The sequence below is a fragment of the Nicotiana sylvestris genome, chromosome 10 (assembly GCF_000393655.2).
Source record: "Nicotiana sylvestris chromosome 10, ASM39365v2, whole genome shotgun sequence".
Classification (NCBI taxonomy): domain Eukaryota; kingdom Viridiplantae; phylum Streptophyta; class Magnoliopsida; order Solanales; family Solanaceae; genus Nicotiana; species Nicotiana sylvestris.
The window spans coordinates 139708319-139780407 of NC_091066.1; the positions used below are offsets into that span (position 1 = coordinate 139708319).

General features: G+C 40.8%; 1 protein-coding gene across 1 annotated transcript; it reads left to right on the forward strand.

Moving 5' to 3' along the window:
* The first annotated feature begins 19100 nt into the window (after nt 1-19100).
* On the forward strand, nt 19101-19670 carry LOC138880034 (uncharacterized). Its single transcript, XM_070159686.1, has one exon. The coding sequence runs from the start codon at nt 19101-19103 to the stop codon at nt 19668-19670; it is 570 nt and encodes a 189-aa protein (XP_070015787.1).
* Nucleotides 19671-72089: the final 52419 nt, after the last annotated feature.

Genomic DNA, 72089 nt, shown 5'->3' on the forward strand with positions numbered 1-72089 from the left:
CCATACTTGTACCAAGTATCCAAAACTGTAAGACCTCAAAGGCATGTAAAACTTGTAAGACCTTACTAAAGGCATAAATCTACTCTCAAAGTTTAGGCTTTATATCGGACTTGTAAGACCCCTAAAAAGGCATACCCTCGATATAGACACCGAAACTACTTCACTCGGGACTTAAAAGGCTCCGGCCAAACACAAATGACTCCGATCATAAGGCTGTATCAGCCAAACTAACGCGATTTGGGGACGCCCGACCGTCGCTATAAATCAATGACCTTCAATTACTTCAAATATACTCCAAAAAGAACCAGTTAAATTGGTTAGCCTCGACATAGGCAAAAGAGCTTCGACCATGTCAACTCCTAAACACTAGCTTCGAGATACTTAGCCTCCGAGCCAAACCTCCCGAGGTGCTCGTTCATCGCCACGTAACGACTCACAATCGAGGTTTTTTATTAAACTGTCGAAGAGTCAGGCAAACACTATTTCAAAAAGTCCTTAACGAGGGAAAAATAAAGCGTATATTAGAGGTCGCATCGACCCAAGGTTCAAGAGTCATTGTCGCCAGCCCACATAAAGGGTCGCATCGACCCAAAGCGTAAGATCCATTATCACCATCCCACATAAAAGGTCGCATTGACCTAAGGCATATGAGCCATTGTCGCCAACCCACACAAAAGGTTGCACCTACCCAACGCGTAAGAGCCTAAGGGCCAGCTTGCAATTTAAAAACTTAAGGGTCGAATGAGCTTGAGTCGAAACCCAATTCGAAGACTGAACCCAAAACAGTTAACTGAATATGCCTAAGAGCAAAAGTGTAAGAGCTCAAATGCCGGCTTACACTAAAAGGTCGCATCGATCAAAAGCGTAAGAGCCACTGTCGCCAGCCTAAAATTCAACAACTTGAGGGTCAAATGAGCTCGAGTCGATACCCGACTCAAAGATTGTGCCCAAAACAATTGACCAAAACATGCCTAGAGAGAAAACGCGTAAGAGCTCAAACGCCGGCTTATTCTAAAGGCTCACATCGGCCAAGCACGTAAGAGCCTATGAGCCAGCCCAATGAGCTTCAAGGCCATACTATGAATCTAAGGATTCCTTCTAACTCAAAGACCAGTTCATCTGGCTAAATTCAAGATAGAAAGAGATACGGAAGAAATAAACCGCAAGGTTTTCTTTTGTACACATATACGAAAAACACAAGCTTCATTTAAACGTGCTTTGAAAATGCTATATACAGAATCAGAAAGTAAAATCTACATCCCCCTAGGGGGCTATGGACCGTCGGCCTCATCTTCGCTATTCTCGGCGTCAGACAGAAGTAACCGAGCACCACGCTCGTCCGCCCTCACCCGTGCCAACTCTTCTGAGAGGTCAAATCCCCTAGCACGGATCTCCTCGAGGGTTTACCTCCGAGACTTACACCGAGCATATTCTTTGCTCCTATCTTTGCAGTCAAGGATCTTTCTCAGCTCAGCTTGAGCATCGACAACGTCTTTCAAATAGACTGCCACCTTCTAGTAAGCCTTGGTTCGGCTCATTACGGCTTCAGCTTGGGCATCCACAACCTCGGCTTTGACCTTCAAAAGCTCAGAATCGATCTTCATAAGCATATCTATTCGAACCAAGCTATTATCACGAGCTAAGCGAAGTTGAACCTCAAGGGCTGAAGCTTTAGCCAGAGCACCCTTCTCCGTCGAAGCCTAAGCGTCCGCCTGAGCATTTAACTCATCATACTTGTGCTTGGCTCGGACGACCTCATCCCGAAGGCATTCCAAGTCCTCCAAGCTAAACAAAACATTAGGCTCAGGAGCTAGAAGGAGGAACGCGCACTCGCTCGGGACAAAAACTACTTGCTCCTTCAAATAGCTTACATAATTCAAGCTCTGACTCGCCTCATACCGTAAGCGTGCTAACTCGACTTTCGTTTCATTGCAAAGGAGCCTAAGGGATTTCTCTTCATCTAGAGCTTTACGCAGTCTGGCCTCATGGCGAAGTAGCTCGAACTTAAGTTTGTTGAAAGCCTGCAAAAGAAAACTCAATAAGGAAGGGAGGGCACGAAACTCGAAAGGCCTGTGCAAAAACTCAGCACAGAGTAAAGCCGCCGGGCTTCCTCGAAGGTCGAGCGCACATCTGATAGCCTAGCTCCCTTAGCTCTGAAAAAGTCGATCCCGGTCAGGTATTGGTCGCTTGGTACATATGATCTCGGGTTTCGAGTATCCCTCAAAGTACCTCAGTCGGAAAAAGAAGATGACAGCAGAGTAGAAATCGCCTTTCTAAAACCTAAAATCACGGGCACGGCAGGCTCAGTCAATACTTCCACTCCGGGACCTCGGTCCAGGTTTGCCTTACTTTGAGCACCTCACCCTGAAAAGTTATCTCTTGCTTATTCTTATCACTCTTTAGCCAAGAAGCTAGCAATCCTTCTCCGTCTCCAAGGGGACACAAACTCGCCTCAGAAGGCTCCCCGATTCCTACAATAACAGGGTTAGTACGCAGAAAGAGAAAGTGCTTTTATAACTAAAAGAAGGGAACAGATCGCATAGCTCATATCGTGATGTTTTTCTTCCCATCTGCCCCTAGACAAAGCTCACCACTTACGCTCATTGCCGATCAAGTGGGTCGCCAACTCCCGAGCCCAATTTGGCAGATCAGGAATGTCGCTTAGCATCCATGAAATCACTGCAGAAAAAGAAAAGGAGGTGCATTTACGAAGCCATCCTTCACCATAAATAAAACTAAGAAGGAACGTGTGTACCTCCTACATGTATAATTCCATTCCTCAGGTAACGACATAAACTCCACAGGGATAGTTTCAACGGTCCGTACTCCGACGAATCCACTCATCCTCTCCCTATCTCCATTTTCTTCATTATCAACGACGAAAGGCATGGTCGACCAATATCATAAGGTTAGCAGACATCGATGATGAAAAGGCCGGTACAACCTGATAAGATGACTGAGCATAAATTCAAGCCTTGCCTTCTCCGCAAAGAACTTCATCATCAACACTATTCGCCAAAATGACGGGTGAACCTGCGCCAAGGTAACCCGATACTTTAGACAGAATTAGAGCACAACCCTATCAAGGGGGAACATCGTAAAAGGTTACATATAGACATTCAAAAACCCCTCAGTGTGGTCCGTGATGCTCTCATTCGGGGAAAGTTTCTGCAGTACTACCTTTTCTCCCCATCCACAGTCCTTCCTCACCAACTCAAAGTGTCCCTTTCCTATTGAAGAAGCAAATTTCAAGGTATGATCCCGTTGATCCTGAGCGTCGGGGTACTTCTCTAATAAGAAGTCCCCCCTCGAAGAAAAATGCCCGAGCTAGGCCTGCCTGGCATCAACGACGCTCCTCCAACAAGGCGATAACCGGAGGCGGAACTCTCTCCTCCCTGCCAAACGGATCCTGATGTAGCGGTCCTGATTGTGGCAAAATTAGAGAACTAGATTAGGAATTTGGGCAAGAGCATTAATACCAAAATAATGAAACACCTAATGCAGGAAAAAGGGTAACTACTCAAAATGGTGGTATCTCCAAAAGGGCAGAAACAACCCGATATATGGAAAAAACGGCAATGATCCGCCTACCTTAAGGGCCGATTAAAATGCTGGCCGAAATCACTTTGGGAAGATGCGCCGGCAGGATTGCCTCGATCACTTTGCAGCCGTGTCGTCCACTTAATGACGCCGTGTGATGTTTTGGGGTCGGAGACCCTCGCACCAAACAAGTCCTTAGATGGTACATGATCTCGAGGACCTCCATAAAAAAGATGACAGGCTCCTAGAAGCCATTAATATCACTACAAGTCCTGAGATGGTACCAATCTCGAGGACCTCCATAAAAAAAAACAGGCTCCAAGAAGCCATTAATATCACAAAAAGTACTGAGATGGTCCCCGAGATGATACCCTATCTTGAGGACCTCTCTCGAGAAGATATTAAGCTCTAAATGGAGCCGCTCGTATATGAGCCTAACCTCGGGGTGGCATCCTACTCTGAGAATTTTAGGTATTGCGAGTATGGATCGCTTACCCGATTCTCTGAACCTCGAACCACCTAAGCTAGAGTCAACTTCCACTCAAAAGCTACCGATAAAGCCTTAAGGCTATCTTTCATCTTCAGATCAAGTTATCTCTATTCTCAGACACTCAAGCAAACTCCCCCTCGAGGGATATCACGGGATTTAAAAGAGCTAAGTTTAGTTCCGAGAGTTCGAAGCCTTACTTTTATTCAACTCGGAGTCAGGGATCCCCAACGATCCAAGTTCATCGATCCAACCTGGGTTCGGCTTAAGGGACGGAAAAAGATTCCACAGGGAATCGGGTCCACCGGTCAAGAGCCGGAGAGATACTTGTACCCGGGCTCGACATTCTTACCAAGCGGTAGAGTCATGCACTCAGAATCTCCACAAATGCAAATAAAAGGAAACATAGCATAAATCAAGGACAAAATTGGAAGAAAATCCTTATATTCATAAGCTCGTGATTACAAAAGCCCACAAAGGGTCCTTACATATGATTATAGAAGCCCTCGAGGGGTCCTTACACAGAAACAAAGAAGCAAAAAGGCGCACATACAATTAAAGCCTAGAGCCTAGCCTACTCTCCGGGGAGCATCCTCGGCGGCAGTATTTTCGAGCACCACATCCAGGGGGGTCTCATCTCGGTCTTCCAAAGCAGTGTCTTCAAGGGAGAAGATAAAGAAGAGGAAAGTGGGAAGATGGATAAGTGGAAAGTGAAGAAGCAGAAAGGGATGATAAAACGCCATAGCCCACCAAAGAGCAAAGGCTTTCACCAGGCCAGAAAGATCATGGCCTGGTAGAAGACTTGGCAGGCTTCGACCTCGCTTGAACGGCTACTTTGAGTCCACTTCTTGGGATATTATACCGTGCAAGCTACCACTAGAGATGCCACCCCGTAGAAAGCAAAAGGGATAAAGTGCCACACCAGGTAGGGTAGGAAGGTGAGCAGCGGTGTATAGTCCGAACACCCTCATGAGCAGTGGTGTAGAGTCCAAATATCTCCCCAAGTCGGAAGAAATCGGCCCCCTATCTCATCGTCTTGAGCCAATGACGACAGCAGTAACAACAACAACAACAACAATAACAAGAAGTTGGTGTAATCTCGCCCGGTGAGGAAGAGCTCCGGAAAAAAGCCATGGGATATCTGATGAGAATGCCACCAGGAAACTTTAAGGCCATAGGACTCAGATATGGGAAATGATAGCGGATAAGGATGGAGAGAAGAAATAGGAGAAAGTTTGATGGAAGAACATTGGAATGAAGAATTGATTCAGGGAAAGCTCCCATTTATAGAGAGAGGGCAGAGTAACCGGCGGGCACAATTAATACTCTTTGAAAAATGCAACTGACGACGCCATCAATGTCCTTGAAAGACGTATCAGCAGGCGCAATTAATGCATTTTTGGAACTGAATCGGTGGTGATATTATCACTTAGAAGGACGAGAATTGGAAGTGCATTGAAAGGCGCTGAAAAAACGATTCAGCAGGGCGCCTCAGTTGCCACAAAGGCGTATGTCATAAGTATGACGTCATTAGTGTAACATTATCGCGGGAAATTTGGAAAGATGGTTATCAAGGTCGTTTCCTATCGTTCTACTCTAAGAAATGAGGGGACTATGTATATACGGTAAATCGGAGGGTCCAATTTCCCGTCGTTACGACGTCCCGAAGGCTCAAGACCACAGTTGAATTTCATCCCTCGGGGGCCATCGATGCTCGACCTCGGGGCAATATGAGACCGACGATTATGAAAAGAAAGTGGGGAGTTCCCAAGGCATGAAGCTAGAGCCGACAAAGTCTGTCAGGCTAGTCTGAGCCCGCATCAAGGCATTAACTAGCTGTCCCATCTCCATACCTTTGTAATAAATGCACTTGTACTATGTTAGGATTCCCCCTCTTATATAAATGGGATCCTTGTCATTATGAAAACATCTGTTGCTCAATACTGAATACCAAAGAATATTCTCTCTAACTTATTCTCTTGATCTCAGTAGTTTATATATTGTTAATATTTATTGTGTTCTAATAAAAGTTCATCATTTATTGCTTATTATTGGCCATAAAGAGACATCATTGATTTATTTATAACTGTTAGTCTCCATCGATCACCCTCGATAGCTCCCAGACGAGCTTCAGACTCGACCCCAAGGCCCCTAAAGAGGCAAGCTCGAGGCCCCGATTATTGATCATTCGGTCTAGTTATCGCCTTACTCTTAAGCTCTTATCTCGTTTCTAAGTCTTTCACATAGCATCAACTGCCTAACAACTAGTATAAAAATAAATCACGTATTTTTAGAAACCACTAAATCAAATCTAATTGTTATTACCATTTTCACGATAAACAAATACTCAAAACGACCCATCGGGTTATTACATTCTCCCCCTCTTAAGCAAACGTCCATCCTCGAACAGGTCTAAAATCATACCTAGAGTATCAAATAAGCGTGGATATCTTCTTCACATCTCCCGATCGGTCTCCCAAGTAGCCTCCTCGACTGGATGACCTCTCCACTGCATCTTCACTGAAGTTATATTCTTTGACCTCAACATTCGAACCTGCCAATCCAAAATGGCCACCGGCTCCACATCATAAGTCAAATCACCATCCAACTGATCCATGCTAAAGTCTAAAACATGAGATGGATCGCCGAAATACTTTCGGGGTATGGAAACATAAAAAACTGGATGAACACTCGATAGACTAGACGGTAATGCAAGCTGGTAAGCCACCTCCCCAATCCTCTCAAACACCTCAAAAGGGCCAAATATGATAAACACCCGTTCCCAACCATCCGTTGGTCCTTCAGGTATGAAATCACTCTACTGGGAGCATAGTGTAGAGAATCTCTCCATTCGATCCTAGGTAACTCCAGCATCGCTAACGTCACGGTCTTAGTGTGACAATCCAGAATAGTACAACATGGGGACAACCAATCCATACTCAGAATCACATCAAAATCAACTATACTAAGCAATAAGAGATCAACTCTAGTCTCCAATTCCCAATAGTCACCACACACAACCGATACACACGGTCCACAATAATAGAATTGCCCACCGGCGTAGATACATGAACAGGAAAAACTAAGGACTCACGAGGCATATCTAGATAACGAGCAAAATATGATGATATATACGAATAAGTGGAACAAGGGTAAAATAATATAGAAGCATCCATATGGCATACTGAGACAATACTTGTGAATACTGCGTTTGAAGCAACAACCTCTGGCCGGGCAGGGATAGCATAGCATCGAGACTGATCGCCACATAATCGGCCTCCCCCTCTAGGGCAACCTCTACCTGCTTGAGCCACACCCCGAGCTGGCTGAGTGAGTGGTGAAATAACTGGTGTGGAAGTCGTAGCCTGACTCCTCTACTGAACTAGACCTCCCAAAAGATGGGGACAATACCACTTCACATGACCAAACTTCTCACACTCAAAGAAACACCGCTTCGACAGTGGTTGGAGGTACTAAAGCAGACCTTGAGAACCAGAATAACTATTATACAAACTTGGTGTAGACAAACTCTGAACTGATGGAGCACGAGATGAACCCTGAGCTGGGAGGGCACTGAGATATGACTGACCTGGGTGACCACTGTAAGAACCATGGCTAGCTGATGCACCACGATGAACTGGACGAGCCATCTGAGCGGGTCTATAAGGATGACCCCTACTGTGGTGGAACTATCCTATAGAAACACCGCTGAAACCACCTGAATCACAAGGCCTCTTGGCCTCCCTCTCCTCATGCTCCTGACTACGAACCTGCTCTAGCCGCTTGACACCGATGAAACCACCCGAACCTCATCTAACATAGCACCTGATGCAATCTCCCGAGTCATAACGAAGCGCAATACATAGTTGAGGCCATCAATTAACCTCATAGTCCTCTCCCTCTATATGGGAATCAACCGGATCGTGTGACGAGCCAATTCTGAAAATCTCATCTCATACTAGGTCACAGACATACCCTCATGGCATAACTACTCAAACTGCCTATGTAACTCCTCCCTGCATATCTATGGAACAAACTTCTCCAAGAAGAGAACGGAGAACTCGTGCGACTTAAGTGATCTAGCTCCGATTGTCATGCTCAACTCATAAGCCTCACACCATCTAAAAGCTACCCCCGACAGCTAAAAAGTAGTAAATGAGACTTCACTAGTCTCCAGAATACCCGTCATGCAAAGAATCCACCGACATCTGTCCAAGAAGAACTGAGCATCCTCTGACTTAGCCTTACTGAATGATGGAGGCTTGAGCCTCCCAAACCTCTATAGCCTCTTCTGCTCCTACTATAGAGTATGGGCTGGGCTGGTAGTACCCCCGGTGTTTGAAGTCCCTGAACCACCTGCTTTGGAGCACGGGTGGCGAGAGTCTGAGCACCCCCCCCCCCGCCTGAGAAATGGCTGGTGCGGCCTGAACTGAAACCACTTGAGCAAGGCTAGTGCATACAGTCAATATCTGGGCCAAAGCCTCCTAAAGGCCTGGAATCACAATAGGCACAACTGTTGCATGATTTGGTCCCACCAGCTCAACCACATATGGGATATACTCCTGAGCTAGAGTAACTAGTGGATCTACAAGCACTGCCTTAGCTGATGTATGAGCTGCACCTCGACCTTTACCACGACCCTGGCCTCTAGTGGCCCTAGCTGGTGGCCGTCCGCCTGATCCAGTAGCATGTGTCCTCACCATATATGAGAGAATAGAATAATAGAAGTTTAGTTTCTAGAATCAACAAATCCGCACGACAAGAAAACAAGAAAGTGAAGTTTTTCCTAAGGGTTTGGTAGCCTCTCGAAGATAAGTATAGACGTCTCCGTACCGATCCGTAAAACTCTACTTTACCTGCTCATGACTCGTGAGACCTATGTAACCTAGGCTTTGATACCAACTTGTCACAACCCAAAAGTCAACATGTCATAATGGCGCCTATCATAGTACTAGGCAAGCCGATAACCACAAATATCTACGCATTTTTTAATTGAAAATAAGATAAAACAGGTTTAACATTGATAACTCTCATAAATGGTCGATAAGTAATATTGCATCTCAAATACAACAGTTCCAAATTTCGGGTATCATTGAGTACACGAACATCTAAATGACAACACAGTCGAACTGCTAAAACAACTGTCTAGAAAGATAGAATAGTGCTAATAAACTGAAAAGAAGGAGAGTTGAGGTCTGCGGACACCAAGGCAGCTACCTGAATAGTCTTCGGCAGATGAAGCTCCAAATCTAGCAACCGCCATGCCCAGAAGTACATGGATCTGCACACGAAGTGCAGAGTGTAGTATGAGTACAACCGACCCAATGTACTCAATAAATAATAGGAGCAACCTTGGACTGAAAGCAGTGACGAGGTTAGAAAGGTATAGTCCAAATCCAAATTTATAGCAGTACAAATATGACAGGAAGAAATGATAGTAATATCTCAGAGAAAACGCATAATCAGTTGGAACATAGTACATGAATATAGACATGCTTTCAAGTTTAACAGATTAAGCTCAACACAGATAAAATATGCCAACTATGGCTGATATGAGGAATGATACATCTCTATATCTGCATGTCAAATGTGCATGTCACATGCAATGCATTACAATGATAATGTCAAGTACTCACACTCTCAAAGTACTCATTCTGGCTGTGTCAACTCTCACTCATCACACTCAGTCACTCAGCATTGTACGGTACCTACGCTCACTGCTGGTATATCAGACTCCGGAGGGGCGGATCCTACCCAAGCACTAATAAAACCTATTGCGACGCGCAACCCGATCCCATTATGAAACAATAAGACCTAATACGGCGTAAAAGCCGATCCCATCATGAAACAATAAAACTTGTTGCGGCGTGCAGCCCGATCCCATCAATATCACTCATAATCAGGAACTCGGCCTCACTCAGTCATCAATATCTCCAGTCTCTCGGGCGCACAACACTTATGCCAATCATCCCAAAACAATGATATGTGATGTAACAGTAAATGATAACAGATACTGAGATATGCTATGCAAATGATGAATGCGACTGAGTATAACTGCGATTTTAGCAAATAACCCGACAACAAAACGACATATATGGGTCTCAACATGTCACGACCCCAAATCCCCTTCGTATGATGTCGTGATGGCACCTAGTCTCTAAGACTAGGTAAGCCTCACAATATGCGAAATAATTGAAATAATAATTTAGAATCTCAAAACTTCAGCAACTACATAAATAAAACATGTAACTTAATATGTACAACTCCCAAAACCTGGTGGATTATAAGTCACGAGCGCTAAGTAACAGTGCTAAACAAATCCTAGACATCACTGTCTATAATAGGATAATAAAATAAGGAAAACAGGATAGAAGAGGACTCATAGGCCTGCGGACGCGGGCAGATGTACCTTGAAGTCTCCAAAACAAACTCAGCTTACAAGTGCGGCCAGGACTAATAGAAAGTACCTGGATCTGCACAAAAAGATGTGCAAAAGCGAAGCATGAGTACATCACAACGGTACCCAGTAAGTGCCAAGCTTAACTTCGGTAGAGTAGTGACGAGGTCAGGTCAAGACCCTACTAGAGATAATAAGAAACAAGATGAAAGATATAACTATATAATGATAATGACATTGCAAATGAAACAATAAGGAATTTACCAAAGAGTTAACAACACAGAATCAAGGCAGTTAATACAACACGGAAGGAAACAAGAATTAACATGTTAAGAAAAACAAACAACCACGACAAATACACCAAATAGAGAAAGATCAACAAGGGCCATTATCGATGTACCGCCTCGGAGTCCCAAATCATAAAAGTAACTCACAATCTTTCCTTATATCACCGCAGGAGCCTTTACATTTAGTTTTGAAAAATTATTTTTCCCGAAATAGAATCCCGCATTTTAGCCCACCTTATCACACCACATGGCTTCTAGTAGTTCCCTTACTAGCCACGCGTATCAAGCCCGCCTTATCTCACCGCATGCGTTTCAACACCCAGACCTTATACCACCGCATGCGTATCAATATGACAATGTATCACAAGTTGAACCTCAAGTGCCCAATATCACAACTTGCCAGAAAAGCCAAACAATAACATAATTTCACAATAAGGAGCCCATGGCTCAACTACAATGTACACAAAGTCTCAACAATGACAACCAGAGAGTAACTCAATAAAATGATATTTCACAACTCACACCTTGCCTCAATAGTGACCACGACCCTTGCAACTCAATGCCAAATTCAACGACATGAAATTCCAAGAATAGCAATTTCAAGTAAAGAATTCAACAGTTAAATAATGAATACGGAATAAAGGAAACAAGTACTTCAATTAAGCATGTAGGGTAATTTGAAAATAATAGATGTGACAAGTAGACATGTGAAGTTAGACTAATAAAAATGATTATCACATGTTAAAGTAACTCAAATAAAACATGAAAGGAAACTACATAGCTAAAAATCGGGAATTTCAACATTTAGCCCATGTACACACGCGTCACCTTGCATACAGAACTTTCACATATCACAATTATCACAACAATACCAAATCCAAAGGAAAATTTCCCCCACACAAGGTTAGACAAGTCACTTACCTCAAACCTCGCAAAGTCAATCAACTAGAAGGCCTTTCCCTCGATTTTCCAACTCCGAATGGCACGAATCTAGCCAAAACAATTTCATACTATAAATATAACTATATGAAACTAATTTAAATAATGAAATCACGATCTTTGAAAAAAAATTAAAAAATCGTCCCAAAAAGTAAAACCAGGTCCGCGTCTCGGAACCCGACCAAAATTACAAAATCCAAACACCTATTCGATATCGAGTCCAACCATATAAGAATTATTCAAATCCGACCTCATTTTGCCTTTCAAAACACAAAAAATTAGTCTAAGTTGTTCTACCACTTTCCCCAAATTTTTCCAACTCCAATCCTTAATTACATGATAAAAATAATGGTAGATTAGCGTAATATAACAAAAATCGAGTTAAGAATTCTTACCCCAACAATCCCTCTGAAAAACCCTCAAAATTTCATTTCCCACCGAGCTCCCAAAATGAAATATGAATCAAAACCCTCGAAAATTCCTTTTTCTGCCTAATGAATTCTGCTTTTACGGCCTTTGGGTCGCTTCTGCGATGCAGCTCCTGCGGAAACACCATCGCAGGTGCGGAAAACACTTAAGTCCAAAATCTTCGCTTTCTGTAGACCATGGCTCGCACCTGCGAGCCCGCTTCTGCGGAGAACCCCCTGCTTCTGCGACCATAGCCCAGGCCTGCGTTGTCCGTATCTACGATCTCCTCCCCACACCTACGCTTCCAACTGGGCCAAACCAAATCTGCTTTTACGACTAGTGGCTCGTTTTTGCGAGCCCGGACCTACGGCCATTCCCTCCGCAGGTGCGAAAACACCATAAATTGGGCACCTTCACCAATCCAATGATCCGATTTCAATTCGATTCACACCTGGGGCCCCCGGGACCCCGTCCGAATATACCAACAAGTTCAAAACACATAACAGACCTACTCGAGGCCAAAAATTACATCAAACAACATAAATTCTATGAATTGCAACCCAAATTTAAGCCTATGAACTATGAATTTACAAATTTCAAAACCATAGTCATTTCATACCAAACCAACTCCGATTGATTTCAAATTTTCACACAAGTCATAAATAGCATTACAGACCTATTTTAACTTCCGGTATCGAGATTCGACCTCGATATCAATAAAGTTTACCTCCGGTCAAACTTTCCAAATTCCTCCAATTTTCCAACTTTCGCCAAATCACGCCAAAACGACATACGGACCTCCAAATCGACATCCGGATACGCTCCTAAGATCAAATTCACCATACGAAGCTATGGAGCAGTCAAAACTCTATTCCGAAGTCATCTTTATGCAAGTCAAACTACGGTCAACTCCTACACTTAATCTTCCAACTTAGGGACTATGTGTCCCATTTCACTCCGAAATTCTCCCAAACCCGAACCCAAGCACCTCGGCAAGTCACGTAACCATAATATAACATAGAGAAAGCATAACTTAGGGGATCGAGGCTAAAATACTCAAAACTCTAATCTAGCCACAAACAACTTAATACAATCAACATAAGCTATGAGAATCAATTCCATAGGATAAAGCTAGGTTCTTTAATAAAAGTAAAAAAAAAGTCAACCTAAAAGTCAAGCCCGGGACCATGTCTTGTAATCCAACTAAATTTATAAAATTCAAACACCCATTCAATAACGAATCCAAACATACAAAAATTACTCAATTCCGATATCAAATCATCACTCAAATCCCCAAATCCCACTCTCCAATCTCTAGTCCAAAGTTCCCCAAAGTCTACCTTAAAACACATAATCTAGGTGGAAAATTCAATCGGTATTCGGTACTAATGAATAAAAATAACCAAAAGTTGCTTATCTCTTGAAATCTAGTGAAAAGCCCTTAAAAATCACCACAATTCGAGCTCCCAAAATAAAAAAAAGAAGAAGAAATAACTCTAACCTCGATTTTTATGAGTCTGCCAATGGTTCTGTTTCTGCGGTCCATTTAGCCGCTTCTGCAGTACTGCTTCTGCTATTAAAAATCTGCACCTACAGAGGTACATGATAACTAGGGATTCTAGTCTAATTTATGATCCTTTTTGCTTGAGTTTTGGACTAAAATGTGTACAAGTATTCCTCAAAAACTAACCTGTTGTGCTTGTTTGCAGTGTTTGGTCAAAAGGAGACAAGGATGTCATAACCAACTCAAAAAGGAGTGAAACCTGCTCAAGTTCAAAACCAAGTCAAAGCAGTGCTACAACAAAAAATCCACCGCGGCCGCAGAAGACTCACCGCGACCGCCGTCCTTTTATTACGGTCTGCGGTGGCAACGTTCAGAGAGATACCAGTTGAGGCATTGCAAGTTACCTCGGTCCGTGATGATTTTATACGACCGCGGTACTCCTGCCGCGACCGGAGGAGAGATTCAGAGAGCCTAGAGTTTGAGCAAAAGCTGAAGACCACGGTCCGTGGTTGATTTACCGCTGCAACGGTCCATTTTCTGCTGTCAGTGGTACCTCCGTTAGGGGCATTTTTGTCCGGAAAATTTAGCTATGTATTAATACTTTCTTTTCAGATTTTTAGGTTATCTTATGTTAGCTGAGCACGTGAACGACGACTTTTGTCCATTTTGAGTAATTTTGTAGCTTACTTAGCAATTAATCTTAGTCTCTTATATTGTAATTACAATTTATGGATCATTCTTCATCTCAATCTATGATTTCTTCTTCAATTATGAGTAGCTAAACCCATTAGCTACGGTTGTGGCTCAAACCTAGTGTGAGTATTAATGGGTCTCTTGTTTTAGGGCTTGGATGTTTATGGGTGATGGATATTTGGCCTGATTTATGCTTTCGATGGTGAATTAGTGGTTTCAAACACAAATTTGTGCCTTTTTGACTTAGGCTCTCCTTGAGAAAGAGAGACTAAGTCTAGGAACTTCAGGCCAACAAGAAATTGGGGTGTATTCAAGAGATTGATAGCCCCAATTAAAGGGTTAAACCTAGAGATAGTAATACCCGACTTGAGCCAATATTGCTTGCACAAAAAGAACACCCAATTGGGCTTGAGAAAGTCAATTAGGGCAAAGTCGCTCAAACTACCGAGAGGTATAGAGTGAGTAGCTTTGTGCATTGACTATATCACGATTCCATCTATAACATTATTTCCCTAAGTTTGAGATTCCGTTAGATACTCACCTAAGAGAAAGTCACTTCCCTAGTGCCTCTTTACCCATTTAGAAAATCCTACAAAAACATCTTCTTAGATTAAATCTTGTGCACCATTAGTATAAAATTAGAAGTAACAAACAAACAAAAATGATTGAAAGTGCAATTAAAAGCACTACACATTGCTAGATTAGATAGGAATCCAACTCCAAATATATCTAGCTCCCCGTGGATTCGATCCCGACCTTCTCGGGTAAAAGCTGCATCGACCTCTCTTTCCACTCTGTAGTCGTGTAAGGTTGGACCCGATCAGTACACTCAACCCCTGACCTGCCACTTCTATGGCTAAATGTTTGCACCTGCGAGACCGCACCAACGGCCCCGCATCCATACCTGTGTGCCTATAGCCAAATTCAAAACTCCACACTTGCGACCAACTTTCGCTTCTGCGGACTCGCAGATGTACTTCTTCTCCGCGCATGCGACACTCCCTTGGCCAGACCAAGCCCCGGTTCTGTGCCACTCCAGCCGCACCTGCGGCCAATCCCCTCGCAAGTGTGATCACACCAGAAGTTCAAAATCTCAGCAATGCTTCAAGTCTAACTTTTGATCCGTTAACCATCCGGAATCCACCTTAGGCCCCTGGGACCTCAACAAAACATACCAACAAGTCCTAAAACACGATACGAACGTAGTCGAGGCCTCAAATTATATCACATAACTCCAAAAACACGAATCACACCCCAATTCAAGCCTATTGAAACTAATTAATTTTCAACTTCTACAATCAATGCCGAACCCTACCAAATCAACTCCAACTGACCTCAAATTTTGCACATACGTCATAAAATGACATAACGGATCTATTCCAACTTCTGAAACCAAAATTCGAGCCCGATAACCATAAAGTCAACTCTCGGTCAAACTTCTCAACTCTCCAAACTTCAATTTTTTTTAACTTTTGCCAATTCAAACCAAAATCACCTACGGACCTCCAAATCAATATCCAAACTCACTCCTAAGTCTAAAATCACCCTATGGAGCTATCAGAACCATCAAAACTCCATTTCGGAGTCATTTACACATAAGTCAACATCTGGTCAACTCTTTCAACTTAGGCTTCCAACCTTGGGACTAAGTGCCCCGATTCACGCCTAAACGTCTCCGGAACCAAACCAACTACCCCGACAAGTCGCATAACAACAAAAAACACAAAATAGGCAATAAATGGGGGAACAGGGCTGTAATACTCTAAATGATCAGCCGGGCCGTTACAATTATTTTTTTTGACGACTAATTTTGGCCCTCCCTTTCCCAGTTAGTTTTTTTCATTCTCTTTTCTTATTTTCATTCAATCATAATTTACTTAAATATTTTAAACCTATTTTTGATAAACATTTAACTACTAATAACCTTTTTTGTTTACGCTATCAATAATAATTATTAGTTTCAAAAATTACTTGTTATTACTTTCAATTCAGCTAAATTCATTCGGTATATTAATCTCTTAACTATGTTATTTTTAAAGTCTTTACAGTATTTACTACTTTATGTTCTTTCATTATAAATTAGTTTCTCGGCACGTGCGTTGCACGAGTATGCCAAGCCATATAATACATGATTAACAAGCGATTGCCCATGTACCCACACTAAACAACAATTAAATATTTTATCTAATTATAATATTTTAAAATATTTATTTATATTCAATTGTTATTTGAGTTTATTTTAAACTACACATGTACAGATTTTTATCTTCCTGTTAATTGTGCCTTCGTTACGTGCATGCTTCGATTGCGCCTTCTACTATCAATCACTTTAATAAATGAGAAGCACTAAGGAGTATCACACACAAAGGAACATTTAACTCATTAAAGTATTGGGAGTATCACTTTAAAGTTGAGAATCTTCAAATTTTGTGAAGTCATGAATTAATTAATATCTGATAAACCAAAGATACTAAGCAGTGTCGTACACAAAAGAAAAAAGTGTTTAACTTAGTGTTGGAAATTGATCAGAATAATGTAAACTGATCCAATGTTTAATATCTCATACAGATAGACATGTATACATCTCATAAAGTAGTAAAAGTGAAAGAAACATGTCTACTGCAACAACAAAAATGATAACAAGGAACTTATAATTTATCCCACACTGCTTTATTATGCTCTTCTGAAATATTTATTTGGTTAGGTATCTTGTTAGTATATAGCATTTTAATTGAAGGCGTTCTAGAACAAAAGTTTATCTTATATTTAACTTCACAAAAGTGCGCCTAATTCATCATCAAGAACTGTATTGGGAAAAATTGAGTTTGCATATTGGAAGTGACGTGTCATGACACATGGATTAGTCAAATGGTCAAAGAGTTATAATTAGTCAAGAGGCACGAGCAACAACAAATACGAGAAGGTGATGAAAGAGGCACGAACAATTATTCAGATAGTTCGACGCCCATACCTATTTAAGCCATTTAAAGCTCAAAGATCAAGAAGAATCAAGGAAATGAATCTGACAACGCATGAGAGTCCAAATTCAGTATTTAACATATATTAAATACTGAGTACGTTAGAGAATTTGTATTTAATATAAATGATTGAGTAACGTTTCTTTTATTGTCATTTATTACTCATAATTGCCTTATTAAGACAAAGACAATACACATATCTCAAAAAAAAAAAACCATTATAAAAGGGAGAATGCTGAACATTTGTAAGGACATAGAATACTATTGGAATATACTGATTTACTTTGCTTTCTTCTGCTCATCTTGTTATTGTTGAATGTCAATTTCTTTTATACATTCTTTTGATTATCAGTAACCCGTGTTCTTCTCAATTCTAGCTTTGACTAAAATTCTATTTTTTGGTTAAACAAATTGGTTCTGTTACCGGTAATCTGATAATCTATTTTCTTTTCACCTAACCTTCCTTGTTGCATCAACTATGTCGAATAACGATGACAATACTCAAGGAAACCAAGAGAACCAACAAAGTCAGGGAAATCCACAAAATATCAACATTAAAGTTCCTGTTCTGCAGGACTCTCCACGACAATCTCGCGAGGGTTCTCCTGATGAATCTCAAACAAACGAGTATGCTCAATTTCAAAACATGGAAGCCGCTGATGAAGCTTTGCAGAAATTAATTACTGCTCAGGTCAACAGAGCTGTTGCGACACTTGTTAACCAGTTACCTGTTGCAACACCCGCACCTACTCAAAATAATAACACTATAGAAAACCCCTGTTCCGGGCTTGTTAACTCAGGCAGCAGTGGAACTCCCAGTAAATCACAGGAGAGAGAACCAGGTAATGTAATTAATTCTGATTTGCAAACTTTAGTACTAACCTTGCAGAAACAGCTCAAGGAACAAAGTGAACACATAGAGCAGATACCTGGGGTGCCACCTATAATCAAAGGGGTAGATATGGATAGATATTCACAACAACCTTGGAAGCCAAGTGCTGCTCCGCTCCCAATCCCAAAAAAGTTCAAAATGCGTGATATTCCAAAGTATGATGGAACAACAGCCCCACGAGACCACATGACTGCCTTCACAACGAGTGTAAAGGGCAACAATTTGACTAAGTAGGAGATTGAATCGGTACTAGTCAAGAAATTTGGTGAAACACTCACCAAAGGAGCACTAACATGGTATTCTCTTCTACCTGAAAATTCTATAAATTCTTTTGCTGAGCTTGCAGATTCTTTCATCAAAGCACACTCGGGAGCCCAAAAAGTGGAAAAAAGAATGGAGGATATTTTCAAAATCAAGCAAGGAGATTCAAAATTGCTTTGAGAGTTCATGGACAGATTTCAACGTGAAAGAATGACATTGCCGCGTGTACCTGACAACTGGGCAACTTTAGCCTTTACAAGCAATTTGAATGAAAAAAGTTCGGAAGCTACAAGGAGGCTCAAGGAAAGCCTTCGAGAATTCCCAGCTATAACGTGGAATGATGTTTACAAAAGGTATAGCACGAAGTTGAGGATTGAGGAAGATATTGTTCCATGATCTCAAAAAGAAGAAAATATACGTCCAAGACGGGCAGCGACCGATAAAATATCCGGTAATAACAGGTATGAGCCTTATATGGGACCTGCGGGAAAAGACTCACGATCAAAATAGGACAACCAAAGGCATGATCACAGACCAAGGAACAGAGAATCAGGTCCTTCATCGGGATTTAGGAACGATCGAAACAACTATGAGTCACGGGACGATGATAGAAGTTTAAAAGCAAGATTCGGAGGTTACAACTTTAACGTCAGCACCTCTGAGCTCGTAGCCGTTTTGAGAAGCATGAGAGATAAGGTTTGATGGCCAAAGGAAATGAGATCGAATCTAAACAGGCGCAACCCTGACCATTGGTGTGAGTTCCATAATAACCACGGGCATAAAACAACAGATTGCAGATTTTTACAAAGTGAAGTTGATCATTTATTAAAACAAGGATATCTCACCGAGTTATTCAGTGAGAAAGGCAAGCAAGCTTATATGAAGAACAGGCAGGAACCTCCAAAACCCCCTTCTCCCAAAAGAATTGTTAACATTATAAGTGGAAGTGAAGACATCAATGGTGTATCATATACTGCAGCCAACAAAGTTTCCAAAGTAACTATTACCCAAGGGAAACGGGTGCGGCAGGTTCTAGAAGAAGACAATATTACATTCAATGATGCAGATGCTGACGGTGTATTAACCCCTTATAAAGATGCACTGGTAATATCTCTAATAGTGTTTGATACTAATGTGAAACGAGTTTTGATTGATCCAGGTAGTTCCGTGAACATTATTTTGCTAAGAGTATTACGTGAGATGCAAGCTGAAGAAAAAATAATACCAAAGGCGCATACTCTATCTGGATTTGATAATTCCCGTGTCGTCACGAAAGGGAGGTAACACTCACCACATTTGCTGAAGGGATCGTGAAGGATACAAAGTTCTAAGTAGTAGACATAGAAATGACTTACAACATGATTCTTGGGAGACCGTGGATCCACAAAATGGATGTTGTTCCTTCAACCTTGCATCATGTTATTAAGTTTCCTTCGCCACGGGGAATCTCTCAAATTCGTGGGGATCAACATACGTCCAGGGCTATCAACTCCGTTGCATACACAAGCACGAGAAGTGAAGGTAAATAGCAATCACAGAAAGCAGTTGAGGACATCACAACACAAACCTCAACTAAACAAGGACAGACAGATGTAGATTCAAGGCCTGATACCATTCAAGAACCAGAAGAGAATGAAAATATCAAAACAACGATAGAGGAATTAGAGCCTATCGTGTTATATGCTCGATGGCCTGATAAAAAAGTCTATGTTGGAGCTAATCTTGACCAAGGAATGAAAGGTAAGTTAATTGAATTTTTGAAAACTAATATGGATTGCTTTGCTTGGTCCCACTCAGACATGACTGGAATTCCACCGGAGGTGATGACTCATAAACTAAATGAAGATCCATCATATCCTCCTGTGAATCGAAAGAAGAGAAAGCAAGGATCTTTCAAGAATCAGGTGATTCAAGAAGAAGTCCAAAAATTGTTAAAAATTGGTTCCATTCGAGAGGTAAAGTACCCTAATTGGTTAGCTAACACTGTTGTGGTTCTGAAGAAAAAAGGTAAGTGGCGGGTCTGTGTAGATTATACAGATCTTAACAAAGTCTGCCCTAAAGATTCTTTTCCGCAATCACATATAGATCAATTGATTGATGCAACTGCAGGTCACGAATTACTAAGTTTTCTAGATGCATATTCAGGTTATAATCAGATTAAAATGGATCCGGGAGATGAAGAAAAAACTTCGTTCATAACAGACAAGGGGACTTACTGTTATAAAGTAATACCCTTTGGTCTAAAAAATGCAGGGGCGACGTATTAGAGGTTAGTAACCAAAATGTTTCAGGAATATTTAGGAAAGACTATGGAGGTATACATAGATGATATGCTTGTTAAAACTCAATACTCGAAAGATCACATATCACATTTATCTGACACATTTTCAATTTTGCGCAAGTTTAATATGAAGTTAAATCCCGAAAAATATGCATTTGGCGTTGCATCAGGTAAGTTTTTGGGTTTTCTCGTTTCTAACCGTGGAATTGAAGTGAACCCTGCACAGATTAAAGCCATTGAGGAAATCTCTGATATACTTACAAACAAAAAAGAAGTTCAAAGATGAACAGGGAGAATTGCGACTTTGGGAAGATTCATATCAAAATTATCAGAGAAGTGTTTCAAATTCTTCTCAGCTCTTAAGAAGCAGGATCATTTTGAATGGAATGAGGAATGTCAACAAGCACTTAGGAATTTGAAAACTTACTTATCAAATCCACCTTTGTTGGCAAAACTAAGGCTGGGGAAAAGCTACTCATCTACCTCGCTGTTTCGGAAGTGGCAGTAAGTGTTGTTTTGGTCCGAGAAGAGCAAGGTAAACAATCCCCTATCTATTACGTAAGTAAATCTTTGTTAGATGCAGAGATGAGGTATCCTCAATTAGAAAAACTTGCCCTTGCATTAATCATGACATCTAGAAAGTTAATACCTTATTTTCAGTGTCATCCTATCGTTGTGGTAACTACCTACCCTTTACCTAACAAATTACATAAGCATGAGTTATCAAGTAGGTTAGCTAAGTGGGCAATAGAGTTAAGTGAATACGAAATTGCATACCAACCTAGAACTGCTGTAAAATCACAAGTATTAGCGTATTTCGTGGCTGATTTTAGTCAGGGAATACAGTTAGAAGCAAAGAAAGAATTGCAGGTGTTCAATGGAGCTAACCCAGGAACTTGGACTTTATTCAGTGATGGCTCATGTAATGTGAGAGGAGCAGGTTTGGGAGTCGTATTGGTACCACCTACGGGTGAAACCATTCGGCAAGCTATCAAATGTCATTCCATAACTAACAATGAGGCAGAATATGAAGCTATGATTGCAGGTATAGAATTGGCACGGGAGCGTGGCATAAATCAGATTATAATCAAAAATGATTCACAACTCGTAGTTAATCAAATGCTGGGGACTTTTACAACCAGGGAAGCAAGGATGCAGCAGTATTTGGAGAAGGTACGGGAATTGATAAAACAATTTCAAGATTGGAAAATTAGACAAATACCCAGGGACGAAAATCTTGAAGCAGACGCCCTAGCTAATCTCGCATCTGCGGCCGACGTGGCAAATGATGCAAATGCCTCAGTGATACATTTATTTCATTCAGTTCTTGATCTTGATGTCAACGAGGTAAGTTTTAATAATTTAACTTGGGATTGGAGGAATGAAATTGTTGCTTTTTTGCAGTATGGAACCGTTCCTGATGACAAGAAAAAGGTTTGTGCGCTTCAAAGAAAAGCTGCTCGGTACTACTTAAAATAAGGCAATTTATATCGTAAAATGTTCGGTGGTCCATTAGCAAGATGTCTTGGACCTTCGCAAACAGAGTATGTAATGAGAGAAGTACACGAGGGTCATTGCGGGAATCACGCAGGTGGAAGATCACTGGTTAGAACCTTGATTAGGGCAGGTTATTACTGGCCTAAAATGGAAGAGGAGGTAGAATGTTTCGTGGCCAAATGTGACAAATGCCAAAGGTATGGTAACAATATGCATAGACCTGCGGAATTGTTACATCCGATCATTGCACCATGGCCATTTATGAAATGGGGAATGGATATCGTGGGTCCATTACCGCAAGCAAAAGGACAGGTAAAATTTTTGTTTGTTCTCACTAATTATTTTACTAAATGGGTAGAGGCAAGCGCATTCAAACAGGTGCGAGAAAAGGAAGTTAGAGATTTTATTTGGCGAAATATCATATGTCGATTCGGCGTACCAAATGAGTTCGTATGTGATAATGACCCTCAATTTATTGGAGCTCAAATCACGAAATTTTTTCAAAGCTGGCAAATTAAAAGGATTACGTCAACACCATACCATCCAGTGGGTAATGGGCAGGCAGAGTCAACAAACAAGATTATCATTAACAATTTGAAGAAGCGTTTACAAGAAGCAAAATGAAACTGGCTTGAAGTGTTACCTGGGGTTTTATGGGCATATCGAACAACTGCTAAAACAAGTACGGGCGAAACACCATTCTCGTTGGTTTACGGAGCCGAAGCCTTGATTCCAGTTGAGATAGGAGAGCCGAGCACACGGTTCAAACAGGCAACAGAGGAGTCTAATAGCGAAGAGATGCGGGTCAATCTTGATTTACTCTAGGGAAGAAGAGAACTTGCATTAATAAGGATGGCAACACAAAAGCAAGTCATTGAACGATATTACAACCGAAAAGCGCGCCTCAGATTCTTCAAAATTGGGGACTTCGTGCTTAAAAAGGTCTTTCAATCTACAAAGGTAACTAACTTAGGGAAACTAAGTCCAACATGGGAAGGACCCTACAAAATTAGTGATGTTGCAGGAAAGGGAGCATATGAACTGGAAACAATGGATGGCAAGATACTGCCTTCACATTGGAATGCTGTTCATTTGAAGAGATACTATTTATAAGGAAAACCCACGATCAGGTATAACCATTTTAAATTTCATTTTTGAATTATTAATTTTACTAACGATTTTAGATGATAGGCAAAAAGCTAGCCCGTACTAAATGATGAGTCACGACATAAGGCACATGGAGTAACCTAAAATTCCTGGCCTAGGGTTATAATTATTCTTATAGAAACGAAAACGGGTTATGCAGTCTTTATCTATAATCGTCCCTCTGAGTCCCGTATGTTTTTCCTTTTCAGGAGAAGGACCAAGATGAGAGAAACAAACAAGTGCTCGAGGCTTCAAACTTCAACGCTCAAACACTTGGGGGACTACATAATATACACAGACATATGTGTAAAAAGCGAGCAAAGATTTAAGGGAAAAATCAAGCTTAGAAGAAAGAAGTGTAGAGCAAAAGTTACGAAGTTACAGCGTTCATAGCATTCACCATAGTGTTCTTTCCCATTAAGACAATGAAGAGCTATGACATTCATCATAGTGTTCTTTCTCATGAGAACAACGGAGTCACTTCTCAAACCCTTCCTAATACATGGAGTTAGGGTAATGATTATGTACTGAAACGGGTTATAAGGAAAAACCTTGTGTGTATTATTTTTCTTTTGTAAAAATCTGTTACAAGAAAAACAGTTACGAGAAAGCTATAGATGTAATCCAAATACATGTAAAGTATTATTCAAAAACTTGTCAAGGTTCATAAATAAAAATCTGTCAAAGTTATTTCAAACAAAACATGTGTGTTCCTATTCCTTTCATCGTATTATAACACCATTATGAAGTTGAGACGTCTTCTTCATTAAGTGTCAAAAATATAAAAGGGTCCTCTTTTATAAAACTCATGTTATTAAGTCATGAGATTAATCATAGAGTATTTTCAAAGGATAAAAATGCAAGCTATTCTTTAAGTCCTTAAAATAAAAGCCAAGAATAGAACGAATAGAAGTAATAAAAACTTCTTAATATATTTAAAATCTAAAGACTAAGTATAAACTTAGTCATCAAAATTGTTTTGTATAGATGCCCCATAATAAGAACTGGGGACTTTTTCCTTCTAACAAATCCTTAAAAACAAACTAAGGGTTTGATCATTATCTTCAAAAAATAAAAAAATAAAAAATAAAAAACAAGTAAAGTTATAAAAACTAGTCACTGGGAGGCAGGAGCATCAGAAGTAACGATGCCAACATCAGAAGGAGCAGCCACAAGCACGGTGTCAACTTGACTTGAAGCAACAGGCTCGATGAGGTGAGTAAGAGTCACGGAAGCTTCACCTTCGGGAGCTTGATCCATGGTAGCTTCAATTTCAGGAACTTGAGCCAAGGCTACATCGTTTTCGGGAGATTCAGCCACGGGAGCCTCAATTACGGGAGATGGAAAGTCCAGTGGTTGTTGAGCCTTCTCAATAGTCTCCATGACTTTAGCCAATTCTAACTCTAAATTAAAGTTCTTTTGGCTAGCCTCGGTTAAGGCATCACGGCGAGAGTTCAGAAAAGTCCAACTTACCTCAACAACCATTTTATCCTTGAGAAGCTCGTAGTCTCTTTCCCAAACAACAATTTCACTTTTGAGTTCTTCATTTTCAGCCAAGGCGGAATTGAAGGAGATTTGAAGAGAGGCATTGGAACTTTCCAAAGCACAAATTTTATCAGTAGAGGCCCTCAAGTCCATTTGAGTTTGAGTCAAGCCCTGTGCAAAATCCTTCTCATAAACCTCTTTTTGACTCAGAAGTGCTTTCAACTCTTTAATCTCCTCATTTGCCTTAGATAGCTGATCTGAGAAAGAAGACTCAAGGAATTCTTTGTCCTTCTCTGCTTGGCTTGAAGAAGCCTTGGCCACTCCTAATTTCAAAGTCAATGCACGCACCTGCTGCTTCAGGTTACTCATATTCTCTTGCATATCTTCAATAGTTATTTGTGCACTATCAAATTGCCCTTTCTAGTTAGCCGCTTCTAGTTGAGCTTCACGAGTCATTTTCTCGGCCTCAAGAATTGTTTTCTCAGAGTCACGGGCCACCTTCTCTAAAAGAGAAATTCTGCCCATCAACTCTGTACCAATGAGGTTGGCCTGAAAATAATAAAGAAGGAAAGTAAGAATCCAAGAGTAAAAAGAAAAAGAAATTTTTTAAATAAAGGAGGAAAATACCTTCAAAGTGGCATGAACAATGTCGTTCATCAAAGTCAAGCAGCTATGGCTATTCATCTTCTCTTTTTCAATTGAGCCAATCAAATGCTCAAGCCAAACGTCTGCCTGACCAGATTTTCTCAAAAGGCTGCTGTTGGCGGGAACATCAATAATCACGCTCCTCATGGCAGTAGTTCTGCTCGTAGAACCAACTTCAGTATGATGAACAATAGGAGGGGGAATAATCAAAGGAGGAGCCAGAGAAGAGGTGAGTGCAGTAGAAGAAGGAACAGAAATAACTGGGGCCGGTAAAGAAGGAATCACAGGCACGGGTGATGAAAAAGACGATAAAGGTACTTCATCTAAAACAGGACCGAGATCACCACTATCAAAACCACTAGCAAAATGTTGGTCGGTGGATTCACGAGTATCTTGGGGGGTAACATCGTCATCAGAGACGAGATGAACAGGCTTGGCAGAAGAGGCACGGGTAGAGACTTCAGCCTCATCATCGAACATAACATGTCTCCTAGCCCTTGGCCTCTTTATCAAAGAGCCATCTTCATCTTCCTCCTCGGAATCTTCTTCAATGATTTTCCTCTTCACAAGTATATCCTGAGCTCTCTTTAAAGTGAGTTGAGCTCCTGTAGAGGTTCGAGAGGCCGCAACTGCTTCAGCAGAAACGCCTCGAATTGAAAATCCTGACAAAAAGAAGGATGAAAATTAAGGCAATAAATAGAAGATTTTACATACGAGAAAATATAAAAAAACTCTTACCATGAGTTTTCACTTTCCAACCGTACTGATTGGAGATAGATTTCCAGGACCTGACCTCTATAGGTGCAGCCTTCAATAATTTCTCTACCAAACCACGAAAGTTGGGAACTTTATCCACAACTCCCATGATTGCTACAAAAAGGAGAGGGAGAGAAAATTAAAAAAAATCAAAATTGAAAGAAAAAGGTACGAGAAGAATAAAAGACTTATGTGCAAAATTCCATTTCTCGGGAAAAGGAACGTTTTCTTCACCCACTAAACCAACAGTAGGGGCAGCAACTAATCGAGCATACCAGCCACGATCCTTATCATCTTATGGGCTTACTAAAACCCTTTTACTCCTAGCTACTAAAGTAAAAATACCGATGCGATAGAGCCTGGGGGAGTAAAGATGAATTAGATGAGGGAAAGTAAAATCAACACCCGCCTTGTTTGATAAATGTCTTAAGCAAGCCACAACTCTCTAAACGAGTGGGCCGATTTATGCTAAACAAACTTGGAAAAAACGGCAAAAATCAAGAATTACTGGATCAATGGCTGGTTTAAATCCTAGAGTAAAGAGATAGGTATAAACGAAAGAAAAACCAGTCATATAAGAAGTAATTCTTTGATTTGGATTAGGAACAACAATTGGGAAGTCACTATTCCAATGACAGTAATTACAAACTATGGGGGTTAAAACCTCTATAATCATGGTACGGTAGGTATCAGCACGACTCAACTCAGAAACTTGTTTTTGAAGTGATTCTCTGTCATGGGTAAAAGATAAGTCGCTAGGAACTATCTTTTCTATCAAAGGTTCTTGTAAAGGTTCAGAAATTTCTTTACCTTTAGAAGATGATTTCTGAGTAAAAGAACCTCTAATTCTAGAAGGAGTACCAGAACTAGAGGAAGGTATAGAAGAACCAGCAGAAGAACTGCCGCCGCGGGCAAATCCTAAACTACGGAGTCTACCACCCCGACCCCTTCTATGTCTAACAGGGGCATTGGGGAAGTTATCCAAGATAGGAACTCTTCTAGGGTTAGGGTTTGAAGAAGACATGATGAAGAAGGTCGAATTAAGGAAGAAGTGAACAGTATCGAAGAATAAAGTATTCAATAAAACTTTATGAAGAAGAGGACAAGAGAAAAAGGTTATATTTATGTGAGAAAACGACCGTCAAAGGCAAGAAGTGTAATGATGGAAAGCCTATAATAAAGACAACTAGCTCTTTGTGAATAGTGGAGCTGTAAAAGCCTTGAAAAAAGGCTGCAAAACTGCAGAACTGATGGGAGAATGACACGTGTATAGAGCATTTAATAAAAGAGACAATTGAAACGTCAATGTTGTCATAGCATTAATGATGACATAAATTACCTTTTTAATGAATTCCACTTCCCAAATATTTAATTGATGAATAAATGGAAAGTGGGGGGACTATCTGTATTGGAAAAAATTGAGTTTGCATATTGGAAGTGACGTGTCATGACACATGGATTAGTCAAATGGTCAAAGAGTTATAATTAGCCAAGAGGCACGAGCAACAACAGATACGAGAGAAGGTGATGAAAGAGGCACGGGCAGTTATTCAAATAGTTCGGCGCCCGTACCTATTTAAGTCATTTAAAGCTCAAAGATCATGAAGAATCAAGGAAATGAATCTGACAACGCATGAGAGTCCAAATTCAGTATTTAACATATATTAAATACTGAGTACGTTAGAGAATTTGTATTTAATATAAATGATTGAATAACGTTTCTTTTATTGTCATTTATTACTCATAATTGCCTTATTAAGACAAAGGCAATACACATATTTCCAAAAAAAACCACTATAACAGGGAGAATGCTGAACATTTGTAAGGACACGGAATACTATTGGAATATACTGATTTACTTTGCTTTCTTCTGCTCATTTTGTTATTGTTGAAAGTCAATTTCTTTTATACATTCTTTTGATTATCAGTAACCCGTGTTCTTCTAAATTCTAGCTTTGACTAAAATTCTATTTTTTGGTTAAACAAGAACCTCGTTAAGAGATAGATTTTCAGAAAGTTGGAACCTCGCTATAACGCCTTCTCAACTTGTTGGTTTATTTTAGCCCTTGATAGCAAATAATATATAGATTTAAAATGTTTCGCTAGGTTTATTTTGAAATTCAGACTTTTAAGCGAATTCTAAAATTATTTATATGGCAAGGAAATAAATTTTCTTTAAGACTTGAAAAGGTAATTTCACCATTGCGGTGATTCAAGATTAAAGTGAAACGATCAAATTTTTCCAAGTCAGTGTTAAAATCCTAAGGTGATTGATTTCTATAGCAAGGACGAATTACACCCCAAAATAAATAATTCAAATCACTGCTAACATGGATACATAGGCGAAATAAGTGGCTATTAAGAATTATTATAAAGATAGAACCTAAGCACATGATAAAAATGATTTACATAAGCGGTTACTAACATGACTTGTGGATATAAAGAAAACAAAAGAATCGTGACTTCTATAATACTTAAAATTATGTCCATATCTTATGCAATATTTTTTTAAAATTAAAATTTCTCGGTGTCCAGTATTTGTATTGTGGCCCGATTAAATTTGGATTCGTGTCGAGCTCTCTAACAAACACGACTCCATACCCAAAACTTAAACTCGAAACCTCTGGTTAAGGATGAGAATGAGTACTTACTACTCTACCACAACCCTCGTTGTTAAAGACAAAATTATTGTCCTTCAAAAAAGGGATGGAGCAAACAAGGTGAATCACGTTTTCAGTCATAGACTAAAATTATAGGCGAACATATACAAGTCTAGACTTAAAAGTATTATGTATTCAAGCAGTACATCTCAGAGTAGCCAACAAATATTACCCCTATAGTCATCTTAAAGCGGAAAACACGTGAGTAATAACAACAAATAGAAAACAAGGAATATCAACTTCAATTGACTAGCATATTGGAAGTCTAAATACAAATATAACAATTGAGACGAAAACACATGATTTTCGCAAGTTAACAAGTAAGGGCATGAATGACTAGCATGGTAGAAGGCTTAAACTAAAGTACAACATAATAGATACAACATGACTATAATTATAAAAGTAGGAAATAAGTATGGTATTCGCAAGTTAAGCAAGTAAAAGACATGGACAATGCCAAAAAAATTAAGATAAAAGTCAAGGACGGGATAACAACGACAAGTCACATAAAATATGTGAATACAACAATAACAGCTCAAGGTAAGGCACAAACGTATACACGGAAAACAGATATCACATCATAGTGCATGTCTCTCGTCCTCACCTGCACGGAATACCCTTCGTGCCATGACCTCACAATAACATACAAACATAACAATATAAATGAAATGACACGTCATCACCCTTCGTGCTCTTTGTTGATACCCAATTTTTCTCATAATATTTTCAAAACTATGTCTGGGCATCAATTAGTATTTTTCATATAATTTCTCCACTTTAAAAATATTTTAACTAATTTCTCCCAGCATTTTATTTATAAAACAATCACTAATTGCATCACAAATAGTTTTATAATAATTTTTGTGGTTTAATTTTATCATTTATATTTGTACTAAGTTTCAATCGTTGCACAAATAGCCATTTTGTATTATTAGGCTTCAATTATAATTAATTTGCAATTATAGTCCACACACGCATTACTATATTATTTTACTAGAAAATACCCTTTTATATTTTATAAATATTAAGTAATTATTCTAAAATATTTTCAGGTATGAAAATCATTTTTTACAGCTTATTGGTTATTTTTAAAAATTATTTTATCAATTAAATAGGGTATTAAACAAATGACCCTCTTATTTTCAAATTTAGCCTAATTACCTAGCCCAATTTTAACCCCACTTCAAACTTAATCAGCTCAAATATACCCAGCCCAAGCCTATAATGTCCAACCCGGCTCCAAATCCTATCAATCTCGACCGTTGATCATAGAGATCACCGACCACAATTGCCCCTTTCCTTTTTTAGTTCCAAACAACCCCCCAAAACCTAGCCATTCTCACCAAACAACCGCCCTGAAACCCTCTCCTCTCCATTCTCTCTAAGACCTAAACCTAACCTTAGCCACCGCCACCCAAAATCAGCCCTAATCTCTTAAATCCCTGTCCGATCTATGGCGTCCTATGGCTGTACGAGTTATCTACTTAGTCTCATATCTCCCTTGGTTGCTCGATTGTGTGGTTTTGTGGAAGGATTTCGAAGAGATCTGGTCCAGATCTCTTTTTAAGCTCGTCAAAAGTTTGTCTATGGTCCGTGAATGATTTCTATCATAGGCTCACAGCTCAAATCCTTGGTTCAAAGGCCAGATTCTCTTTACCCTTTCTCCTTTCTTTAAGAAACCTAAAGTTTAGACTTGAATCGGTTCAGATCTCTATAAATCTGGAGAGATTCTGAGTTCATCGCTGATCTTTTTCTAAAATTTCCTTATTTTCTTTACTGGTTAATCAATTTCTAAACATTTTTTGTTATATTAGGGTTTGTTCTCTTATTGTTTGTTGGTCGAACCTCTGGGTATCTGAAGCATTTTCAAACTTCCATGGCTATTTTTTTGGGTTCTTTTACTTCTTTACTACTAACCGATTTCTTTTAAACACTACGATACTTCAGGTTTTGACTTCTATGATTTCTGTTTGTTCAAATCTCTATGTGTTGACATGCTTTCGAGTTTTTCTTCTTTAAGTGTTTTCAAATTAAGGTTTCGAATTATTTTCCGTCTAATTTCTCTGTGTTCCTAAAAGCTTTACTCAACCTATTTGTTTATGGGAATTGATACGTTCTTTCCAGAATTGTTGAGTGATTTGCTCCGTTAAAATTCGTGTGCATGATTCTTGGTTATTTCCATGTCTGTGACCATAACTAGTCGTTCTTGCCTTATTTGATCGCTGTATATTTACTAATTCTTTACATGATTCTTTCCTTAACTATGCCCTTGACTATTTTATGGTGAAGCTCTTTATTTTAGTTTGATATGAACTTCTTTCCTTAATAAGGCCTCTGACTCTTACTTCTTTACTCAATATGATTGACCTCTTGCCTTAATTAGTCCCTATAATACCGTTTGCTAATTTTCCTTGAGTAAACGAGAAGACTATGCTGAATCTTTTTGTGATTGATTCTGAAATTCTTTGATTACTGATTATTGATTACTTTACCTTATTTGCTATACTCTTGAACTACTATATAAACTCTCTTATTTTAACTTCTTAGATAGACATTAGTTCATCAATACTCTCACACTCTCAAAAGCTCTCTATTCTCTTCTGTCACTTGTAATTCTCACTAATCCAGCCGGCTGTAAGCCAAGGCTGGCTATTTGCACCATCTCTGCTCTATACATTATATTCTCTCCTTAACTGGTATGTCCTGATTCGATTCAAATTCTAAAACTATGTGTTTCTTTGTTGGTTCAGTTCATTAGTTGTGACTTACAATCCTATCTATTATTTTATTATCATATTTCTCAATGTGTAACCAGCATGCCTAGATCACTGCCTAACTATTGTCTCAACTTACTTGCTTGTCTACTGTTTACCTATCATGCCTAAACTGTGTGTGGGATTAACATGTGTACACTTGCTAATTCTTGTCTAGCCGGTACATTTAAGTTATTGCCTGTTCTGCCTTACTCCTGCTAAGTTATCTAGTCTCCCTAGTATAACTCTAGTTGTGTTTCTTGTGTGCCCTCAACATGATTCTACTGTGATCTTTGCTTCATGACCTACCTTATAGCTGACTTATTAGTTCTGCAGAACCCCCATAAGAATTCTATGTAGTTTGTTGTTATATGTTCCACTATCACTGAGGTGTATTCCATGTGTCCCCTACCCCTCTCTCCTTGTGTGAAGTCTATTTGCCAAAGTGTTTTCTGAAGTTGTTCTGGGACTTGTATTCTAATTTCAAGATGTTCTTTTTCACGCTTTTCTAACTAATATTTTACCGAAACTAGTACTGGTTTTCAAAAGGTATTCTCACTCCTAAGACCCTTCTCTACAGTATTTGCCAAAACCCTTTTTTAAATTATGCACTCCCACTTACTCTATTTCATTAAGTCCTGCCCCTCTGGTATGTGTACTGCTTGGAGATCCCTGAGGTCTCCTTGAACTCTGGCATATCAGGGCTGGCTCTTCCACACTGCACATAAGCAGTCTTTATTTGAGGAAAGTTTGAGTGTGAGCACTGCTCGGGATCCTTGAGGTCCTTAGGGAACTCTAACATAACTGCACATGAAATTGGCTATGGAACTTTGGGCATTTGAGACTAGTGAAGGCTTGGTACACCTGGATTTGCTTTGGTCCTACTTCAGGCTCCCTATAACTTAACTTCTATTCTATTTATGTAATTTTTATTCAATCATTGGTCTGTAATAATTAATTGTAAACAAATATTGGGGTGACTAGTGAAAAGGGAGAGTAGTTGTATACTGCGGGTAAAGTTGGATAGATAACATGCCTATAGGTTTTACTTTGGCTCAAATGTGCCTTGTTAGATAACATGCCTATAGGTTTTATTTTTTGTTCAAATGTGTTTTGTTAGATAACATGCCTATAGGGTTTCTTTTGGTTCAAATGTGTTTTGTTAGATAATATGCTTATAGGATTTTGCTTTCTTTACTTTACATAATTAGAAGTCATGCCTATAGGATCTAAAATCAGTTTTAGTTAGAACTAAAATCAGTTTAATTAAAACTCATGCTTGTAAGTCCTGAATCTGTTTAATTAACTAACCTACTCATTTCTTTAATAGCCTTCAGCAATGTGTTAATTAATATTACTAGAAAGCATGCCTATAGGATCCTAATTGTCTGTTTAAAATTATTTACTATTTTACTGCATTCCTGATCAATGATTAGGTACCATGCTCATAGGATATCACTATTATACGCCTAGGCAATCCTGTAGGGCGACTAAAATTATGCAAACTATAAAACTACGCTTTGTTATTTGTGACTGCTCTATTCAGTAAATTTAAAAGCAGTAGACAAACTGATTAAATTCTTTTACACTTTGGTTTTAACTCAATACTGCATATTCTCTGCTTACGTAGATATCCTGTTCTAGAGTTTCTTTAAAATATCTGAAAACTGTTGTTTGAGACGTACACTTACTTGTTCTGTCTGGGGAGGTAAAACATGAGCCTTTAATTGTTCTCTCTTTAGTTAAGTCCTAATTGTTTTGGTTGTCACCTAGATTTTTCTCCTTTAAGTACCTTAGGATGGTCTAGAACTACCTAAATTAGAGGTCCTAAATACCTCTAGGGCCACAAGGAAGGGACGGGTAGCGCACGCATAGGATATCTTAAGGTTGCTAGAATGCTTTAGGCTATGACTAAGGGGAGGGAATTGGGTGCAAAGGATATGATGACTGTGCGCTAATGTCACGTGTAGCCCCTTGTTGAGGAGTGATTATCGGGCATTACATGGGTATGATCATGTAGGCTAATCAACCTAGGACTTCCCTTTCCCAATTCCTATGTGTTTAAATTCCTTTTCTTTATACATGTGCAAGTTGTCCAAACCTCTCCCTTGCTTCCATTACCTGGATTATACATGTATTTGGAATGTCAAAACATGCCTTAATTTGCGAATATGTGTTAAAACTATTTATTTGCTAAAATGACTAATTCATATAGTTTAAGCTCGGCCAGGACCCACCGTTGTGGACTGCGAGGGGTGCCTAACACCTTCTCCTCAAGGTTATTTCGAGCCCTTACCCTAATATCTGGTAATGCAAACTAGTTACCTGAGTTAATTGCTCTAGGTGCCCTAACGCACCTTAATTCGTTAGGTGGAGACTCTTCAAATACCCAAATTCCAAAAGGAAACGAGTTGTTCCCCCATAAATGTCGAAACCCGGACTTCCCTGCAAAAAGGGGAAAAGGGGGCGCAACAGCATGGCGACTCTGCTGGGGATATTTTAGGCTCTTACCATAACGAATTTATTTTTGTGAATTAGTCCAAGAATGCTCTATCCCACGTACCCTTTCCCCTTATTTGAATTCAACTGTCTATTTTCAAGTATTTATGATTTCTTTATTTTTCTGAAACTGACTTGGCTCTTTGTTTTATTTTCTGTAACTGTCTTTCAATTATTTAAATACTGTATTTATTATTTTTCTTACGTGCAAATACTTGACAACATGCTATTTAATGCCGTATAAATCATGCTCAACATCATATTCTACTCATGCATAATTAATCTTATAGCAATGCTTGATGAGTGTTTGTGCTCTTCCTATATATCACCCTTTAAATTCGGAAAGGCGTATTTGCGGTATAACTAGTCGATCAGCGGTGCTTTCGACGGTTCTATGCCTTTCCCCCTCAAGTTGTCCGCTTGAGGGTCCTAGTCTAGACCTCTATAGCAACCTTACTCTGATTAATTGTACATGCATCATGGTCAAACCTAGCCGGGTTAATATGTTGTCCACATAATAACCCTTTACGACTAGCCTTGTCCAAAAGTCCATCGGTTTTTCCATAATCCCAATGGACGCAATCACGATTATGTGCATTAATTTGGAGAAATAAAAAGCCAATATGCTAATCATTACTGTATAAATAGACGAACTTGGAAGGGGAAAGGGCCTAACTCTCTTTTGTTTTGCAGAAAATGAGGCATGAAGTCCCTAGATTTGGTATGGTCGGTAGCATACCCTCACTTTTGCTAAATTGGTGGAGGGATCTTCTTTCATGTGAACAAAACCATGTGAAACGAGTCTCATGGAACATGCCTTCTCTATTGGATCTTCAATCTGACAAGATGCTGATCGATGCTGCAACTATGTTTTCAGACAAGGAAAGGGCTGTGTTCCATTTTGGGACCATAGAAATGACTCCTCTTCTATAAGAAATAAGAGGATTTGCTGGGTTGCCTTGGGATAGCCCTAATTTATTAGCACCTGAAAATCGCACTGCCAGAGGGTTCCTTAAGATGATGGGGCTGAAGAAAAATAACAACTAGAAATGCCTGAAGGACTCCTACATACCCTTTGACTTCCTTTATGAACGATACGATCATAGTCGCTCTTACCATATTTTGGATGATGAGTTCTCAATCACCTCCTTGGGTTGGATTCATCGTAGGGTCTTCGTGTATATTATGTGTTTCTTGGGCATGCTGGTATTCTCAATCCAAGGGGATAGAATCCATACTAGGCTGGCTATGATGACCAAAACTCTGATGTACGGGATCGAGAGGGAGACATACACTATCATCGCTATGATCATTGCATACATATACTGGGCTTTAGAGCAATGTCAGAAGGGGTTCAGGTTCTTCGTGGGTTGCAACTTGCTGTTACAGTTCTGGTTGTTGGAACATCTCCAAAAGGGACAATACCGTTAAGAATTTCCGCGAAGGTCGTGGAATGATCACATAGCCTTCCATCATCCCAAAAGAATGAACTATATTCCAGACATGTTTGCTCAACTAGAGGACGCTGTGGGATGGGTACAACTTATCAAAAATTTGACCGAGGATTAGGTCCAATAGATGTTCTAGTGGTTCCCTACCGATGAGTTCATCATCAGATCCAGGGATTTTACCACACTTGGTATTGATTAGTTTGAGGGGAATATACCCTTACGCTCCTCTCAAGGTTATGAGACAAGAAGGTAGGAGACAGGTCATAACACAAGTCACTAAAATGTGTCACTTCAGAGCCGATTTCCAAGGTAACGCTATCCCGTATAAGAATGAAGTACAACATATATGGACCTTGAAGATTATTGTGGAGAAGGATACTATCAAGCCAGACCGATATCATGTGGGCCACTCGTACCTTTACCCTTCATGGTTGGAGGACAACATAGCTGGGTCTTTGTGCCAAGGGCTGGTCCAGGAAATAGGGTCATAGACAAGGTTGCTGAAGCAGAGGTGAAGTACAACAAGCTGTAGAAAAGAGTTTGAGAGTTTGAAACTGAGCATATGGCGCAACATAAGGCTGATATGGAGATGATTAACGAGTGGAAGGAGAGAGCTTCTAAATCCAGTGAAAAGCTAGAATATCTGTAGTACAACTTGATGGAATTGGAGGGGAATATAAGGAAGAGGGTCACCGACTACCAGAACACTGAAAGAAATGAAGAAGGGCATCTAGCAAGAGCATTCCTGTTGCTGAACCTACGCGAGCTGGGAGAGTTGATTGATAAGAGCATCCAGTCTGGAGAGGGTCCTTTTGGGACCAAGTAGATTAGATTTACTTGCTTTCCTTTCAAATGTAATAAGGCCAAGTGCCATTAGCAACATTATCTTATTTAGTTTCATTTTGGTTTGTTTACTTTTACATTAATGAAATGAGATAATTATTGGCACTAAATTTCTCCAAATTTATTTGTTGCTAGGCCTGCCTCGTGCACAATGAGGTTCCAAATTAGGAAGCAAATTCACATTCTCGCAATATGTGTTTAAATATTGCAAACATTTCAGGATCCTTACGGACTTGTTTACCTTTTGCTTTTCTTTATTCTTTATTCCTATCCCCTAAGGTTGGTTCGCTCATACTGGCATCATCAACATATCACACCAAATCTAGAGGCCCTCCTCCTTCTCCTCCAAGTAATAATAAGAGCAAAGGGAAAAACAAAATGGATGACTTAAGTGGCATTCAAAAGGAGAATGCTGAGAACGCAGAAACTTCGGATGGTCAGAGTACTCCGGCACCAAATGATTTAGTTCTAAGGTTAGAACAAACGATATTGGAGCTACATGGAGAGCTTGAGCAGGTCCGCAACTTGGCAAACTTATCACTCACTCTGAATGTCCCCGATATCAATACAAAGAACCCAACACCTCCCCAAGACACACCAAAGCAACATCCACAAAACCCTCCTGCACCGCATCAATACGTAACCCCACCCCAAATCTCAATCCCTTACCGATACCGACTCCACCATAACACCATCATCAACCAATTCAGTACCTACCAATCGCCACTTATCATACTCCCCAGAACACACCACAACCCATTCCTGATCCTCAAAACTCAACCAATGACCACCATTACACCCAGGCACCTGGCACTCACCAAAACAACCCTATATACGTGGAAACCGTACCACACTATCCAACCAACTTCCTATACACCAGAATCTGCCGAGAAGGACCTTCTCATTAAAAACATGGCTGAGGAACTCAATAAGTTAACGAGTCGGGTTTAGGGTGTCGAAGGCAGCAAAGTAGTAGAAGGTTTGAACTATGAAGACTTATGCATACATCCAGATGTAGAATTGCCAGAGGGTTACAAGCCTCCCAAGTTCGAAATGTTTGACGGTACAGGTGAACCCAAGGTTTATTTGAGGACCTATTGTGACAAGCTTGTTAGGGGTCAGAAAGGATGAAAGGATCCGAATGAAGCTTCTCATAAGGAGTCTTACGGGAGATGCTTTGCCCTGGTACATCAGCCAGGACCCTAAGAAATGGTCCAACTGGGTGAGTATGGCGTCTGATTTCATGGACCAATTCAGGTTCAACACAGAAAATGTACCAGATGTTTTCTACATTCAGAATCTTAAGAAGAAGCCCACCGAGACTTTCCACGAGTACGCTACTCGTTGGAGGTCGGAAGCAGCCAAAGTCAGGTCATCTTTGGACGAAGAACAGATGAACAAATTTTTCGTCAGAGCACAAGATCCGTAATACTATGAAAGGTTGATGGTTATTGAAAACCATAAATTCTCTGACATCGTCAAACTTGGGGAAAGGATCGAAGAAGGTATAAAAAGCGGGATGGTGACAAACTTTGAGGCATTACAGGCCACAAACAAGGCACTACAATCAGGTGGCATATCGAAGAAAAGAGACGTTGGGGAAGTAATGGTGGCTCAAGGCCCAAAATCTCCACTTACATATCAAACACCTCCACTCACATACCAAGCACTACCACCCCCATATCAACCTTCATCTCCCAGATATTCCCAACCAGCCACTACCTATCATATCCATAATTCCCAACCATCTCATTTCTAGTCACCTCCAACTCGCCAAAATTATCCAAGACCACGACCCAATTCTGACCGCAAGCCACCCAGACAATACACCGCTATTGCTGAGCCAATCGACCAGCTGTATGAAAGGTTGAAAGTCGCTGGTTACGTCACCCTTGTTCCCATTGTGGCATTAGAAAATCCATCCCAATGGGTCAATTCAAACAAAACATGTGCATACCATTCCGGTATGAAGGGGCACACTATTGACGAGTGTCGAACATTGAAAGACAAGATCCAGACGTTGATCGACAAAAAGGTCATACAGGCGAAAGAAGTTGCACCCAATGTCCTCAACAAGATCCTGAGGGGTCAATCGAGTGTCACGACCCCTGTTCACCCTCTGTGAACCATCGTGATGACACCTAGTCTCTACGACTAGGTATGCCTAATTTGTGGAAGAAAAACCAAAATTTGCGGAGATAAACAATTTAAAACAGAAATAACATAATAATAGTGTTTAAAGGTGCCGATCGGCATACACCATGTTTAACTCTCAATACTAAACATAAATCCAAGACCCGAAAACCCATGAATCACAAGCTAAGAAAAGAAATACTACATAGCTCTAACTCTGGAATTTCTAGTAAAGAACAGAAAAGTACAGAAGGGCTAAATACTAAAGGCATAAATAGAAAGGGACTCCTTGGTCTGCGGACGCTGCAGATGTACCTCAGAGTATCTAAGCAGTCGCCTCCCTCAACGATAGTAGGCCTGATCAGCGGTACCTGGATCTGCACATGAAAAACATGCGGAGAAAGGGCATGAGTACACCACAACGGTACTCAGTAAGTGCCAAGCCTAACCTCGGTTGGGTAGTGACGAGGAAGTTTAGGGCCCTACTGAGGTTAAATACAATATAAGGGTTAACAGTGTGGAATAAAACAATATAAATAAGTGCAACAGTAAGAAATAACATAGAATTGACAGAACAACAACAACTAGATTAGAGACAAACAAGCCACGGAAAGAAATACAGCTCAACATAGAGATAACAACAGAGGCACATTCCAGGATACCGTCCAGTAGTCCCAATTACAACTGTCCAGTGGATCTCCCGGGATACCGTCCCGTAGCCCATCATATATATGTTCGAAGGATCTCCTGGGATCCCATCCCGTAGTCCAACTATCAATGCATGGGGATCTACCGAAATCCCGATCCGTAGTCCCAAATATAAACACCCAGTACTAGGGGGAATCTACCGGGTGAATTCCCGTAGTTCCATATAACAGTGCATGGGGGATATACCGGGAATCTAACCCGTAGTCTCAAAGTAAATGTGTAGGGGGATCTACCGGGAATCTAACCCGTAGTCCCAAAGTAAACAGACAAGGGGGAGCTACCGGAATCCCACATCCGTAGTCCCTAAATAAATACATAGTAATAATAGGAAGATATCCAGAAATGGCAAAATTTCATATTAAGGCAATAAATGATTCTAGCCTAGCATGCTGCACATAATTCAAGTAAGGTTGGTTGAATCAAATAAAGAAAATTAAGTCACTTAGACATGCTTTCCTAAGCTAACAACAGGCTTAATAGTGCAAGAAATAGAAACAGGAAAGGAAACATACTAGTAATTACTTAAGAAAACCAGATTTCCAACAATTAGCACAAGTACACACTCGTCACCTCACGTACAAGGCATTTCAATTACCAAATTTACCAATCCTAAGGGGAAGGTCCCCCACACAAGGTTAGACAAGCCACTTACCTCGAACCGGCTCAAAATCAACCTAAAACCACGCTCTTGCCACGAGTACTCGACTCCAAATGGCCCAAATTTATTAAATTCAATTGCATAATGTAAATAACACTTCAAGTAATTGATTTACATTTAAATTCTAAGCTAATACGCGAAATTATGTAAAATGACCAAAATGCCCCTTGGGCCCACGCCTCGGAATCGGGTGAAATTTACATTTTCAGAAACCTCGTACTCTCACGAGTCCATACATAACAAGAACATTGAAATCGGAGTCCAATTGGCCCCTCAAATCCTCATTTAAAAGCCTTTTAAACTCAAGCCCTAATTAACCATTTTTCCCAGTTTTTCACCACTAATTAGGTCTTTAATCACAAAAATGAGTTATGAAGTCAAGTATGTTACCTCCAAGCGATTTCCCTTTATTTTCCTCAAGAATCTCTCTCAAAAGCTTCAAACCCGGGTGAAAATAGTGAAAGAATCCCTCAAATTCGCGAAGGCAACTATTTATATGTTCTGCCCAACGATTTCCGCATCTGTGGTCATGGGACCGCATCTACGGTACCGCTTCTACAGAACAAATGTCGCATCTGCGACTTCCCACTTAAGGCCAGATTCCGCATCTACGGCCCTTTACCTGTTACTGCGGTACCGCTTCTGTAGAAAATATACCACATCTGCGGTTCCTGGAGAGATGGCCAATTTTGCTTCTGCGGATCCGCATCTGCGGTCCCCAAACTGCAGATGTGAAAATACCAGAAGGCCAGTTGCTGCACAACTTCAACTCCAAAATTTTCTCCGTTAACCATCTGAATTCATCCCGAGGCCCCCGGGACTTCAACTAAAGGCATCAACATATCCTAAAACCTTATTCAAACTTGTACAAATCTTCAAAACACTTCAAACAACATCAAAGCAACCAAAACACATCGAATTCAAGCCTAAGTTTCAAAAATCTTCCGAATTTTATTTTCGATCAAAAACCCAATCAAAACATGTCCGAATGACTTGAAATTTTGCACACACATCCCAAATTACATAACGAAACTACTGCAACTCTCAAAATTCTATTCCAACCCTCGGATCAAAATCTCACTATCGAACCGGAAACTTCCAAAATTCAACTTTCGGCATTTCAAGCCTAAATTAGCTACGGACCTCCAAAACAAAATCCGAACACGCTCCTAACCCCAAAATCAACCAACGGAGCTAACACAACCATCGGATTTCCATTTTGAGGTTGTCTTTACACTATTTCGACTAAGGTCAACTTTCCAACACTTAAGCTCTCATTTAGGGACTAAGTGTCCCAAAACTCTCCGAAACTGAAAACGGAGCATCCCGACAAATAACATTAGCAGAAATAAACTTGGGGAAAGTAGTTAATAGGGGATTGGGGCGTAAATTCTTAACACGACCGGGCAGGTCGTCACATCGGGCTTATTCGAGAAGGCAATAACTTTAAACTTGCGGTCACACTTACTCCTATTTTAGTACAGACTCAGTCACTAATCGAAGTTGAGATAACTGCATCAGTTCCATTTGAGGTAGAGGTAGATACACCTGCGACTACTCTTGTTCCATTTGAAGTGGAAATGACACACCTTTCATGGTGATAGTATCAGCCACACCTCCTTTCAATTCAAAAGCAATACCCTGGGATTATGTTCCGAGGCTAGGCGAAAGGGAAAGGCAATGATGGAGGAATCCGATGCTGCACAAGGAATGACTAGGACTAGGAGAATCTATACACCTAAAGAATTGGGAGGACTAAGTAAGGATGCATCTACCAAGAAACCAGTTATTGAAACGGGACCAGAGGACCTTTGGAGGAAAGTACAAGCAAGGGAATATTCCATCATCGATCATTTGAACAAAACCCCAGCTCAGATATCCATACTTTCACTATTGCAAAATTCAGAGGCGTACAAGAATGCTTTGATGAAGGTGTTGAGTGAAGCTTATGTGCCCAACAATATCACATGCGGAGAGATAGCCAATATGGTAGGGCAGGTGCTGAAAAGTCACAAAATAATCTTCCACGAGGATGAGCTGCTGCCTGAAGGGTTGAATCACAACTAAGCATTACACATCACAGTGCAATTAGAAGACAAATTCATTTCCAGGGTCTTGATTGATGTAGGGTCAAGCCTCAATATTTGTCCGTTGGATACTCTAAAAAGACTGGGCAAAGGTTTCCATGAAATACGGGCAGGGAGCATGAACATAAAAACCTTCGATGGGTCTCAAAGGGCCACAATTAGGGAAATTAATCTTTGTCTACCGATGGGACCAACTTGGTTCGATGTCAAATTTCATGTGCTTGACATATCAGCCTCATACAATTTTCTATTAGGCTGACCATGGATACATGCCGCCGGAACTGTGGCTTCCACACTACATCAAGCTGTGAAATTCGAATAGAACCATTAGGAGGTGATCCTTCACGGAGATGGGAGTAACCCCATTTACACCAGTCAAACCATCCCGATTATGGGAAATAGAAGAAAGTTAGGAGGTGAAACCTATCATCTCATCGAACGTGTCAATGTCGTTGAGAAAGACAAATGGTGGTGTAGCAAAATAGAAAGCATACTGGCATGGTCTGGGTATGAACCCAAAGGGCTTGGAATGAATCTCTAGGGTATTACTAAACCGATACAGCTGAAGCGTTACGGTACTACCTTCGGGCTGGGATACCAATATACATGGCGAGAGTATAATGATTGGTCGTCTCCACGGCGTGGACCACATTACCCTCTCGAGCAACCAGTCCACATCTAGATCAAGCTTTTCACCAAGCTAATACAATATGGGGAACTGCAGAAGAAGAAGTGTTAGCTGGGCTGAGAAATCTATTTTTGGAGGATAAAGACATGGACTGCAGTGCAATAATTGAGGAGGAGGAGGAGGAGGAAGAAGGCCTCATTATTCAAACTATGGAGAAGGGAGCTATTCTCAAGAACTGGACCGCCACACTATCCCGGGCCCGCCGAGTCCCTGGGTATCTTGGTAGATTTTATTCCTGGGTACCTACACTTACTAGCGGTGTGCAGACTCCGGAGGGGCTCCTATAGCCCAAGCGCTATAACAAGCCATCTCGTCGAATAATCAAACTGGCCCTTAACCTCATAACAAGCCACCTCGTGGCGTAACAAATTAGGCCCTCGGCCTCAAAATCATGAATCGGTATAACATTGCTGCGGCGCGCAACCCGATCCCATAATATCCCCACAACTCAGGCCCTCGGTCTCACTCAGTCAGAAATCTCTCAAGCCACTCGGGCAACAGTAAAACATGATACTTAGCCCAAAATGTTATTCAAAATATCAAAACGGAGAAAATATGGCTGAGTTAAGAAAACAGTAGAATACAACATGACTGAGTACAAATATGAAGTCAAAATAGTGAGGAATAGTAGTAAAAATCCTCTAAGGGCCGAAAATAGTTGGCCCGAGGCTCAAATATGGCATTCAGCCCAAAACATGATAATACTTTCCAAAACACAATGAAATCAAACAGTTTTCAATCAAATATGTGGCTTAACATTCATACGGGATGGACTAAGTCACAATCCAGAATAGTGCGCAGGCCCACGCTCGTCATCTAGCGTGCGTGTCATCTTAAAGTAGCACAACAATGTGAAATCCGGGGTTTCATACCCTCAGGAGAGCATTTACAATCATTACATACCTCAATCCGGTCGAAATTCTAGCCCGCAATGCCTTTGCCTCTCGACTTGGCCTCCAGATGCTCCAAATCTTACCAAAAATAGATTTATAACATCAAAATATGCTAAGAGAACAAAGCCCACTCGAAAATAACCAATTTACATCAAAAATCCTGAAATTGGCCAAACCTGATCCCCGGGCCCACGCCTCGAATTCCGATAAAAATCATAAAACTAGAATCCTTACACTCTCACGAGTTCATACATATCAAATACATCAAAATTCGACCACAAACGACCACTCAAATTCTCAAATTAAAGTCTCTAATTCCAAGCCCTAACTCTCAAATTTTAGGCTTTAGATTCCACAAATTTAATGTTTAATTAGGTAGAAACCACAATAGGATCGAGTATTAAGTCCATAAATCTTACCTCCAAGTGTTTCCCTTTTCAATTAATCTCAAAAATCTCCAAAATCGCTCAAAAATGGTGGAAATTAGACCCAAAATCGCGAACAATGGCTATTTAAACATTATGTCCAGGTGACCATTTCCTTCTTCGCGAACGCGGTCAAAGCCCCGTGTTCGCAAAGCACAAAAATCCATTGATCACAAAATCCTTCTTCGCGAATGCGACCACCCAAATGCAAATGCGAAGCTTCAGCTTCTCAGACCATCGCGAACGCGACCCCCTTAACACGAACGTGAAGCACAAAAGACTAGGACCCCAGCTACTCCCATTTACTCTACGTGAACACGGGAACCTCATCGCGTTCGTGATGTACATTGAACCTCACCCTTCGCGAATGCGGGACCATCATCGTGAATGCGAAGGAAAAATTCCTAGCCTCGCCACTCATCCCTTTGCGAACGCGAGAGCCCCCTCGCGAATGCGAAGGCCAAAAGTTTGCAACAGAAACAACAGAAAATCTGCAACTTTAAAAACAAGGATTTGATCTGTTTAACCACCCGAAACTCACCTGAGGCCCTCGGGACCTCAACCAAACATGTAAACATATCCCATAAGGTCATTCAAACTTGTTCCAACCCTTGGAACACTCAAAATAATATCAAAACACCAAATCATCATCGGATTCAAGCCTAAGAATTCCATAAACTTCCAAATTCCGCTTTCGATCAAAAAGTCTATCAAACCTCGTCCGAATGACCCGAAATTTTGCCCAAACGTCACAAATGACACAATGGACCTACTCCAACTTCCGAAATTCCATTCCGACCGCTATATCAAAATCTCTTCTAACAACCGAAAAATGCCAAAATTCCAATTCCGCCAATTCAAGCCTAAATCTACTCCAGACTTCCAAAACACATTCCAATCACGCTCTTAAGTCCCAAATCACATCCCGAAGCTATACAAATCATAAAAACCAAATTCCGAGATCGTTCACCCATAAGTCAACTTCCAATTGACTTTTCCAACTAAAAGACCAACTTAAGAGACTAAGTTCCTCATTTTTCTACAAACCACTCCAAACCCAAATTAACCAACACGATGCCACATAATACAGCTGAAAAAGACATAAAGTAGCAGAAATGGAAGAAACAGAGTGGTAACTCATGAAACGATCAGCCGGATCGCTACATCATCCCCCTCTTAAATAAACGGTCGTCCTCAAATGAGTCAAAAACATATCTGAAGTCTCAAATAGGTGAGGATATCTGCTTCGCATCTCCCACTCGGTCTCCCAGGTAGACTCCTCAACAGGCCAACCTCTCCACTGCACTTTCACTGAAGCTATATCCTTTGACCTCAACTTTCTAGCCTGAAGCTCCAAAATAGTTACTGGCTCCATAGCATAAGTCAATTCATCATCTAACTGAACCGTGCTGAAATCCAAAACATAAGATGAATCGCCAATATACTTTTGGAGCATAGAAGCATGAAATACCGGATGCACACTCGATAAGTTGGGTGGCAAAGCAAGCTCATAAGCCACCTCCCCAATCCTCTGAAGCACATCAAAAGGCCCAACGAACCGACGACTCAATTTACCCTCCTTCCCAAATCTCATAACACCCTTTATGGGTGAAACCTTCAATAAAACCTACTCACCAACCATGTAGGACACATTACGAACCTTCCTGTTAGCATAACTCTTTTGTCTCGACTGTGTTGTACGAATCCTCTCCTGGATCACCTTCACCTTGTCTAAAGCATCCTGCACCAAGTTTGTACCCAAAAGCCTAGCCTCACCCATCTCAAACCAACCGACCGAAGATCTACACCGTCTCCCATACAAAGCCTCATATGGAGCCATTTGAATACTCGACTAATAACTGTTGTTATAAGCAAACTCTGCGAGCGGTAGAAACTGATCTCATGACGCCCCAAAATCAATGACACAAGAACGCAACATGTCCCCAATATCTGAATAGTGGCTCGGACTGCCCGTCCGTTTGAGGGTGAAAAGTTGTGCTCAACTCAACCCGAGTACCCAACTCCCTCTGCACGGCTCTCCAAAACTATGAAGTAAACTAAGTACCTCTATCTGAAATGATGGAAATCGGGACACCATGCAAACAAACAATCTCCTGGATATAGATCTCTGCCAACCGCTCTGAAGAATAGGTAGTACACACAGGAATGAAGTGCGCGGACTTGGTCAGCCTATCCACAATCACCCAAATAGCATCAAACTTCTTCAAAGTCTGTGGGAGCCCAACTACAAAGTCCATGGTGATCTGCTCCCACTTCCACTCTAGAATATCCATCTATTGAAGCAAGCCACCCGGTCTCTGATGCTCATATTTCACCTGCTGACAATTGAGACAATGAGCTACAAATCCCACAATGTCCTTATTCATTCTCCTCCACCAATAATACTGCCTCAGATCGTGATACATCTTCGTGGTACCCAGATAGATGGAATACCGTGAGCTATGGGCCTCCTCTAAAATCAACTCCTAAGCCCTATCCACATTGGGCACACATATCCAACCCTGCATCTTTAACACCCCATCATCACCAATAGTCACATCCCTATCATCGTCGTGCTGAACTTTGTCTTTAAGGACAAGCAAATGAGGATCATCATACTAACGCTCTCCGATGTGATCAAATAAAGAAGACCAAGAAATCACGCAAGCCAATACCCGACTGGGCTCCGAAATATCCAACCTCACGAACCGATTGGCCAAAGCCTGAACATCAACTATAAGAGGTCTCTCCCCAATAGGAATATACACCAAACTCCCCATACTCACCGCCTTCCTACTCAAGGCATCGGACACCACATTGGCCTTCCTCGGATGGTACAAAACAGTGATATCATAGTCCTTTATCAGCTCCAACCATCTCTATTGACTCAAGTTGAGATCCTTCTGCTTGAACAAGTGCTGAAGGCTACGATGATCAGTAAATACCTCACAAGACACACCATACAAATAATGCCTCCAAATCTTCAATGTATGAACAATGGCAGCCAACTCTAGATCATGAACAGGGTAGTTCTTCTCATGTATCTTCAACTAACGAGAAGCATAAGCAATAACTCTACCCTCCTGCATCAATACACACCAAATACCGATTCTCGAAGTATCACAATACACTGTATATGAACCTGAAGCTGATGGCAGAATTAACACTAGAGTTGTAGTCAAGGCAGTCTTGAGCTTCTAAAAGCTCTCCTCACACTCATCCGACCACCTGAATGGAGCACCCTTCTGAGTCAACTTGGTCAAGGGTAATGCGATAGATGAAAATCCCTGAACAAATCGACGGTAATAACCCGCCAAACCAAGAAAATTGTGAATCTCTATGGCTGAGGACGGTTTGGGCCAACTCTGAACTGCCTCTATCTTCTTCACATCGACCTGAATGCCCTCAATGGACACACATGTCCCAAGAAAGCCACTGAACTTATCCAAAACTCACATTTGGAGAACTTTGCGTAAAGCTTCTCCTCCCTTAATCTCTGCAACACAACTCTCAAATGCTCCGCGTGCTCTTCCTGACTACGCGAGTATACCAGAATATCATCAATGAAAACAATCACGAACAAGTTGAGATAAGGCCGAAACACGATGTTCATCAAATCCATGAACGCTGATGGGGCATTGGTCAGCCCAAATGACATCACAGGGAACTCAAAATGACCATATCGGATCCTGAAAGTTGTCTTAAGAATATCCGAGTCCCTAATCTTCAACTGGTGATAACCTGAATGGAGATCAATCTTGGAGAACACTCTCGCTCCCTGAAGCTAGTCAAATAAATCATCGATACAAGGCAAATGATACTTGTTCTTGATTGTAACTTTGTTCAACTGCCTGTAATCAATGCACATCCTCATCGTGCCATCCTTCTTCTTCACAAGTAGGACAAGCTCACCCCAATGAGACACACTAGGCCGAATAAACCCCTTACCAAGGAGTTCCTAAAACTGCTCCTTCAACTCTGCTAGTGCCATACGATACGGTGGTATAGAAATGTGCGGAGTGCCTGGCACCAAATCAATACCAAAATCAATATCCCTGTCCGGTGGCATGCCCGGCAGGTCTGCAGGAAACACATTGGGAAAATCCCTCACAGTAGGAACATAATCAATACTAGGAGTCCCTGCACTGGCATCCCTCACAAAGGCTAAGTATGAAAGACAACTTTTCCCAACCATCCGTTGGGCCTTCAAGAATGAAATCACCCTACTAGGGACAAAATCAGTCGAACCTCGCCACTCAATTCATGGAACGCCCGGCATAGCCAACGTCACTGTCTTAGCATGACAGTGCAAAATAGCACGACACGGGGATAGCTAATCCATGCCCAATATCACATCGAAGTCCACTATACAAAGCAATAACAGGTCCACTCGGGTCTCCAGACCCCCAATAGTCACCACACACGATCGGTACACACGGTCTACAATAATGGTATCGCCTACCAGAGTAGATACATGAATAGATGAAACAAGAGACTCACGGGGCATATCCAAATAATGAGCAAAATATGATGACACATATGAAAAAAGTGGAACCGGGATCAAATAACACAAAGGTATCTCTGTGGCAGACTGAGACAATACATGTAATCACAACATCTGAAGTAATAGCATCGGGTCTAACTGGGAGTGCATAGAAACGGGCCTGACCACCACCTGATCGACCTCCCCCTCTTGGGCGACCCCTAGTTGACTATCCTCTACCCCTAGTTGGCTGGGTGGGTGGTGAAGTAACTGGTGCCAAAGTCGATGGCTGACTCCTCTGCTGAGATGAACCTCCAAGACGATGAGGACACTGCCTCCATATATGACCAAACTCTCCACACTCATAACAACTCCCTAGTGCTGGAAATGGGGATTGAAGGGAACCCCTAACACCGAAATGACTAGCAGATGCACCTGGCATAGAAGAGCCCTGAACTGATGGAGCACAGGACAAACTCTGGGCTAGAAGGGCACTAAGTGATGAATGGTCCTGATGAGAACTGTGAGAACCATGATCCGATGATGCCCCATGATAACCTGTGTGAGCTGACTGAGCATGCCTAAATGGACAGCCTCTACCATGCTGAAACAGACATCTCGAAGGGGCACCACCGAAACTACCAGATCCTCGACCGATATCAACAACCTCCTCAAAAGTAGCACCTGATACCCTCTCCCTAGTCATGATAATCCGAAGCTAATATGTGAGTCCATCAACAAACCTCCTGATCCTCTCTGTATCCATAGGAATCAACCAAACAGCATGACGAGCTAACTCCGAGAACCTCATCTCATACTGCGTCACAATCATATCTCCCTGACACAACTGCTCGAACTACCTACACAGCTCCACTCTGCGAGACTGTGGCACATACTTCTCCAAAAAGAGAACGGAGAACTGCTGTTAGGTAAGGGGCGCTGCACCAATAGGCCTACGCCTCTCATAAGCCTCCCACCAAGTGAAGGCAGCTCCAGAAAATTGAAAAGTAGTAAATGCTGCCACGCTGGTCTCCAGAATACCCGTTGTACGAAGAATCCTCTGACACTTGTCCAAGAAACCCTCAGCATCCTCGCCATATGTACCACTGAAAGGCGGAGGCTGAAGTCTACCAAACCTTTCCAATCTGCGCTGCTCGTCCTCTGGCATAACAGGTGCCACATAGTCCTGAGCAGCTATAACCGGCTGGGCTAGAGGTGCCCCCGGTGTTTGAAGTCCATGCACGACCTGCTCAGGTGTGCAGACGATGGGAGTTTGAGTGCCTCCCCCCAGCCTGAGAAGTAGCTGCAGCTATTGTAATTGAGACCGCCTGAACTAGGCCAGTGCACACTGATAGAATCTGGGCCAGGGCCTCCTTAAGGCTTGAAATCACAATAGGCACAACAGGCGTCTGAGCTGGTGCTACCGGAGCATCCACAACTATGACTTGATCATAAACTGGGGCGACTGGTGGATCTGCAGGTGCAGCCCTAGCTGATGTGCGAGCTGTACCCCTGCCCCTACCACGGCCTCGATCGCGTCCTCGACCTCTAGTGACCCCAGTTGGTGGTACTGGTGGTCGTCCATCCTGATCGGTAGCACGTGTCCTCACCATCTGTAAGAGAATAAAATAACAGAAGTTTAGTACTCGGATCAATAGATTCGCACAACAAGAATTCAAGAATATGAAGTTCTCCTAAATGTTCTGCTGCCTCCCAAGGATAAATATAGATGTCTCCATACCGATCCGCGAGACTTTACTAAACCTGCTCATGACTCGGGAAAGCTATGTAACCTTGGCTCTGGTACCAACTTGTCACGATCTAAAAAGGGACCCGGTCGTGATGACGCCTATCGTGAAACTAGGCCAGTTGACACAAACCCCAAAACTAACCAAACATTTATAATAAGTCATTTAAAGTCATTAATAAGCTAAAATCCTAAAATGTAATTTAGAATATAACAATGCGGAAATAAAATACAGCCCGACATTGGGGTGTCACCAGTCATAAGCAACTACAACTCGTTTAGAAATATGAAAAAGACAACATAGTCTGAAACAAAGCTAAGACAGAGTGGAATAAAGATAGGAAGGAGAAGCACTGGGCTGCGAACGCCGAGCAGCTACCTAGTCAACTCTGAAAACCTGCTGGAAGACAAATCAGCACTCGCTAGCGTGACCCAAGACTCCTGGATCTGCACACAGGGTACATGGAGTAATGTGAGTATGCCAACTCAGTAACTAATAAAAGTAAAGGCGGTTGAGCAGTAAGAAAATACGTAAACCACAGCATAACGCTACAGCAAAACAGTATTGTCGACGCCCCCCTTTTTCTAATGGGTCGAAATCGGGTATACGACATTTGGAGGACAACTCTATTCTCTTTCGAGAATTAGGTTTAGAAGTTGAGGAGTCGCCACCTAATGATTATAGTGCATTAGAACACTTTAAGAAAGGTTTGAGTTGGAAAACTAGAGGTTGGGTAAGGGCTAGAAATTATCTCGAGGGGAAGGTCTTAGGCACCCCTCAAGATCCACTAGTGTGGTCCCGGCCATGTTACAATTGTGAATTTACAAGTAAACAATCAAGGCTCAAATAAGGACTTGCATACAACATTGCAATTAGGTTAAAAACTTTTGAAGGTAAGTAGAGAGGGCAGAAATTTATGAAAAAGATTTGAATAGTTTTACAAGAAGAGATGAAAGCAAATAAAGGGAGGGGGAGTCGTAGGTTTATGATTAATATGGATCACTTCAATGCAATATCCAGCAATCACTCCTCAGAAGAGGGATCACACGTGATATTAACGCACCGGTCATCATATCCATATCTACCCTTCCCACCTCGTTAAGGTATTAAAGCGCGGAACAATATCGTTACTTATTGCATGCTATTACCCGTCCAAATCCTATCAGTCCCGAAGGCATATGGGACTACTAATCCTAAAGGGGAGGGAGATTTGGGCTTTTATGGTTTTAAAAGGATAAAATTCTAGGGCGACAAACAAAACGCATAAAGCAGATATGGGAAAACACATAATAGTTAAAAGGCTCAAACAAGCCTCCTCACTTAAAGACAGATTGTTTAGCATGTCTTGCATGTACTGGTTATGGTCTGATTAAACTTAGAAAAATGCGTGTGGCAGACTGATTTATTACATATTTCAGATAAGAAATCCGAATCAGACCTGCCTGCTGGTTGGAATTTAACGAAGTTTGATTCAACTAACTAATTCACCTTATGGATTGCCTAGGTAAAACCTATAGGCGTGATATCTAATAATGCAGGAGAGAAATATACTAATTTTTTAGAAGAAGACTTATTAATGGCAGGAACATGAGTTTTTCAGATGTTCAAGCATTGCTATTTACTGATTTTAGACTTATAAGCGAGTTGAACGATTCTGATTTAGTTGATTGTTCCTATAGGCATGCTTTCTAGGCGTTACTGATTTTAAGTGATGTTATTGAAGTGCAGAATTCCTATAGGCATGGTATCTAAAATACTGATTGTTATTTAAACCTATATACACGTTTGCCTAATGCATATGCAGAATTCAGGAAGCTTTATAGATATGTTCTCTATATGATAGGCAGAAATGCAGAAACCTATAAGTATAGTCTCTATATGAGATGCAGAAGCTATAGACATGGTATCTATGCAGAACTTATAGGCAGGATTTCTAAGATGCAAATGTGCAAAAGTTTATAGATAGGATTACTATATGAAAATATAGAAGTGCAGAACCTAAAACAGGATTTCTATATGAAAATGTAGAAGTGCAGAACCTAAAACAGGATTTCTAAGATCCCGAGATGCAGAACTTGCCATGATTTGCAGAAATAAAGACCTAATGAGCATGATATCTACCCTTATGCATACATGAGTGACCCTCCCCTTTTCTCTAAAACCCCATAAGTTATTACAAATTATTACAGCCCAGAATGAATAAAGAAATGTAAAATATAATTACATCAGACAGCTAAAAATCCCAACCAAGGAGAGCCTGATTCAGACTTCTGTCTGAAGCATGAAGTAAACCAACTCCAAAGATCAAATTCCAAAGCCTTTCTCTTATTTGGGATGTGTCAAAGTTCCCAAGAGTCTCAAAGGGCTCTGGGCAATGCTTACACCCCAAATATATTGCAGAATTAGATTATAGTGTAGTGTGGAAGGGCCAGCCCTCAAATGTCCAAGTTTAGAGGGAACTCAAGGTCCCAAAGCAAGGCTCGTAGGAGGGGGGCAGAACTTAGAGTCTAAGAGTATGTGTAAGTGCATAGATGGGAATTAGGGAAGGCCATGGCAGGCTGGTGGTCATGCCCAGCAATTAGGAGTGCTGGCACACCCCTGACCAGCCTGTTAGCCAAATCATAGGAGTTAGGATCTATTGTGGATCAGGTTCTGACCTGGGCAGCAATTTGAATATTGCCAGGCCATGAGCCTTAACTCAAACACATAGAAGGGAATAGGGGGTAGGGATTCACAATAGAAACAGATGCAAGGAAAGAACATACATAGTTAACATTAATCACTGAACATACCTGTTTCAGGGAAAAAAAGTAAAAACAGTAGCCTTGAAAAGTCAAGTTGTAAGCAAACAATTCCAAAAGATCTCAGAAAGAGCAGAATGTTGAGAGAGTATTGAACTCAAAGCAGTATTGTAAGTGCGTAGGTGAGTGGAAAGTATTGAACTAAAGGTTCGAAGTATTGAACTCGAGGTTCAAGGTTGGTGTCTAAGTGTAGAAGGGTAGTCCCTTTTATAGTGCAGAGGAGCAAGTAAGAAAGGCAAAGAAAAACCATTGAAATTAGTCTCCCTAGGTTAAGGGATTCTGATTCCAACGGGCAGAAGACAATTAAGGAAAAAATTGGATTAAATTTTTTTTCAAAGCAACATAATAAGGGTAAATACACAGGGTCTATTTAAGGCAAAATCCCAATGGTACACGGTTTGTGAAAAATAAGGAAAGGGAATCAATCAAACAACCAGTAAAATCAATGCTGCAAGCTTTGTTCGAATGAACCAAGTCAGAAAAAGGGTAAAGAAAGGTTCAAATAGGAAAAATCAGTAACAATCAAGTAAACACCATTAAAGGAATTCGGAATCAATTAGTAGTTGGCAAAACCTTTTGAAAGAAGAGTTCTCATATATAAAGCACACAAATATGTAAATCAGGAAGAGGCTGTCAAATTATTTAGAAGAGTGTTTAATCGAAGAGAAGTTCAGAATCATAAGCAAAAAGATACAAGTTCAATTTGCAGACTCATAGTGAGTCTGAGAGTTCAGGGTCCCAAAATGGAGCTTTAACTCGAACACAAAAATCAAAATCGTCAAAGGAAACCCCCAAATCCTAGGGTTTCAAAATTGAATCAGACATGGAAGTGAGAAAGCAATTCATTGAAAACAGACTCAAAGGTCTATTTCAGAGCCTCATGAGAAACAAAACAAATATGATAGCAGGTTTGAAACAACAAGGAAAGAAAACTGATGTAAAGCATGAAGAACATGTTTTAGGAAAAGTTCGAAACTTAAGCAAGTTCAGAAGAGAAGGAGCGATACAAACTTAAGAAGCGGTAGATGAAACACATTTAGCAAGAACACGAACAAAGTCCAGTAAAGAAAAAAAAATCGAAGAACCTAAAAAGTAAACACATATAGTAGAAGAGTAATGAAAACATAACAAGGATAATCATGTGAGCACAGGAGTAACATGTATAAAAGAAAAGTAGAAGGACAATACATGCGTAGTAAAAAGAAGTCACACGAGCATGATATATACAAACACACACAAAGAATAGTAGAAAAAGAATCAGAAAGATGTTTTTGAAAACCCTTTCAGAAACCCTAAATCGAAGACAAACGATTTTGAAAAGAAAATTTGGGGAAAACACTTTAAATGTCGAGTAAAGCATAGATACAACATAGATCTAAGCAAACAAACATAGAAAGAATCTCAAATAGCTTAGGGTTTCGGAGAAACCCTAGAAATGAGAAAGGCTTGGAAACAGATCCGATCTTGAGTCGGAGAGGTCAAGAATCAGGCTCCTGAGTCTTGAATATGCCGGAGCATGGCCGGATGAGCCATGAAATCAAAGGTCTGAGAATATCGGAGAGGGAATCGTTGAGGTCAGGCCTTGAAGCTTCGAAAAACCCTGGCTTGATGGTGGAGGGGGGTGAGTACCAACCATCCATGGCCTGAGAAGCCATGGATTCCGGTGAAAGGCAGTTGAAAAGGGGTAGGAGGAAGCTAGTGTTTCGGAGAGTTTGAGAGAGTTTGAGAGACGAGAGGTTTCAAAGGTGGCGGGTCAGATGAAAATGAGGGGATTAGGGTAGTCGTTTAGGTTTAATTATGGAAGGGTGAATTATGACCGTTGATCTGTGTGATCAACGGCCTAGATCTAAGAGGGTAGGTGGGAACCGGGTAGGGCCGTTTGGATTGGGTTATGGGTTGGGTCAAAATAAAAAAAATGGGCAGGTCAGGTTGGGGTTAGGATTGAGTCAATTTAAGGGCTAAAATTGAAATGAAATGGGGCTAAATGTTAAATAGCCAGATTTCCCTTGTTTTTATAAAAAATTGTAAAAAATAATTTTAAAAGCAAATTAAAAGTACTGACCCTATTAATAATTTATAAATATTAATTTAAAATATTGGGATCAATTTTACAATTATAAAATGCTATTAAATCTTAAAGTAGGCTAAAATTGTAATTATATGTAATTTAGCTTTTAAAATGCCAAATACATTTGTAAAAATATACAAAAATTATCTTAACTATATTTTGGTATAAATATCGGAATAAAATAAATTATCCACCAAAATTAATGATTTTGGGAATAATTATGGATTTTGTACTGCTAAAATGGATAGTAAATTGATTTAAAAACTCTTCAAAAGATTGGAAAAATATTAAAATAGTTGGGTATGCTTATCTATGCATATATACATGATTTTGAAAGTATTTTGAGTATAAAAAATACATATGAAAAAATTGGGTATCAATAGATGCTCCTCTTTACCCGGGGAGGATGAAAGAGTTGTCGGGTAAAGATATGATGGCCAATTTTGACCGAACGATTTAAAGAATTTTGACCGAGCTCTGGTTCCTGAGCTGCCTACATATCCCTGGTCTTACAGAAATCAGGCCATATGTAGTTTAGGATCCATCGGCAGAATATGTTGATGGAGATTTCGAAAGGAACGGACGCGATGCCTAAGTTGAGAAGGATAGTTGAAATCTGATAGGCTGCGAGAACCGGAGCGGGATCGCTATTACCGAGACGGCCATTGATAGTCGGCGTACCTGCAAGTGAGCAAATACAAACATATATCGTGCATAAACTTAAACGTGATGCAAGTTCCCATTGGATCATGAATGCTGTCTTTGGACGGTTAGGATGACGTCCTTGGACCATGACGTCCCGGGCTATGAAGAGCGTAAATAAATATTCACAAGCCATGAAATGATTTTCTCGGTCCATGAAGCGTATGGTAAAGGATTCTCAGGCTATACAATGATGTTCTCGGGCTATGAGAATGATGCCTTCGAACTATGATGCCTTTGAATAATGATATGCAAAAGATAAAATGGGGTCCTCAGGCCATGGCATGGCGTTCTCGGGCTATGAAAATGGTGCCTCCGAACAATGACGCCCTTGGACAATTTGGCGATCTTTCAGCCTATGAAATGTAGAAGGTGGTGATCTTTCATCCAATGAAATGCAGAAGGTGGCGATCTTTCAGCCAATGCAAGGTAAATAAAAGTGGCGATATTTCAGCCGATGCAAGATTTAAATAAAGGTGGCGATATTTCAGCCATGCAGGAGAAATAAAGTGGCGATATTTCAGCCATGCAGGGTGGAGACAGAGTTTAGTCTTGAAAGGCAGAAAGGTAGCCTTATGCAATGCAGGAAATGCAGGTGGATGTAGAGCTTAACCTCGGAAGGCAGGAAGGTAGCCTTATGCAATGCAGGAAATGCAGATGGAGGTAGAGCTTAACCTCGGAAGGCATAAAGGTAGCCTTATGCAATGCAGAGAAATGCAGGATGGAGACAATGCTTAGTCTCGGAAGGCAGAAAGGTAGCCTTATGCAGATGGAGACAGGGCTTAGTCTCGAAAGGCAGATAAGTAGCCTTATGCAAATGATGATGGAGATAGGGCTTAGTCTCGAAAGGCAGAAAAGTAGCCTTATGTAGATGATGCAGATGGAGACAGAGCTTAGTCTCGAAAGGTAGAAGAGTAGCCTTATGGAAAATGTAGATGGAGACAGAGCTTAGTCTCGAAAGGCAGATAAGTAGCCTTATGCAGATGATGATGGAGGTAGAGCTTAACCTCGGAAGGCAAAAAAGTAGCCTTATGCAAAATCCAGATGGAGACAGGGCTTAGTCTCGAAAGGCAGAAAAGTAGCCTTATGAAGATGATGATGGAGGTAGAGCTTAACCTCGGAAGGCAGAAAAGTAGCCTTATGCAAAATGCAGATGGAGATAGGGCTTAGTCTCGAAAAGAAGAAAAGTAGCCTTATGCAGATGATGATGGAGGTAGAGCTTAACCTCGGAAGGCAGAAAAGTAGCCTTATGCAAAATGCAGATGGAGACAGGGCTTAGTCTCGAAAGGCAAAAAAGTAGCCTTATGCAGTGCAAGAATGTAAAAGGACGATTAGTAGTAAGATCTCTTAGCTGATAGCCGATTACGACAATATGACTACTAGGGAGATTGTGTACGGATAACAATTGCGGGCAAGTGATGATTCTGAGAAGTTGCATTCTTGGGAAAGTAGGCTTACATAAATATACTTAACGATACTGCAAGTCGAGTGCCTGCATCCAAAGAAAAACCGTGAGTTCTGTAAGGGGAAAAGGTTAGTTCATCTTCCCCGGGCTCTTAACGTTGTCTGTCATTGGGGTAGCATTGCTAAACAACAGCATTTCGGATAATAGTTATGCATGATTTAGTAAATATAACGTAAGTATATAATCGCAAATAGTTTTCTTTAGATGAACCAACGACTGCAACGTGGTTCAAGACATTGCAAACTCTTTCACTCCAGAATTTTGAGGGTCTTCCTCAAAATTCTGCCTTAGTTTGCTGAGCGGACATTTCTAACGGCTGTGCTGAATGACTAAAAAAAATCATCTTCAAAATTTTGAGGATCCTCCTCAAAATTCTGCCCCAGTTTACTGGCCTGGCACTTCTAGCGATGCATGGACTAAAATCAACTTCGTAATTTTGAGGGTCCTCCTCAAAATTCTGCCCCAGTTCCAATAGCGGGGGAAAATGGAATTTTTTATTAAATTGTGACCGAACCCATAGGGTTGCCTACATATCCCCTCTTAAACGGGAATCAGGTCAGGCGTAGTTCAAATTACATCATAGAGGGAATCATAAGTGGTTACACAAAATATCGTTTTACTGCATCTGAATTGATTGGCTTCGGCCAGACTTCTCCATCCATCTCTACAAGAATAAGGGCTCCTCCAGTTAGAACCCGGTGAATCATGTACGGACCCTGCCAATTGGGAGAGAACTTCCCCTTGGCTTCATCTTAATGTGGGAATATTTTCTTTAACACCAGCTGCCTCGGTGTAAACTTCCTTGGCTTAACTCTTTTGTTGAAGGATATGGACATTTTGTTCTGATACAACTGACCATGGCAAACTGCATTCATCCTTTTCCCATCTATAAGGGCTAACTGCTCGTAGCGACCTTTTACCCATTCTGCATCATCCAATTCTGCTTCCTGTATGATCCTTAAGGAGGGAATTTCTACCTCGGCAGGGATGACCGCCTCTGTACCATAAACCAACATGTAGGGAGTTGCTTCGGTCGACGTGGGAACTGTGGTGCGGTATCCCAATAAGGCAAATGATAATTTCTCATGCCATTGTTTGTGCCTTTCGACCATCTTCCTTAGTATCTTCTTGATATTCTTGTTGGCTGCCTCCACAACTCCATTCATCTGAGGCCTGTAGGTTGTAGAGTTCTTGTGTTTGATCTTGAATGTTTCACACGTTTCTTTCATCAAGTTGCTGTTGAGATTGGAACCATTATCGGTGATGATTGATTTCGGAATTCCGAACCGACAAACAATGCGGTCACGGACGAAATCTGCCACAACCTTCTTAGTGACCGCCTTGTATGATGCTGCTTCGACCCATTTGGTAAAATAATCGATTGCCACTAAGATGAACCTGTGCCCATTTGATGCGGCAGGCTCGATAGGTCCGATAACATCCATTCCCCAAGCGGCGAATGGCCATGGTAAGTTTGTTTCAGTAAGCTTATTTGGAGGCACCTTTATCATATCTGCATGTATCTGACAGCGATGGCATTTGTGAACATACCGGATACAGTCTATTTCCATAGTCATCCAAAAATACCCTGCTCGGAGTATCTTCTTTGCTAAGACAAAACCATTCATGTGTGGCCCGCATGTCCCTGCATGCACTTCGGCCAATAGCCTGGATGCTTCTTTTGCTTCGACACACCTTAGTAAACCCAAATCGGGAGTCCTCCTGTACAAGATTCCTCCACTGTGAAAGAAGTTGCTGGATAACCTATGAAGTGTGCGCTTCTGAGTAGCGTTGGCAAGTTTTGGATATTCCCCTGTTGTCAAGTACTCCTTGATGTCATGGAACCATGGTTTTCCATCCGCTTCTTTCTCAACGTGGGCGCAATAAGCTGGCTGATCATGAATCTTTACTAGTATGGGATCAATGAAATTTGTATCTGGATGCTGGATCATGGACGATAAAGTAGCTAATGTGTCAACAAACTCGTTCTGGACTCTGGGGATGTGCTGAAATTCTGTCTTTGTGAACCTTTTCCTTAACTCCTGTATGTGATGCAAGTAGGGAAGTATCTTAGAGTTCTTGGTTGCCCACTCTTCTCGAACCTGATGTATGAGCAAGTGTGAATCCTCGGTCACTAGCAACTCCTGAATGTTCATGTCAATGGCCATTCTGAGCCCCAAGATGCAGGCTTCATATTCGGCCATATTATTGGTGCAAGGGAACCTGAGCTTAACGGATACCGGGTAGTGCTAGCTGGTTTCTGATACTAGGACTGCTCCTATGCCAACTCCTTTGAAATTTGCAGCTCCATTGAAAAACAACCTCCAACCATCATAGGATTCTACAATATCTTCTCCTATGAAAGATACCTCTTCATCGGGAAAATACGTTTTTAGCGGCTCGTATTCTCTGTCCACGGGATTCTCGACGAGATGATCCGCCAAGGCTTGCCCTTTGATTGCTTTCTGGATCATATAAACAATGTCGAATTCACTTAGCAGGATTGGCCACTTGGCGAGCTTGCTAGTGGGCATGGGTTTCTGGAAGATATACTTCAAAGGGTCCATTCTGGATATGAGATAAGTAGTGTAAGAACAGAAGTAATGCCTCAACTTCTGCGCGACCAAAGTTAGAGCACAACAAGTGCGTTCTAAAAGAGAATACCGGGCCTCGTACAGTGTGAACTTCTTACTAAGATAGTAGATGGCTTGCTCCTTTCTCCCTGTTTCATCATGTTGTCCCAGAACACAACCGAATGCTCCATCCAATACCGCAAAGTAAAGAAATAGGGGTCTTCCTGGCTTAGGCGGAACCAAGACCGGCAGCGTTGACAGGTATTCCTTAATTCTGTCAAAAGCTTTCTGACAATCATCAGTCCACTTGGTAGCAGCGTCCTTTTTCAACATTTTCAAGATAGGTTCACAAATGACCGTGGACTGAGCTATGAACCGGCTAATATAGTTGAGTCTCTCCAGGAAACTCATCACGTCCTTCTTGTTCTTTGGCGGCGGCAATTCTTGGATAGCTTTGACCTTTGATGGATCCAATTCTATTCCTCGACGACTCACGATAAAACCCAATAATTTACCAGCAAGAACCCCGAATGCACACTTGGCGGGATTCAGTTTCAGATTGTACCTCCTCAGTCTGTTGAAGAACTTTCTTAGGTCTTCCATGTGATCCCTGGCTTTCTTGGATTTGATGATGACGTCATCCATATATAACTCGATCTCCTTATGTATCATGTCATGAAATATGGTAGTCATGGCTCTCATATAGGTGGCACCAGCATTCTTCAAACCGAACGACATCATTTTGTAACAGTACATTCCCAACGGCGTGATGAAAGCCATTTTCTTTGCATTTTCCTCATCCATCCATATTTGTTGACACCCAGCGAAACAATCAACGAAAGACTGCAACTCATGCTTGGCGCAGTTGTCAATTAGAATGTGTATGTTAGGTAAGGGGAAGTCGTCTTTGGGACTGGCCCGGTTAAGATCCCGGTAGTCGACACAGATCATCCTTCTTTGGTACTAGCACGATGTTGGCTAACCATGTTGGATATTCCACTACCCTGAGAACCTTGGCTTTGACTTGCTTGGTAACCTCTTCTTTGATTTTCAAACTCATTTCGGGTTTGAATTTCCTGAGCTTCTGCTTTATCGGCAGACATGTTGGATCTGTTGGCAGTTTGTGAGCTACATTGGATGTGCTGAAACCAGTCATATCATCATATGACCAGGTGAATATGTCTTCATATTTCTTTATGAACTCCGTGTACTCTTTCTTTTCTGATGGTAAAAGGTGAACACTGATGCGCGTTTCTTTGACATTCTCTGTATCTCCCAGATTAACGACCTCAGTTTCATCCAAGTTAGACTTAGGCCTATTCTCAAAATTCTCAACCTCTCTGACGACCTCTCTGGTATATCATCCTCTTCTGAATCCATATCTATTTGTTGCGTTGTCTCGTTGCAAGTCACAATCGTTGGTTCATCGTCAAGGCAAGTAATAGTAATGCTGTGTAAAATAAAGTGAATGATAGAAAAAAATAATAAGAGCGAGATATATAATAAACTAAAATGCTTCAATTGAATTCATAATTGTTTTGAATATCAGAGCTCGTTTCAAAATTAAAGACAATGCAGAAATAAAATCAGCTAGTAAAAAGTAAAAATGTGATGCATGGTGCTTTTGTTTAGCCTTGCTACCCCGAAGCTTTCCGGGCCCTAGTGGTTCTGATTGACCAATTGCTGAGGCATTCTCCTCGGTTTACAGCTTGTATAGAAGGGCCTTCCTCCCCTTCCTCCTCGAAAATAACACATCAGTCCATATCATCATCCTCCAGGAATAGATTCTTCATGGCTGCTAATGCTTTATCTTCCTCTGATCCATATACGATGTCTGTCGGCTGGAAAGTTTGCTCCAGGTGAGGTATCAGATGCTCCAGTGGATAGTAGGGGTCGTGCCATGGTGGCGACCAGTCATTGAACTCCTTCCAAGTGTATTCATACCCCAAACCAAATGTAGTACCATGTTTCTTCAGCTTGATGGGTTTGGTGATTCCCTGGAGGTTTTTGCCGAGTCCCTTTCCAGGTTTGTACCCACACCAATTTAGGATACTTTCAATTTTGTTATCCTACCATTTATCTTTGTCTACAACATTGACCCTTTCAATGTGGTGGTATGTTTCTCTGCCTATTCTCCTTCTACCTCCAATCATCGGGATGGTCTGGCGACTATATATAGGGTTGCTACCATTGCCATGAATAATCACCTCTTGGTGATTCCTTTCGAACTTCACTGCCTGATGCAGGGTCGATGCTACAGGTCTAGCGGCGTGGATCCATGGTCGTCCCAATAGCAAGTTGTAGGATGCTGGGACATCTATCACTTGAAAGTCAATGTCAAACCAGGTTGGCCCCATTTGCAAGCATAGGCTGATCTCTCCGATAGTAGACCTTTGGGACCCATCGAAGGCTTTGACATTGATGGCTCCATCTTTGATCTCGTGCAGGCTCTTTCCCAATGTTCTGAGAGTTATCAATGGATAAATGTTGAGGCTGGAGCCTCCGTCAATCAGGACTCTAGTGATGAAGTAATCCTCGCATTGCACGGTGATGTGCAGGGCGTTGTTGTGACTCAGTCCTTCCAACAACATCTCATCTTCGTGGAAGGTGATTTTGTGGCTTTCCAGTATTTTCCCTACCATATTTTCCATTTCGCCTCCAGTTATGCTGCTGGGCACATAAGCTTCGCTCAATATCTTCATCAAGGCATTTTTGTGTGCGTCAGAGCTCTGCAGAAGAGCTAGGATGGAGATTTGCGCTGGTGTTATGTTCAATTGCTCAACGACCGAATACTCCTTAGCTTGTATTTTCCTCCAAAGATCATCGGGCCCAGTTTCAATAGTCCGTCCAGAGGCTTGCTTACTAGACTCAGCTAGGTGCTCTAGAGTGTAAACCCTGCCTGTTCTGGTCATACCCTGCGCATCAATTGCTTCTCCCGTATTGGTCTTCCCTTTCCTCCTTGCTTCAGCTGTGTAATCCCATGGTATGACATTTGAGTAGAACGGTGTTATGTCTGACATTGCTACAGGAATAGGTACCCTTGGTGGTAACACAGCAACTTCGAAAGGTGTAGGTGCCTTCGGGACTCCAAACTCAACCTCAATTGGTCCAGGCGCCTTTGCAGAAGAAGTGCTTCAAATTCGAGAGGTATAGACATATTTACTTCATCGCCCTTAGAGGGCTGATTCTGCACAACAATTGGGTTAAGCGTGACCGTCGGTTTCTTTGGCTCATCACCCTCAGCAATCAATCCTATCGACCCCTTAGGGTCCCAGTTATCTTCGATCTCGATCATGTGAATGTCTCTACCTTTGTGATCAGGCAGAGGGTTGTTGTAGACATTAGGAGAAGGCTCCTTTGCTATGATAACCTTATTATCGATCAGAGTTTGAATCTTGTCCTTCAACGAGCAGCACTCGTCAATGGTATGTCCCTTCATGCCGGAGTGGTACGCACAGGTCATATTATGGTTGACCCACTAGGAAGGATTTTTTGGATTTATGGCAGGGATAGGGGAGACATAACCAGTAGCTTCAAGTCTCTCATACAACTGGTCAATTGGCTCAGCGATGGCTGTATATTGTCAAGGAGGTCTGCGGTCAAAATTTGGTCTGGGTCTAGGGAAATTTTGGCGAGTGGGAGGTGATTGGTAGTGAGAGGGTTGGGCATTATAGGCTTGGTAAACAGGTGCAGGTTGAGAGTATCTGGGTGAAGTGGGTTGATATGTGGGAAGTGGAGATGATTGGTAAACAGGTGGTGGGTTTTGGTAAGAGGGTGCGTGTGTTTGGTAATTTGGGATGGGCTGATATATAAGTGGAGGTGATGGGTAAGTGTGTTATTTTAGTGGTGATTTGGCTCCCTATGCGACCATCACGGCACTCACATCCTTCTTCTTGGACGTGCCACCAGACTGTAAAGCCTTGTTGGTGGCCTGCAATGCTTCAAGATAAGTAACCATACCATTCTTAATGTCTTCCTCAATTCTTTCTCCCAGCTTGATGATATCGGAGAATTTTTGGCCCTCGATCATCATCAACCTCTCATAATATTGTGGATCCTGAGCCTGGACGAAGAATCTGTTCATCTGTTCCTCTTCTAAGGCCAGCCTGACCTTAGCAGCCTCTGATCTCCAACGAGTAGCATACTCGTGGAATGTCTCAGTAGGCTTCTTCTTCAAATTCTGGATGTAGAATACAACCGGTGCATTCTATGTATTAAATTGGAACCTATCCATGAAATCTGATGCCATACCTACCCATCTTGTCCATTTCTTGGGGTCCTAGCTGATGTACCAAAATAAAGCATCCCCCTTCAGACTTCTCATGAAGAGTTTCATACGGATTTTCTCATCCCTTCCGACTCCAACTAGCTTATCACAATATGTCCTCAAATGGACTCTGGGATCTCCCGTTCCATCAAACATTTCGAACTTGGGAGGTTTGTACCCCTCCGAAAGTTCAACATCTGGCTGAATGCAGAGGTCCTCATAATTCAGCCCCTCTATACCTTTGTTTCTTTCCACGCCCTGGACTCAGCTGGTCAACTTCTTGAGCTCTGCTGCCAAGTTTCTGATAAAAGAGTCCTTGTCATCAGACTCAGGTGCACTTGAGATTGGTTGAGTGTAGTGGGGTACGGTATCTACGTAGATGGGAGTGTTGTGGAGGTTGTCATTTGTGGTGTTCAGTGGTTTAGGCATGAGTAGTGGAGTGTTGTTTGGAGTGTGGCATGTGTTGCAGTGTTGAGCATGATTGGGTTGCATCTGTGGTTGTGGGGTGTTCTGTGGAGGTGCGGGATTTTGAGCATTTGGAAAGATGACATCAGGAGCGGTGAGAGAGAATGATAAATTTGCCAAGTTCCGAACTTGATCCAGTTCTTCTTGGAACTTCAATAGTTTCTGCTCAAGTTGGGCAGCAGTTTCCTTAGCAACCGGGGTACCCTGAGGAATCTCAGTTCTTTCCTTTCTGGCGCTTGAATCTTCCATTCTACTTTTGTTCTTATTCCGGATAGGAGAAGGAGAAGGAGGAGGTGGAGGGCCCTTGGATCTCGTACTGTATGATGATGGTGCCAGAATGCATGAGCTAACATTTGGGGAGGGGAATAATAAAAAATAAAGAAAAACCAAAAAGGTAACAAGTTAGTGCGGGTTATGAGAACAAAATGTTGCAATATTTAAACACATTGTGGAAGAATATAAATCGTGTCCTAATTTGGGTGCCTCGTTGTGCCCGAGGTAGGCCTAGCAACAAGTTAATTTGGAGAACTTATAATGCTAAATGCCTTATTTTAGTGATAAAAATAAGACGAATCCCAAAACAACACTAAAATAGCGGGAAAAAATGTCACTAATGGCCATTAACCTTATTACATTAAAAGCGAAAAGAAAAACTCCTAACTACTTGGTCCCAGAAGGACCTTCTTCAGGTTGAATGTTTTCGTTGATCAAGTCCTCCAGCTCGCGCAGATTTTCCAGTAAAAATGCTATCGCCAGACGTTCTCATTTGCCTTCCTCAGCATTTTGACAATCGATGACTCTCTTCCTCACTTTCCCTTCTAATTCCAGCAGACTGTATTCCAGATATTCCAGCTTCTCACTAGCCTTGGTGACTCTCTCTTTCCATTCGTTATTTTGGTTGCTCGACTGGAGGTTTCTCCACCAAGTCTGCAAGAGTGAGGGTATGTTTACCAGGAACTTTGTCATTCATTTTCTGCAAAACAAAAGGGTTATGACCTCACCCCCACCGGACTCGACTATTTAATACCAATAATTAGCATAAAAAGCATTTAGTTCCCCAAATAAATGCACAGAATATGGTGGTGTCCGTTTGGGTTTCAAGGAAACCCAGTGGACTTCAGACAAGGCTATCTTAATGAGTCATTATGTGGACAACATAACTGACTCAACTAGGTTTGACCATGATGCATGCACAATTAAACAGAGTAAGGTTTCTATGGGGTATTAGACCGGTACCCTTGAGCGGACAACTCAAGAGGGAAAGGCACGGAACCGTCGACTGCACCGCTGATCGACTGGTTTTACCAAAATACGCCTTTACCAAATTTAAAGGGTGATAATATTGGAAGAGCGCAACCACTCATTATAAGCGTTGCTATGGTATTTGTTTGGCACGAGTGAAATATGATGTTGAAGATGTAGTTTACAAGAATGAAACAAATTGGCATGTATTTCCACGTTCATAAGATAGATGATTACAATAATTGCAGTAATTATAACAGTATTGAAATAAAGCAGTAAAGGATAGAAAGACATGAAGAGCCAAGTCAGTTTCATAGTGAAAGAATAAAGGATAGTAAATAAAGCAATTAATGAGATAGTAAAGTCACAAGCAACATGCAATGGTAAAAGCCTAAAGAAGTCCCCAGCAGAGTCGCCATGCTGTCGACGCCCCCCTTTTTCTAATGGGTAGAAATCGGGTATACGACATTTGGAGGACAACTCTATTCCCTTTCGAGAATTGGGTTTAGAAGTTGAAGAGCCGCCACCTAATGATTATAGTGCATTAGGACACTTTAAGAAAGGTTTGAGTTGGAAAACCAGAGGTTGGGTAAGGGCTAGAAATTATCTCGAGGGAAAGGTGTTAGGCACCCCTAAAGATCCACTAGTGTGGTCCCAGACATGTTACAATTGTGACTTTACAAGTAAACAATCAAGGCTCAAATAAGGACTTGCATACAACATTGCAATTAGGTTGAAAACTTTTGAAGGTAAGTAGAGAGGGCAGAAATTTATGAAAAAGATTTGAATAGTTTTACAAGAAGAGATGAAAGCAAATAAAGGGAGGGAGGTCCTAGGTTTATGATTAATATGGATCACTTCAATGCAATATCCAGCAATCACTCAGAAGAGGGGTCGCACGTGATATTAGCGCACCGGTCATCATATCCATATCTATCCTTCCCACCCCGTTAAGGTATTAAAGCGCGGAATAGTATTGTTACTTATTGCATGTTATTACCCGTCCCAATTCTATCAGTCCCGGAGGCATATGGGACTACTAATTCTAAAGGGGAGGGAGATTTGGGCTCTTATGGTTTTAAAAGGATAAAATTCTAGGGCGACAAACAAAACACATAAAGCAGATATGGGAAAACACATAATACTTAAAATGCTCAAACAAGCTTCCTCACTTAAAGACAGATTGTTTAGCATATCTTGCATGTACTGTTTATGGTCTGATTAAACTTAGAAAAATGCGTGTGGCAGACTGATTTATTACATATTTCAGATAAGAAATCCGAATCAGACCAACCTGCTGGTTGGAATTTAACGAAGTCTGATTCAACTAACTAATTCACCTTATGGCTTGCCTCGGTAAAACCTATAGTCATGATATCTAATAATGCAGGAGAGAAATATACTAATTTTATAGAAGAAGACTTATTAATGGCAGGAACATGAGTTCTGCAGATGTTCAAGCATTGCTATTTACTGATTTTAGACTTATAAGCGAGTTGAACGATTCTGATTTAGTTGATTGTTCCTATAGGCATGCTTTCTAGGCGTTAATGATTTTAAGTGATGTTATTGAAGTGCAGAATTCCTATAGGCATGATATCTAAAATACTGATTGTTATTTAAACCTATATACATGTTTTCCTAATGCATATGCAGAATTCAGGAAGCTCTATAGATATGTTCTCTATATGATAGGCAGAAATGCAGAAACCTATAAGCATGGACTCTATATGAGATGTAGAAGATATATACATGATATCTATGTATGAAATGCAGAAGCTATAGACATGGTATCTATGCAGAACTTATAGGCAGGATTTCTAATATGCAAAAGTGCAGAAGTTTATAGATAGGATTTCTATATAAAAATGTAGAAGTGCAGAACCTAAAACAAGATTTCTATATAAAAATGTAGAAGTGCAGAACCTAAAACAAGATTTCTATATGAAAATGTAGAAGTGCAAAACCTAAAATAGGATTTCTATATGAAAATGTAGAAGTGCAGAACCTAAAATAGGATTTCTAAGATCCCAAGATGCAGAACCTAAAATAGGATTTCTAAGATCCCGAGATGCAGAACTTGCCATGATTTGCAGAAATAAAGACATAATGAGCATGATATCTACCCTTATGCATACATTAGTGACCCTCCCCTTTTCACTAAAACCCCATAAGTTATTACAAATTATTACATCCCAGAATGAATAAAGAAAAGTAAAATAAAATTACATCAGAAAGCTAAAAATCCCAACCAATGAGAGCCTGATTCAGACTTCTGTCTGAAGCATGAAGTAAACCAACTCCAAAGATTAAATTCCAAAGCCTTTCTCTTATTTGGGATGTGTCAAAGTTCCCAAGAGTCTCAAAGGGCTCTGGGCAATGCTTATACCCCAAATATATTGCAGAATTAGATTATAGTGTAGTGTGGAAGGGCCAGCCCTCAAATGTCCAAGTTTAGAGAGAACTCAAGGTCCCAAAGCAAGGCTCGTAGGAGGGGGAAGAACTTAGAGTCTAAGAGTAAGTGTAAGTGCATAGATGGGAATTAGGGAAGGCCATGGCAGGCTGGTGGTCATGCCCAGCAATTAGGAGTGCTGGCACACCCCTGACCAGCCTGTTAGCCAAATCATAGGAGTTAGGATCCATTGTGGATCAGGTTCTGACCTGGGCAGCAATTTGAATGTTGCCAGGCCATGAGCCTTAACTCAAACACATAGAAGGGAATAGGGGGTAGGGATTCACAATATAAACAGATGCAAGGAAAGAACATACATAGTTAACATTAATCACTGAACATGAACAACAAAGGAAACAAGAATGCTGAAACTATAAAGTAAACACATAGGGGTGAGGCAGAAAAATTACATCAGAACATACCAGTTTTTGGGAAAACAAGTAAAAACAGTAGCCTTGAAAAGTCAAGTTGTAAGCAAACAATTCCAAAAGATCTCAGAAAGAACAGAATGTTGAGAGAGTATTGAACTCAAAGCAGTATTTTAAGTGTGTATGTAAGTGGAAAGTATTGAACTAAAGGTTCGAAGTATTGAACTCGAGGTTCAAGGTTGGTGTCTAAGTGCAGAAGGGTAGTCCCTTTTATAGTGCAGAGGAGCAAGTAAGAAAGGCAAAGAAAAATCATTGAAATTAGTCTCCCTAGGTTAAGGGATTCTGATTCCAACGGGCAGAAGACAATTAAGGAAAGAATAAGATTAAAATCTTTTTCAAAGCAACATAATAAGGGTAAATACACAGGGTCTATTTAAGGCAAAAGTCCAATGGTACACGGTTTGTGAAAAATAAGGAAAGGGAATCAATCAAACAGCCAGTAAAATCAAAACTGCAAGCTTTGTTCGAATGAACCAAGTCAGAAAAAGGGTATAGAAAGTTTTAATTAGGGAAAATCAGTAACAATCAAGTAAACACCATTAAAGGAATTCGGAATCAATTAGTAGTTGGCAAAACATTTTGATAGAAGAGTTCTCATACATAAAGCACACAAATATGTGAATCAAGAAGAGGCTGCCAAATTATTTAGAAGATAGTTTAATCGAAGAGAAGTTCAGAATCATAAGCAAAAAGATGCAGGTTCAATTTGTAGACTCATAGTGAGTCTGAGAGTTCAGGGTCCCAAAGTGGAGCCTTAACTCGAACACAAAAATCAAAATCGTCAAAGGAAACCCCCAAATCCTAGGGTTTCAAAATTGAATCAGACATGGAAGTGAGAAAGCAAGTCAATGAAAACAGACTCAAAGGTCTGTTTCAGAGCCTCATGAGAAACAAAACAAATATGATAGACGGTTTGAAACAACAAGGAAAGAAAACTGATTTAATGCATGAAGAACATGTTTTAGGAAAAGTTCGAAACTTAAGCAAGTTTAGAAGAGAAGGAGCGATACAAACTTAAGAAGCGGTAGATAAAACACATTTAGCATGAACACGAATAGAGTCCAGCAAAGCAAACAAAATCGAAGAACCTAACAGTAAACACATAAAGTAGAAGAGTAATGAAAACATAACAAGGATAATCATGTGAGCACATGAGTAACATGTATAAAAGAAAAGCAGAAGGACAGTACATACATAGTAAAAAGAAGTCACACGAGCATGATATATACAAACACACATAAAGAAAAGAAGAAGAAGAATCAGAAAGATGTTTTTGAAAACCCTTTCAGAAACCCTAAATCGAAGACAAACGATTTTGAAAAGAAAATTTGGGGAAAACACTTTAAATGTCGAGTAAAGCATAGATACAACATAGATCTAAGCAAACAAACAGAGAAAGAACCTTGAATAGCTTAGGGTTTCGGAGAAACCCTAGAAATGAGAAAGGCTTGGAAACAGGTCCGATCTTGAGTCGGAGAGGTCAAGAATCAGGCTCCTGAGTCTTGAATATGCCGGAGCATGGCCGGAGGAGCCATGGAATCAAAGGTCTGAGAAGATCGGAGAGGGAATCGTCAAGGTCAGGCCTCGAAGATTCGAACAACCCTAACTTGATAGTGGAAGGGGGTGAGTACCAACCATCCATGGCCTGAGAAGCCATGGATTCCGGTGAAAGGCGGTTGAAAAGGGGTAGGAGGAGGCTAGGGTTTCGGAGAGTTTGAGAGACGAGAGGTTTCAAAGGTAGCGAGTCAGGTGAGAATGAGGGGATTAGGGTAGCCATTTAGGTTTAATTATGGAAGGGTGAATTATGGTCGTTGATCTGTATTATTAACGGCCTAGATCTAAGAAGGTAGGTGGGAACCGGGTAGGGCCGTTTGGATTGGGTTAAGGGTGGGGTCAAAATAAAAAAAATGCGCCCGTCCGGTTGGGGTTAGGATTGAGTCAATTTAAGGGCTAAAATTGAAATGAAATGGGGCTGTAATTGAAATGAAATGGGGCTAATTGTTAAATAGCCAGTTTTCCCTTTTATTTTATAAAAAATAGTAAAAAATGATTTTAAAAGCAAATTAAAAGTACTGACCCAATTAATAATATATAAATATTAATTTAAAATATTGGGACCAATTTTACAATTATAAAATTCTATTAAATCTGAAAGTGGGCTAAAATTGCTATTATATGTAATTTAGCTTTTAAAATACCAAATAAATTTGTAAAAATATACAAAAATTATCTTAACTATATTTTGGTATAAATATGGGAATAAAAAAAATTATCCACCAAAATTGATAATTTTGGGAATAATTATGGATTTTGTACTGCTAAAATGGTTAGTAAATTGATTTAAAAACTCTTCAAAAGATTGGAAAAATATTAAAACACTTAGGAATGCTTATATATGCATATATATGTGATTTTGAAAGTATTTGGAGTATAAAAAATATATAGAGAAAAATTGGGTATCAACAAGTATAAGTCCAGAATAATGTGATAAAGTAGTAAAGCACGTGAAAACATCTCATTTTAGAAAAACCTTTTAAAAATATCTTTCAATAGTTTCGAACGAGTGATGAAAACAATGAGAAAATGATAGAAACGTAAAACAGTCCCTCGGGCAAAACTTATACCACAATCTCCCCTCAGGCACAATATCAGTAGAATCAACCTCTTTAGCTACCTCACAATCACTCGTATCAGCCCATCAGGCAATAACATGAAACAACAACAACCCATAGAGCAATATCACATCTCACACTAGGTACCCGCGCTCACTTGGGGTATGCAGACTCCGGAAGGGCTCCTACAGTCCATGCGCTATAACAAGTCATCTCGTGGCATAACAAGCCACCTCGTGGGGCAATAAATCAGGCCCTCGGCCTCAAAATAATGAATCAGTACAACACTACTGCTGTGTGCAGCCCGATCCCATAATATCCTCACAACTCAGGCCCTCGGCCTCACTCAGTCAGAAATCTCTCAAGCCACTCAGGCAATAGTAAAACAGGATGCTTAGCCCAAAATATCATTTAAAATATCAAAATAGAGTAAATATGTCTAAGTTATGAAAATAGTAGAATACATCATGACTGTGTACAAATATGAACTCAAAACAGTGAGGAATAGTAGTAAAAATGCCCTAATGGTCCAAAACAGTTGGCATTCAACCCAAATATGGCATTCAGCCCAAATATGGCATTCAGCCCAAAACATGATAATACTTTCCAAAACATAATGATATCAAAAAGTTTTCAATCAAATACGCAACTTAACAGTCATACGGGACGGACTAAGTCACAATCCCCAATGGTGCACAACTCCACGCTTGTCATCTAGCGTGTATATCACCTTAAAGTAGCACAACCATGTGAAATTCGGGGTTTCATACTCTCACGATAGCATTTACA

What these genes read in the sequence shown, in the direction of transcription:
- LOC138880034 (XM_070159686.1), top strand. Translation starts at nt 19,101, where the DNA reads ATGAGATCGAATCTAAACAGGCGCAACCCTGACCATTGGTGTGAGTTC.